The sequence below is a fragment of the Saccostrea echinata genome, unplaced genomic scaffold, assembly GCF_033153115.1.
Source record: "Saccostrea echinata isolate AGI-Se365-2 ecotype Australia unplaced genomic scaffold, CSIRO_AGI_Sech_v1 ptg000025l, whole genome shotgun sequence".
NCBI classification, from domain to species: domain Eukaryota; kingdom Metazoa; phylum Mollusca; class Bivalvia; order Ostreida; family Ostreidae; genus Saccostrea; species Saccostrea echinata.
Window position 1 is genome coordinate 20065348 of NW_026889774.1, and position 51091 is coordinate 20116438.

Here is a 51091-nt window from a genome sequence, read left to right on the forward strand (position 1 = left end):
TTCTCTTCTTCTCACTAAAAGCACATATCTCTTAAATTAAATATGTGTTTTATATATATAAATAAATTAATATAAAGATTCATATATAAAAGTGTTCTATAAAAGGTTTTGAACACTTTAGAATTAAATTTGAAGCATTTTGTTCTAAACAGAATGTATTATATGGGGTTTTATATCAGGTTATTGTGGGTGTAATAATTCATTACTAGTGTGTTATTCTCATGTCATGTACATATGTTAGAGAAAAAAGTCCCATGATTCAATACTGGTGTGCAAACAGCAGAGCACTGGAGATATCAAACAAACACAGGTTTAAAGATTTTGAAAAAAATACTGATCCATGTATGACTGTGTTTATATAAGCCTACCAGTGTTTTCTTTTATGTGGTGACATCATTAGGAGTATTGTGTCCCTTATGAGGGGGAACTTCACTTCCTCATCCTTGGGGTTCCTGACATATTTCATAACTCCTGGTGAAACCTCTTGTTCACTGTCCATATATAGACTTGGGCTTCCATTAATCTCCAGGAGAACTGGTTTTAAATCACTCAGAAGAAGGATGTCAAAACCAAGCACCTATTATATAAAATTACTTAAAATTATTGTATAGTACTATAGTTACTTACGATTATTGTATACTGAAATTATTTACAATATTTGTATATATATATAGTTGAACTTTGTTATTTCAATATTCAGTTACAAGTGTAAAATACAATGGACTTCTTGAAGAGAATCAACAATCCAAAACTAAAGATACAGTCAAACCTCGTTATGATCTGGAAATAGATGGGACTGAGAAAAAACTTCTGAGATAACTGAGGATTCGAGATACTGAGGGTAAATACTTAAAGAATGTGTAGTTGGGACTTCCAAATCACTTCAATTTATGGATACCTAATGCAGTCATCCAGATAATCTTATGAAATTATGTGTAAATCAGCATTATTGAAATCCTATTCTGAAGTATGAAAAATTCAACATACTTCTCATCAGTCAAAACAAATTTTTACCTGTCAAATCTGTCAGACTTAAAGTTTTCAAAATTTCTATGTAAATATAGTTCTCACTATAGTATTCACAGTAGATTAGCTGATGTTAAATTTTTTTATAAGCATATGAAACAAACCTGAAAACATGATGGACAAGGTTTCCCTGAAGAAAATGTTTTGTTCCATGCCACTTTCAACTCTGGTACAATAGCAATGATTGTCTTACACACAACAAGCTCTATGTCTCGCCACACCTTAACACTGTCCTGTCCATTCATGTCGATTCTCTTCAATACACTGCTTAATGATCTCTTGCTACCCTCATCATCTTCCTCAGAATGACTGAAATCCTTGCTTCTCTTATTCAGAGAATAATTAGTCAAATGCATGAAGGTCTCATGCATATTTTTCTTTGTAGGGCTTTGATATGGTACGGTGGAAAACCTCGCCAAGCCCTCGCTACAGATGTGGAATTCTAAAGGTTCCACACTTTTCAGAACAACATAAATCCTGAAATCAAACTTAAAATCATCAATGAGGTAAACATTTGCCATGTATTCTTGAGCTACATGACACATGCCTCTCTTGGATGGATATGAGGAAATATAATCTTTGGGTTCTTTCAGAAGAAATATGCCCTCTCCGCTGGATCCCCCATATGGTTTTATGATGAAGGTTGATTTCAATTTCTTTCTTTTTGCTTTCATATTTTGGACTTCACTAGAAAATTCTTCAAACTGAGCAGGAAGGTACCATGTTCTGGGGTAAAAGTCAAAGTCTGATGGGTAGAGGTCTCTCATTATGTCCAGACATTTAAATAGGGTCATCTTGCTGCAGATATTCTCCATTTCTGAATAAAACATAAACATGTGAACCTAAGAATTTAGATTACTTGTGAAAATAATATATAACCCCAAGATTTATCTAACTGAAAGAGATCTGGTTTATTTGAATTGTATCATCCATTTACTATAAATCATTAATATAATCTATCTGATAAGATTTATACCAGAAGATTAAATAACAATTCTTTTTTAAAGTTACAATTAGCCTAAATCAATCTCTGATGATTGTCTTCATTTAGGCTACACAGAAAAAAATCTATTTACAGTTATACATGTATAATAAAAATATTCTTTTTTTGATAAAATATTTTAATTATTTTCAAACCTGGAAATTTATTGACTTTTCCTCCTGTTGCAGCAGGGTTGTCATCAAAGTGGTGCTCATTCCAGTAAATATCACAGGGGGCATCTTTTCTTCCATTAGGGTACTAAAAATAGAAGGCTTAAATGTGTTTTTCCCTTTTGGTATCATTGTGATTTTTGTCAAGTCAATAACAGGGAATCTTACAGAGAGCAAACCATATAAAAAATAATGCATTTGCTTGGAGTGACTGAATCTTTTGATTGGGCCAAATAAAAAAACATGCCAAAAAAAAATTTAGATAGGTAGGCGATAACTGAGACATGGATTTTATTGACTGCTCTATGAAAAACCTGTACTAGTGAACAAATGTACCATTCAAAATCCAGATTTGGAAGAAAAAGTAGTGGGGTTGGTAGGTGAAATTAGGGTTGCATGGTCAGGTTACCAGAAACACACATATTTTAAATTTTTTGTTGGCCTTGCTATGATGTAAAATTGTACATGTAGGATACCAGTAATGTACATATATAAATAAGGCAACAAATAACACATTAACTTATCATATCATGCTGTTCATCATTTTACAAATTACAGACTTTTAACTGAATTTTCAAACTCTATCAGACAATAATAAAAAAATTATAATTATGAATATACATGTAGCTGGTATAGCAATGGGTATACCTCAACTAATCCTAGTTCCTTCACACACATTCTGACAACATCAGCATTCGATTTGGCTTTTGAAGTGTCAATTGTGACAGCATGTTTTGAAATACGCTTTCTTATAAACCTGGTGCGCTCTCTCTTTGGACTGGAGACACTCATTTTGACAAAATTTTAGCCAGACGATTTTTCAGTGAATAAAACAATCTATCGCTCGTAATGAGTTCTTTTTCAATATATTCATCACAGAAACGGCATTGATATGATCGAATATGTCACAAAAAAGTTCCAAAGTATCTTGACACCTTAGATAAACCCTTTGGTTTGTTGTTTTTATGTATCGTGACTCACACGCTTCGTCCGCCATTGGACGCGATTAGCATAACAACAGTGAATTTCCGTTAAGGGAGATAACTTTCATAGAAATATGTGTGTTCTTTGTGTAAATCCAGTGAAGATTTTAAAAAAGAAAAAAGAAAAAAAGGAGCAGATATAATTATAACTAATAAGATCTGAAGACATTGAAATATTTCAGTACTTACATGTATCTGATTACCTATTAACTACTTAATGTCACACACAAATAAAATAATCTAGTAAAAGTTGGTACAGGGACCTATATACTAATAGTATATAAGTCCATGGTTGGTAAAAACGTCTCTGAAAGGGTAGATTTTCCCCGGAAAAGGGTTTCTTTGGGGGTCATACAGATAAAAATGGGGCTTGTTTTTTTTTTTTTTTTGGGGGGGGGGTTCATTCTTCACAAATGTAGAAATTGAATGAAGCGAATTGGATAACATGAGTATATACCGACGCAAGTTCAATTTTCCTTTCTATAAAAAGCAAGTGAACCGAATCGATAATACATATCAGATATTAAGAGCGAATGGAATAACATGAGTATATATATAGTGAGGCAAGACTCTTAAATTGACTTTTCACGGAAAGCGGATTGAATAACATGAGTATATATATACAGAGGCAACATTCTGAACGTCTCTGAAAGGGGAAATTTTCCCCGGAAAAGGGTTTCTTTGGGGGTCATACAGATAAAAAAATGGGCCTTGGATTTTTGGGGGTATTTTCATTCTTAAAATAATGATGTAATTGAATGAAGCGAATTGAATAACATGAGTATATACCGACGCAAGTTCAATTTTCCTTTCTTTAAAAAGCAAGTGAACCGAATCGATAATACATATCAGATATTAAGAGCGAATGGAATAACATGAGTATATATACCGAGTAAATAACGTTAATATCGCGTGTAAAGGACTTAGCGTGAGCTTATCTCACTAAACAAGTACTGCTAAGCAGTATTGAAAAGCGTCTTTGATTGTTCTACAAAATCATAGGCGCTTTGTTTGAGTCTCAAAATATTCACTCATGCAGTCAAACAGGAAAGTTTATATTTTTTCACTGTTTTGCCTAATAATAAAAATTGACCAAGTATGTTTTAATTAGACAGTACATCAGGCATTACAATGCAATGTATTGTAGGACACTTATATTTTTATTTAAAAGCAAAATTAATTAGCTTGCAATTAAAGAACTTCACTCGACAGTCCAATTTTCCTGGGGATGTTTCGCATACATCCATATCAGTCTTTTTGACTTTCAATAAAAAAAAAATAATCAGCAAATGTAACTGTTCTTTGATGAGAACTTAGCTCTACGTACTGTTATCTGCATCACTCTCAAAATTTACACTCATCAGTCAAACACGAGATTTCTCTCTTTTTCAATCTTTCTTATACCAAAACTAAGCATTGCATTAAATTATAAACAGCAATGAAAAAAATTGTCGAAAAATCCTTCGACATTATTACTGCATTGTTAATTTAGATTCACATGAAAGAGAACAATCATATAAGAAAATGTAAATAAAAATATTCCATCCAGTCTGTTTTTCAAAACTTTTTTAAAAATAAAAATTTATTAGAAAATATGTTAATTTACACCTTATTTTCAATACCATAATGTAAAACAAAAATGGACTTCATTTTATTGATTGACATTGCATTGTAGTGCAGTGCAATAAAATGCATGCAGTTAAATTCTTATTATGGTAAACAGTATGAATTCTCTTGCAAACAAAAAAATCCACTCATCAGTCAAAAAAGAGTGTTCATTTCTTTTGGATCTTTTGCACATACCCAAACTAGTCATTCGATAAAAAAAACAGCAACACGTAACTTTGCAAAAGTCCTTCGACTTAATTACTGATAGTTAATTTTGATTCCTATCAAAGAAAACAAATATTTAAAAATATGAGAGTAAAAGAAATGCTCTCTAGTCTGTTTTTGAAGCCTTTTTTTCAGAGCATAAAATGAAAAAAAGTGTGTGTATTCAACCAGTTTTTAAATTCACTTAAGGAAAAAAAAATTGACTAAGTTAATTTTGATTGGACAATTAATTTGGCAGGCATCACAATATATCGCATTGTATTGCAGCAGAGTGCAGTATGGTGCAATTCTGCTTGTATTTAAACAAGCAGAATTACTTTACTTGCCAATGTATTAGAAATATTCCCCACCATCCACCCTCCAAAGACAGCCTTTATATACAATTTGTCCTTGTGATTGAATGTTTATTTGGAAATTTGCATAATGTAAGTTTTGTTTCAAAGTTCGATAATCAAATTATGTCCCTTTGAACAACGTAGACAAAACGATCATTGATTTCTGCTTTATATTATGTAAATGTTTAAGCAATGCTAACGAGTAACAGGCTTGTATACTATATATAAGACGTTAGAGAGACATTCACAAATGACCATGTGTTAGAGTAAATAACGGTAATATCGCGTGTAAAGGACTTAGCGTGAGCTTATCTCACTAAACAAGCACTGCTAAGCAGTATTGAAAAGCGTCTTTGATTGTTCTACAAAGTCATCGGCGCTTTGTTTGAGTCTCAAAATATTCACTCATCAGTCAAACAGGAAAGTTTATATTTTTTCACTGTTTTGCCTAATAATAAAAATTGACCAAGTATGTTTTAATTAGACAGTACATCAGGCATTACAATGCAATGTATTGTAGGACACTTATATTTTTATTTAAAAGCAAAATTAATTAGCTTGCAATTAAAGAACTTCACTTGACACTCCAATTTTGCTCGGGGTGTTTTGCATACATCCATATCGGTCTTTTTGACTTTCAATAAAAAAAAATCAGCAATGTAACTGTTCTTTGATGAGAACTTAGCTCTATAAGTACTGTTATCTGCTTATCTGCATCACTCTCAAAATTTACACTCATCACAGGGCAGTCAAACATGAGATTTCTCTCTTTTTCAATCTTTCATATACCCAAACTAGGCGTTGCATAAAATAATAAACAGCAATGAAAAAAATTGTCGAAAAATCCTTCGACGTTATTACTCCATTGTTAATTTAGATTCACATGAAAGAGAACAATCATATAAGAAAATGTGAATGAAAATATTCCATCCAGTCTGTTTTTCAAAACTTTTTTAAAAATAAAAATTTATTAAAAAATATGTTAATTTACACCTTATTTTCAATACCATAATGTAAAACAAAAATGGACTTCATTTTATTGATTGACATTGCATTGTAGTGCAGTGCAATAAAATGCATGCAGTTAAATTCTTATTATGGTAAACAGTATGAATTCTCTTGCAAACAAAAAAATCCACTCATCAGTCAAAAAAGAGTGTTAATTTCTTTTGGATCTTTTGCGCATACCCAAACTAGTCATTCGATAAAAAAAACAAAACAAAAAACAGCAACACGTAACTTTGCAAAAGTCCTTCGACTTAATTACCGATTGTTAATTATGATTCATATCAAAGAAAACAAATATTTAAGAATATGAGAATAAAAGATTTATTAGAAAATATGTTAATTTACACCTTATTTTCAATACCATAATGTAAAACAAAAATGGACTTCATTTTATTGATTGACATTGCATTGTAGTGCAGTGCAATAAAATGCATGCAGTTAAATTCTTATTATGGTAATCAGTATGAATTCTCTTGCAAACAAAAAAATCCACTCATCAGTCAAAAAGGAGTGTTCATTTCTTTTGGAACTTTTGTGCATACCCAAACTAGTCATTCGATAAAAAAAAAAAAAAAACAGCAACACGTAACTTTGCGAAAGTCCTTCGACTTAATTACCGATTGTTAATTTTGATTTGTATTGAAGAAAACATATATTTAAGAATATGAGAATAAAAGATTTATTAGAAAATATGTTAATTTACATCTTATTTTCAATACCATAATGTAAAACAAAAATGGACTTCATTTTATTGATTGACATTGCATTGTAGCGCAGTGCAATAAAATGCATGCAGTTAAATTCTTATTATGGTAAACAGTATGAATTCTCTTGCAAACAAAAAAATCCACTCATCAGTCAAAAAAGAGTGTTCATTTCTTTTGGATCTTTTGCACATACCCAAACTAGTCATTCGATAAAAAAAACAGCAACACGTAACTTTGCAAAAGTCCTTCGACTTAATTGCTGATAGTTAATTTTGATTCCTATCAAAGAAAACAAATATTTAAAAATATGAGAGTAAAAGAAATGCTCTCTAGTCTGTTTTTGAAGCCTTTTTTTCAAAGCATAAAATGAAAAAAAGTGTGTGTATTCAACCAGTTTTTAAATTCACTTAAGGAAAAAAAATTGACTAAGTTAATTTTGATTGGACAATTAATTTGGCAGGCATCACAATATATCGCATTGTATTGCAGCAGAGTGCAGTATGGTGCAATTCTGCTTGTATTTAAACAAGCAGAATTACTTTACTTGCCAATGTATTAGAAATATTCCCCACCATCCACCCTCCAAAGACAGCCTTTATATACAATTTGTCCTTGTGATTGAATGTTTATTTGGAAATTTGCATAATGTAAGTTTTGTTTCAAAGTTCGATAATCAAATTATGTCCCTTTGAACAACGTAGACAAAACGATCATTGATTTCTGCTTTATATTATGTAAATGTTTAAGCAATGCTAACGAGTAACAGGCTTGTATACTATATATAAGACGTTAGAGAGACATTCACAAATGACCATGTGTTAGAGTAAATAACGGTAATATCGCGTGTAAAGGACTTAGCGTGAGCTTATCTCACTAAACAAGCACTGCTAAGCAGTATTGAAAAGCGTCTTTGATTGTTCTACAAAGTCATCGGCGCTTTGTTTGAGTCTCAAAATATTCACTCATCACCCAGCCCTCTTAATACTGCGTTTATTCCGTAAATGGCATACAAATTAATATGTTAATTCTTTATATTTCATCTAATACGAAATAAATAGAAAATGGATAAAGTATCTGTACTGCAAGATTAAAAACATAAGTAAAATTCCGTTTATTCCGTAAATGGCATAACCCGTTATTTAAAAATACGTACTTTACATATAAAATATTAGAAATACATGTAATACAATTTACGGATTAAAAAGCATATTTTGGTATTTTTCCTTTTAATTCCTTCTCCATTAGTTCCCATTTATTCTGTTTGCAGTATTATATATTTACATATACGTGAAAACAGCAAAAATTAGTACATTTACGGAATAAATAGCATATTTTTAATTTAAATTCCTTTCATATTTCTTTTGTTTCTGGTATTATATACTTAGATATATGTGAAAACAGGAAAAATTAGTACATTTACGGAATAAACAGCATATTTTTAATATAAATTCCTTTCATATTTCTTTTGTTTCTGGTATTATATACTAGTACTTAAATATACGTGAAAACAACATCCTTCAAAAGGAAAAGAAACGTAAACGTTAACGTGTACAGCGTCAAACTTAATCCATTCGCGGAATTGAATAACATGATTATGCCTAAGTTAACATGATTATGCCGTTTTGGATATAGAAAGTTTTTGCATACAGATGTATTTAAATATTTTTATATGTCCCAAGGCCCCCACCCATTTCTCAATTTCAAAATATTCCACTGACACTCTGCATTTAATCTTTGAAAATTTTCCTAATGTCAAAGAGTACAATTTCAGGATGCAAAACCGAGAATATTGAAATGTGAACTTAGGCATTTTCACTATAAAGTTTTCTTAAGCAAATGGGTTGATTCATCGTCTCAAGCCACGGTCCGGAGTTCCTATCTAGCTCTCTCCCAGAATGGGAGAGGATCGTACATTTTGGCCGTGATTTGCGACGATGGGGTTGATGACGATAGATTAAATCTTCTAAACGTCCCCTGCGCAAATAACACGGTCAACATCTGACAGACATTTTAAAAAAGTTGAATATCTAAAATTGATAAAGTTAGTTACATATTGTAATTACTTAGTACAGTAACCCATATTGCAATAAAAATATACTTTAAATTTGCTTCTAATGTGTAAAGAGGCCTCGGAAACCAAGAGTTCATTAAGTATGCCAATGGATAATCTTTGTTCTAATTAACTACTTATGTCACAAAGTATTAATGATCTAGAAAGGGCTTAGGTGGTCGAAATCTTTGTTACTGACGTCACAATTTATTCGGAGACAAGATAAAACGTAACAAATTATATGACGTAACAATAATCACTTCATAAACAGTGTTAGATGTATGATCCTGACAATCACAGGTCTAGTTACTCTTTTTCTAGTATAACCAACATGGACATTGATGCAGTGTTTGATTTCGGGGAGGATGCAGTCAGAGAAGTAAGTTCAATAGAAAGTTTTCCCAACGTTTTGCAAGGTGACGTATTTGATTTGAATATTTTTATTTTTGCATTCGGTCCTAAAATATCCCAATACCCTATACTTCATATTCAAAATATTCCACCAATGGAACACTGTAGTTATTAATCTTTGAATTCTACCATACATGTACTTTCAACTGATTAATTTCAAGATGCAATACGGAGGATATTGGATTTTTTACACTCTCAGTCTTCTGCATTTTGTTCAAAAATGTGTGAAACATTTTACTTTAAGTAGAATGTCCCTTAAATAAAGCTCTGAAAGATAAGCGGGGGGGGGGGGGGGGGGGGGGGGTCTCCCAGATCTGTTCTTGAGTTTCAAAATATTGCATCTGCAGGGCTTAATACAGGCTTTTACATTAGTTCCTACTAAATAACCTCTAAACATATGAAAATTCAGAAATACAAGCATAAAATGTACACACCAAATATAAGGAGACATTTTATTTGATTACTAGTAAATATAAATTCATCTCGTTAAGGCACAGGGTAGTGATTTTTTATCCATGTTAAAAAAGGATAAAATACATTAAAGGTTGGCACTATTTTACCTTTGAACATACATCATGATCAATCCATAAGGCAAATGTGTTATTTATAATAACAATGAAACAAAATTTTGATAGATATAAGGAAATGCATGTACAACTGTGTATCAGCCCCCCCTCCCCATTTATAAATGTACATGTATATGTAAACATTAAATACAAAAGATAAATAACATCAAAAACTTCTACTTCTACATCTTCAAAAAGTAATTGATATGGCAAAATCTAATATTTGTAGAAATGACAATAAGTAACATTACCATATTAAACGCACACACACACACACACAGACTGTAAAAAATGCAGCTTCCTGCAGTTTTCTTGCTGCAAAATTAACTACAGATCCATCCCACCTCTCCTAAAGCCTAATCACATGATATACATGTAATCCTTGTATATAGTTACATTTTAGAGTATATTAAAGCATTGTAACAAAATAGTTGCAGCAAATAAATGTATATACATGTAATGCATTTTCATAAAACAACTAGTGTTCAACCTAACATACATGTACATGTGTATGTACATTATGTGAAAGAAACTTAATTGTAATGGAATTAAAATATAAAAGTGAGTTTGAATTTTTTCAGGAAAAAAAAAAATCATTTCATATACCAATGCCAATGTTAAGAGCTTCAAACTTTCACCTCTATATTAAGACATCACACTAAGACCTATATTAAGACATCACACTAAGACACATTAAAAATTCAGTGCATTATACAGTAGATGTCTTAATAAAAGCTAGGTAGCTTTGCGAGGAGCACCATTTGAAAACTAAAATTGTTCAATTTTTTTTTTATATTAATATTGCTGAAATACTTGTAAAAACTCTTAATCAGCAGCCCACTTGCAAATTCACGATTTCAAGATTTGATGTTTAAGAGCAATCTGGTCATATATATTCATTTCTTGCATAAAATAAGGATTGAAAATAATTCTTTAATATCATTCCTATAATGCTACAAAATTTTCAAAAAGTACTTGATGAACTCTTCAATGAATTCATATTTTAACAGTAAACTTAAAGCCATTCAGTTCCTCCTTGGAGGTGGAGGCCTTGCTGGTGCTGAGGGTCGACTTGGTTTTGAACCTTCAGAGTTGCCTTTCCCTAGCCTTTTATTTAAAGCACTCGCTAGTTCATTGTTAAAATTATTATTGCCTATCGGTCTTTGAGTATTCATTGTATTAACATAAATATGTTCTAAATCAGCAGACATTCTGGCCCTTTGTGGGACTGATGGCCTAGCACGATTAAATGGTTCTGATTCATATTCAGCTAATTCATCCTGCATGCTCAAGTCCTCCATTGATCTGCTGATACTCCGAGCTATGGAGGGTAATGCAGGGGGTGGCCTACGAGAATAAAAAGTTCGCACCGAGTCTTCTGAGCTCTGACTAGATGATGATATGTTGGATGTTTCGGACATGCGTTTATGCTGTGCGAGGGGTGACTTAGGAGGTGGCCTGTTTGGCCGTGGTTTTGGGAGTGAGTCTGTTGAACTACGTGGGCTGCCTTGATCAGGTCTTTCAAAGTTCTCATCTTCTCCATCATCTGCTTTGCCAAATGGTCTCTGTTTCCTTCGTACAGTTTGACCCAAAGCTGAAACCACCTGATTTAGAAGAATGAAAATATTTTACTTGATTTTAAATACTGTTCACAGGGTTAATTTCACCCTTTCACACTTCAAAGAATTCCCCCTATTTAAAATTCACCCATGCAGAGAGAGTTGTATTAAAGAGATGATTTTGTTTCCTTTGAATTCACCCCGTTTTAAATTCACCCACTTACAATGAAAGCAAGAGGAGTAAAAATAAAACGGGGTCAAAAAATTACCTGCATACAGTAGCTGCAAAAATATATGCATTACAAATTGTAGAGGTAATTATGAATGAGATGAATTTTTAAATACTGTCATTATACAGAACTACCAGTATTATTTATATTTTAAATCTTACCCTTGCTTTGCCAAGGTAATTTCTTTTATCTATATTTTTGAGCAGTTCCTTTGGTGGATGAAATATACAAGAATCTGGTAACTCATACAACTCAGGAGCTTCCTACATAGGTAAAAGAATGAAAGTTTTTAAATCTTTCACTGCCAGTTAGAATTTATTATAATATATTGACCAGGGTAAAACACAAGTATTTTAAAATATGGTGACTTGCAAAAATATGTAAATTTAAACTCTATTGCACAAAACAATAACCAATCCACTGACCTCCTCCACCCCACTTGACTGGACAACCGGATTTTTTAGCAGGGCCCTTGATTTTTTGGTTACTGGTTTACCACTGCTGTGTTGGTATTCTATCAATTCTTGAATGGAAGGAAAAGAGAAACTCTCAAACTTCCAGTAACCCTGTAAAATTTAAGAAATGTTAATATAATATACCACATTTTTTTTTAAAATTCACATTTATCTGCAATATTTTTATCAAGGTCTCTTCTCACTCAGCTAAAAAAGATTACTCTTATAGACTTAATTCAACTAATTCAGAAAACTATGAACTTCTTCTATCAAATGGACATTAAAAAAAATTTAACAAAAAATGGAAATGTGGAAAGTGTTGCTGGGATAATTTTTTTTGCACAAAAAGTAGTGGTACGTTATGAAAAGAAAGCAAATGGAACTTGTTATACATGTTTAAATATCAAAACCCTTATAATTTTATATGAGGTATTTTTTATAAGCCTAGGAGGTGCATTTGCAGTCCCACTGCAAAACTTTCTAAGATCACCCTCATGTGAACATTTCCATATTTACAAATTAATTAGATTTTCTTTATATAACATGTACCTCATCATCCTGTATAAGCAGAATGTGTCTGTAGTTCTGCCACAGGACAGACAGGACGTATTGTGACGTGTTTTTCTTTTTGTTAAGACTCTCTCTGACTAGGAAATCACCTTCATTGCGTAGCATTTTCTCTGCCTCCTGTCTCAGTAGACGACCATGATACCAACTTTGACTGCGTAGAGAGTGCCGTCTCTTTAATGCCGATACCTCTTTTTTCATATCCTGTAATTGATAAGCAAATGTATTGATATCATGGAAATAAAATGGCCATCCAGAATTTACACTAAATGATAAATTTTAATTCCTGTTTCCATCTTAATCCTTATTACAGTGATCGATTTTATCATTTACAAAGTGTAACACATATCCAGGTATCAGAAATCCTGAAACAAGCATGATTATCGCTATGAAAGCAATGGAAATTTGTAAAATGTATGTGTTGCAGTATTAAATAAAATAATATATGCATTATAAGTGTATATGCAAATGCATTTTTAAAAAGATAATTACTAAGTACGAACTGAAACCTTTACCACCTAAATTATGCACATGGGGGAAAGGGGGGGGGGGGTAATTCCCTGTTAATAGAACATGAAACATTGCAATATTGGTACCAAATTCATCAATTTCAATATCTTGAACACTTGGATATCTCGAAGTTTCCCCTCAGTCCTGACAAGTTCGAGATATTGAAGTTTACCTTATATACTTTTATATATAATTTGTTATACCAAAATAACAAATTATGCATACAGGGAAGTCAATTCACATATCCCAAGATTTACTGTATTCTATACACTGTAACAAGCAGGTACTAATAGCTTAATAAAAAAAAAAATAAATTCAGAATTCAAAAATCTCTTTCCTGTACAAGGTACAGGGCCTGTAAAAATAAAATTGTAGAGAGAAGTTTTAATACCAATGAAAGTTTCTGTGCACTTTTACAGCACACTCATACTGTTTGATTACAAATACTTCCTTACTGACCTGTAATTTTTGTAGTGCCTGGATACAGTTCCTTCTGGTCGTATCGTCATCTTCCTGTTTAGTGACAGCGACCAAAAACTCCTCCGCTTCTTGTCCTCTACCCATCATTTTCATAGTGGTAGCCTTGGCAATCCAAATCTGTTGGGAAAATGTGGAATTTTATTTACTTCATGAATTTCATGTAAAATTACTTTGAGGAGAAAGTAGGCAAACCAGAGCTTTACAGCTGCAAAAGTATTTACTTTTTAATTGAGTGTAAACACAGTTTCATAAAGATGAACACTTTGAAAAGTAGGATATGGAAATGAAATGGGTGTTTAGGGGGTTAGAAATACTTTCAATTAGAATTTAAGACAGAAAGTAAATGTTCCTTTTGCAGAGGGTTAATAACTGTGCTAAAATCTTGTATCAATATTCAGTACAAAGATACTATGTTTACCAATAAATATATATACTGAGATTCAAATGTGATATTTTCAGCTTCTTAAGTTTATTTCATAATTCATTTAATTCATATTTCATATTTCAAGATGTGTTAACTGTTTGTGAAACACTGATGCCCCCATATGGCAGGTCTGCTCATGGTGAAGGTTAAAGTTTCTCAAATTCAAGTCGAACACCAAAGTCAAGAGATCAAAAAATGTTGATACCCAAAGAAAGGTCTAGCTGTCACTGGGAATGCACCTATGAAATACGAAAGCCCTTGCATCAAACACACAGAAATTAAGGTCAAGGTTAATTTTTTCAAAAATAGGTCAAACTCCAAGATTAACATCAAGAGGTAAAAAATCTTGGTACCTAAGAAAAGGACTTGTCACAAGGAATATGCCTTTGAAATATGACAACCATAGAACCAACTGTTCAAAAGTTATAGCTAAGATTAAAGATTAAAGAGGTTAAAGGTTTTCAAAACTGAAAAGTAGATTAAACTTTTCACAGGGAATACACACGTGAAATATGAAAACCTTAGTTCCAACCATTCAAACCTTATGGCCAAGGTTTTAGTTTTCAAAAGTAGGTCAAACTCCAAGGTTAAGATAAAAAATATTCATACCCAAGGGAAGGTCTTGTCATAAGGAATACACAGAACAAGTGTAAGCCCTAGCATTAAACATTCAAAAGTTAAGGCCAAGGTTGAAGATTTAAAAGTATAAACTCCAAGGTCAGCATCAAAAGGTCAAAGGTCAGCATCAAAAGGTCAAAGTTGTTGGTACCCATGGAAAGGTCTTGTCACAAGGAACACACGTGACATACGAAAGCCCTAGCACCAACTGTTCCAAAGTTTTGACCTAGGTTAAAGTTTTCCAAAAGTAGGTCAAATTCCACAGTCAAGGTCAAAAGGTCAAATTGTTGGTATCCAAGGGAAGGTCTTGTCACAAGGAATGCAAATGTCACCAACTGTTCAAAAGTAATGAGCAAGGTAAAATTTTGCAAAAGCAAGTCAAACTCCAAGGTTAAGGTCAAAAGGTCATGTACAGTACACTGTATGTTGGTACCCAAAGAAAGGTCTTGTCATAAGGAATACACATGTGAAATATGAAAGCTAGCTCTAACCAATCAAAAGTTATGGCCAAGGTTAAAATTTTTGCAGACAGACAGCTAGACGGACAAAGCAAAAAATATATGCCCTTGAATCTTCGATTACGGGGCCATAAAAAATTGAAGGATACATGCCTGCAGTAGTTTTAGGGCAATTAATGTGAAAAAATAGTCTATAAACAAGTGCTACTGTAGATGATGACCAGCATATATGTGTAATGAAAATCTTGAGTCATGTCATTATTTTTTCCCTATTTTCATTTAAATTACAATATCTATTATAGGTGCATATGCACCATGTGTAAATAAGCCTCGCACACCAGTTGTTGTTTATTTATTCCCTAGTTTTCACTGTACCTCAGATAGTGTCAGCTTGTATGCCATTCCTAGCTGGTTGTAATCTATAAAGCTTGCTGATCTTAGTTTCTCCACAGCATTGTCAAAATCTGCAATGGCTTCTCTGTATCTAGATGAAAATATTTTAAAATGTTGAGGTACGATATTTAGTACTTTGAGCATTTTTGGTTTCACAGGTAAAAATATTTTTATTAAAAGTTCTATATAAAATTAATCTTTATGTATCAATTCAATAAAGAAAATTCCCTTTTGTAAATTTCAAAAATTGCACTAAAAAATGATTAAAAAATATTTCATGACTTGTTGTGTTTACATATTACATATCATATATTACATGATTAATCTCTATAATCACAAACAATGAAGGAAGTAGAGGTCACTATTCTAAGCAACTACATTTATGTTTATGAGTACAAATGCACTTGGGCCAAGTATGTTTACATGATAAACAGCACGGTATATTGTACAGCCTATCTTATCACACCAATTCAGGTGTAACTGGGCAAATATAAATATTATACATATAGTCATTATGAATACAAATTTATAACACATGAAATCCAAGTGCTGCAATGTTCAGATTTCAACAATCTTAGATTTTATAAAACTTTGACAACCCTCATTGTGACCCTGCTCTTATCCTGGGAATGCATGGTGATTTCAAAAAAACCTTGTTTTTACACAACATAGGAATTCATGCTTGCATATTATTAATGCAGCTAACCGTGGCTCTGTTGTTGTAGAAGAAATTTTTTTAAAATTCTTTATCTTAACATGTGTTATTTTTACCCCTATTGTGACTCCACCCTTGCTCTGGTGACTATGACTTCAACAAACTTGAATCTACAGTACATGAATGTTTGCACCTTAATATTATTAACAGGAACCCTATGGCCAGGGGGCCATGATTTGAAGTTTTGAACAAATCTGAACAAATTCAGAATCTAAACTAGATTGTTTACCATTGCTAGCAGTAGCCCATGTTGTCTTGAATGATCAAATGACAGGAAATTTTCTACCAAGAAAAAATCTCAAATTCTTAGTTCATCATTTCTGAAAAGTTTCATTAAGATTGTCGAAGTAATGTCAAAGAAAATGCTGAGACAAAATTATAGGTTTAGCAATAACAATATATGTCATTCTGACTTACGTTCAGGTTGATATATAACTACAGTTGAACCTTGGTATCTCAAACTTTGATATCTTGAATACCATGGATATGTCAAAGTGATTTGGAAGTTCCCTAGCTATCACTTATTCTTTAAGTATTTTACCCTCGATACCTCAAATCTTTGGATAGCTTGACGTTTTTACTTTGTCCTATTGAGTTCGAGATAACAAATTAGGTTTGACTGTATATATATACTTTTATATTATTGCGTCTTCATCTTGCGAGGGGTTTTGAGAAAAAGATTCCTTACTGAAACCACCCTATTTTCATCTCTTTTATCTTATTTTGTAAAATGGTATGGTCCTTCATTTAAAGAAATTTGTGTCCCCTTTAAGAATGCCAGTTTGGTTGAAATAGGCTCAGCAATAATGAAGAGTGAGATGAAAATGTGCATAGTTTACTCTGGACATACACACAAATGTGCATTCATATGCAATAAGAGCCATTACACCAATTGAAATTATTTGGGTTAGGCCAATACATGAAGCTTTTCATTCCAATATTAGAATGATACTTGCAAAAGGCATTAAGTAATGTGCTCCCAGCTAGCACAGAGAGGACTGTTACTTAATTAGTACTTGCATCCCTACGTGACATTCTCCTTATCTCTTTTATAATCAGCTTGTGAGAAACTTATGTTTAAATCAGGAAATTAAAAAAATGGTGCATCTCAATGTTGCTAATCAAAGAGGATTTTGTTCACGAATCCCTGAATCCTTCTTTTTTTTCTTTTTTTTAAAATTGATTTTCAAACTCAACTTGGGAGATTGCTGGCCCAAAAACAGAATTTTCCAAGTAATTCCTATCTTACATATAGATCTACATGTAAAACTGTATTTCCACTTTCTATAATTACCCAGTAAAATCTTAGTTAAAGTTAAAACATTAAAACATGTACTCTGTACCTGTGGAGCTTTGCTTCTACAAGTCCTTTACAGAAATGGGCAATGGCCAAGTGTTGGTCTTTTTGAACTGTTTCTTTGAAATTCTGCAAAGAAGTTATATTCAAATACTGTAATGTATTATCATACAATAACACCACAGTGACTTCTGATTATCAGACCATCATATGCATGATATCAGCATAATTCACTTTTATTTTGGTATCTATGATAAAAATGATAAATTTTTACCTTCTTTGCAGGTAATATCTTTATCTATTATTCAGGTTTTCAGACACCTTCCACAAAGTTATTGTAATACCGAACATGATTTTACACAAAGATCTGTTTCAACCTTGACCTCTTACTGTCTTACAACAAGTTAGTTCAAGGTCATTGCAGGCCCTTTTAACACAGAATGGCACTCTTAAGGGGAAGTTAATGAACTAGGTTGGGCCAAGGGGAGAGAAAATAAGCTACAAGTACCGACAAGATTCTATACAGATACCTACCAGTATTTTGACCTTGACCTTTAACCTAAATGGTACTCCTAATTGGTTAGATTAGATTAGATTATGGTTAGATTTGTCACTGCACACCCTTCATTTAGGAGACTTGTATGGATGAAATACTAGTATAAGCTGATTTGGCTAAGGGGAGAGAATATATTGAGAACATGCAATTAATTAATAACTGATGGAAAGACAGACAGCTAAACATACTATTCACTATAGAATGCTCATAGAGATTGAGGCACAAATTATCTAGAGAAGGAAATTCCATCTTGATACGTGCAGGATGTTTAGTAACTATGGACATAGATTAGATATACGTCACATCTCAATCCATATCATCTACTTGAATGTTTTTGTCCTTAAAGAAATTGATAGGGTTTGATAATTTATCTTATTAAACTCCAAATTTATACTTTCAGCACTGGAGAATATAGCTTCTCAGATCTAATACTGATAAACAGTACCATATTACGGAAGTACCAGATGATTAACTAACCTAAGTGGGAGGCTTATTTGTCAATCAGGATGCAATGTATGTAATTTATAAACAGCAATAGTTTATGATGGTTTGTTGATCAACATCTCTATTACACAAGATCACTCTTCCTGTATATGTGTAGACTAGCAGTTCATTTTCATCATATCCTATTTTTTCCACTGTTCAGTTAAGTCTCTTTGCATTCTGAATAACTCTAAAGGGGTAAATGAGGGGGGATGTTTACCATACAATAGCATTAGGCCATTCCAATTTTTTTTCTCTTTTTACCATCCTTGGAGATTAGTTTTGGGGTTTGAAAAAAAAAAAACACAAACAAAATCCAGACTTACAAAAATTTGCATTGATTTTAAATCTAACTGAATAGACCTATCAATTTTTTTTTTTACATTCTTTAAAAGTTTTGGGTCAAAGATCATACTATACATTTATTGACTGGGTTCGAGGGCAACATGCGTCTTGTCGGACCCAAGAATAACGGCCTCAGGCAAACAGTTTGGTTTGAGGGGTCGACAAAACGCATTTGCACGAGAACCCAGTCAATAAATATTTTGTTATACCTTTTATTTATTTATTTATTTTTGTAATCTATACTTATAAATTAATAAATTTTGCAAATAAACTCCAAAACAGGTGCACCAGAGTTCTTACTTACTCCTCTAACAATACACTAGATACAAGATGATGTCTGTAAACTATATTTAGATTTCACTCACATAGTAAGTATCGTACATTAAATTAAATGTCTACTTTTATTTTCTATAAACAGCCATGAAATAGCAAAACGCGAGTACGGTGGCGTTTCCGGTTGGCGGATCTAAGTTACTGGCAATTTTTAATGAAACTGACAACAAGCAATCGTTTATTTATTTCATAAAATGTCATCACTGAATAATTCGATCAAAACTTGATTTAAATGATATAAAAGAAATAAGTTGTGATAACCGAGTAAAAGGGGAAATGTGCAAATTATTTTCGTCATTCACCGATCTTAATATTGATGGAAGCTTCTAGAACACCATATAGCATCGAGCCCGACATTAAAAAAACGAGGCGCTTTTAGCTGCATAACATAAAAAAAAGCTTTTGTGTGATTGGTCATTGAAATAATGGTAAATCATTGACAACACTATAAACTGTGAATATATTTATATATCGAAAGACTATTACATATATATACATGTATGTATAGTACGTTTTCCTAATAAAATTATCGGTAAAATGTATATATTCCTTACTGAGAGCATCGTGGCAACGAACTCGAAGTACAATTTGTACGTCGTAATAAATTTGCTTACATGTAAAGAGAAAATTAATGACTAAGGTATTGTTCGAAAACAATTAAAGATGTAAAATTTTGTGCTTTAATCAATACATTTCATTTTTTTCTGAAAAAAGTCTTTTGTATCAAATACTTGGCCTATTCATAGGGCGTTAAAAGCTTATTTTACACAGGTACTTGAGTCTTGGTTTATAAATATGTATGTACCTTATTGATATGTTAAAAAGTAAAGTACTTTATTTACATATCAGTAAGGTACAAACATATTTATAAACCAAGACCCAAGTACCTGTGCATTTTGACCCCCCCTCCCCCCAAATCAATTTATCAGTAAAATGTGCATATTCACTGCTTTTATCCTTGACGGAAATGAAATAAGAGCATCTGAAGTACAATATCCATAACATAGTATAACAAGTTTCACAATAAACGTCAATTAATGAAATTGTTAATTTTCAAGTTTTTACAAAGGGGGTGGGGGTGGGGTGGATACGTACATCTACTTCATGCGGGATTTTGAACAAAGTATTCCTTCCTGTTATAAGCCTGTAGGCTGTCAGTAGAAACTACAAAATATTTTCTGTCAGTGGAAGAAAAAATTCAATTCCCCGTGCTTGCGCGGGATTTCATCTAGTAAATTATACATTTCTCTTTTGCTGCTAGCTTCCATACTAAAGAATGCAAATAAGATTTAGATAATCCTGCCCACAATGTGACATAAGCAGTCCAATATCTTGTCCACAGGTCCAATATCTCACTCTGCGGTCAAACATGGATTTTTTTATGACCGCTCAGTAAAACATTAGGAATGTTAGACTTTTTTTTTAGTATATATTTATATAGGAGCTAATTTTTAAAGGTATTTAAGAAATGAATGTAATATTTTTTTCTTTGACCGACGTATCAAAGAAAAAATTTGGACGGAAAACGTCATCAATGCATTCATTTCTTATCATTTAATTATGATTTTAAAATAATAAAATGAAACTTTCCCTCAGTTTACTATAAAATTTACGCATCAAAAACAGTGCGTAGGAATATATCACAACAATGTTGCTGAATTTCAAAATGGCTATAGGCCTAACGAAGAAACAACGTTCTCAAATATTGTCGTGTCACTACCAGCCTTTTCTAACAATAATTAACAGTTCTTTAACACAAAAAACTTACCTGTTGTGTTATTAATTTTTTGCTATATCCCAATGGGTATATTTTCCCCGGTTCGTAAATTTCAAGGGATGCTACTCAGATATCCTAACAACTCTTTCTATAGGTCACAGAAATTTTGAATTTCATTTGCGCATCTCTTCATCTGAATTTCAAACCGAACATATAAATATGTATCACAGCCTGTCCATGCTGTAAAATCTGAAAGAGTCTGTTGCCTACTGTTTAACATTGAAAGAATTCCGTCCTCATTCATGCAGCGCCCTTCATGCCGTGTCGTTTTTCTCGAACATTCGATTCCTAAGAATTAACAGATTAACGGCATTTCCCCGCTTTGGTAGCATAAAAACATTTCTTCACAGTTCTATTGTTCATACCAGTTATCTCAAAGTCAAACATTTAACATAGGTATGCTGATTTCTTTCTTTCTTTCCCATTACTGTATTGTTGTCATGCAGACGATCTGATTTGTTTAGCAAAGGGGGATAATTCAAAAAGAAACGAAAGTAGACAATAAGTCAGGAACGTAACGGACAAGTTTCGAAATTCAGGAATATATCTATTAGAGAAAAGGTATTCAATTGTTCCTTCATGAACTTCTGGAAGCGGGAAATACACATGTAAAGACAGGCAAAGTAGTTCCGGCTGCTGAGTGCAAGCGAACTCCAAATTCTATTGATGCAGTTATCAAAAGAATTTTTTATCCAATCAGAATCAATTATTTTAAAGAAATTAAATGATAACAATATCATTTATTTTTCTTACATTATAAAAAGAATTCTCAAATGATAGTTATAAATTTAATAAATATTGCTGCATTTTGTTTGGTTTTCTTCCTGATAGAAAGATAGGTTTTTGAGTTTTGGGTGGACACTCAACATAGAAAAAATTGGAATGGCCTTATAGGTGAGTAAAATTGGAATGGCCTTATAGGTGAGTAAAATTGGAATGGCCTTATAGGTGAGTAAAAACTGTCTAATCTGACACTTGTGTTATCTGTTTCACTTTGAATTCAATTTTTGTCCTAATGCATATATCAAATTAGACAGGTTTCATTATTATACTTCTATTGAAATGTGTCCAATATTGATACAGTTTAGAAAATAAAATAACTTAATTTTTTTAATATATAGCCTGAAAATTTTCACATATATAGCAAAGCTATATCCTGGGGTAGAGTTTGTGTTACCCATCTCTCAGAAATTTTTCATTCACATTTTGGCGCTAAATTTTCATTTCATGCAATATGATTGGTTGGCTACCTTTCCAACACTGAAGATTTCCACAAAGCTATACCCTAGGGTATAGTTTTTGTTATTATACCATGAATTCTTTTGAATTAAGAATATGACGAATAAACCTGCTATTTTTTCTAAACAGCCCCTACCATGGAAAAGTTTTTGAGCTATTCGCCCATGGTGAAACAGTCATCAAACTATTCACCAGCAGCATTCCATTTCCCTCGAATTTTATCTTGGAGCTCTTTTGGTTTTATTGGATCATGAGGTGACAGAAATATTGTCTGCTTTGGTATAATAAAACACCTATTTACTGACTATTCAGACAATAGCAAGTTTATTGTCCCCCAAGACAGCAACTATTTCATGAGGCACAGCGGATTGAAATAGTTGCTTCTTGAGGGATGATAAACTTGCTGTTGTCCTAGTAGCCAGTGAATACATGTAGGTGTTTACTATCTACCCCTCAGAAATGATAATATACAAATAAAGTATAATGAAATATTTATTTACTGGCTGTGAGAGGAATAGCTCTCTCATCAAACCCTTGACAGGAACTAATCCCCTCGGGCAAGCCCTCTGGGAATAGTTCTTGACACAGATTTGATAAAAGAGCTATCCCACTCACAGCCAGTGGATAAGTGAATACAATTTTTAATTGTAGTTTTGCTATTGCAAGGTTTAAAAATTCACTTTCAAATTTGCTCTATTGGTTGTTTTCAAATCTAACTCTTCCAAAGTTGTGGTTTCAGTTAAAATCAACTAGATCATCACTTATAATGTTTAATTCATGAACTTTAATCAGGTTACGGGCACTTTATATTCACTATTCAGTTTCAAGTTTTGATGAGGAAAATGAAGCAATTTGAGTATTCTTTCATTTCTGAAAGTATTGCTACAGGCAAAATACATAATGTTTTGAACATCAAAAGAAACTTTTTGTATAATGCACCCAAACTACTAAAAGCACTGAAATTATGCATAAAAGCAAGGCCATAATCTCTCTTTTGCTGGATTAATTTACTAGTTAGAAATACTAAATTAACAAAAACTGATTTTTCAAGTAAGCAATTTCAAATCTTCCTCTGTTGAACATTGGCTTTTTATGTAAAAAAAAACAAAACAAAAAAAACAAACAGCAAGTGGACTCTTTACTTAGAAAAAAATGAATGGCCTAGAGGTTAAGTACTTCATACTACTTGAATTGATTTTAAAAAAAATTCTGTAGTAACTCACAACTAAAATTTATTTTTCAAGTAATACTGGATCAATTTATGCCATTTCAGCCCCCCCCCCACAAAAAACTGCTGGTTCTCAAGATATATGGCGTGTGTGTATTTATATGGGCGTGGAAATAGCTGATGGATGGGGTTGGGGGTAGGGGATGAGCACAGGTACTAATGGGTATTTGTTTATAAATATGTAAACCTATATGATTTTTCTCTATCGTCTTATCAGACTTGTGGACTCAAAACCGCGGTTTGCGACGATGAGAGAGAGAGAGAGAGAGAGAGATTGGTTATAATTTTAAGCATACCTTCACTGCATCCTCTAATCTGTTTAATTGGAGATGTGTAAAGGCGATGTTGTAAAGGATGCGAGCATTCGGATTTTCGATTTGTTGAAACTTAGAAATAGCCTCTTCAAATTCCTCCTCTAGATATGAATTTATGCCATCGTTCCATAATATAATCGTGTCCTTTAGCGCCATGTTCAGTAAATGAACCGGCTTCAGACAGACGATTGTTTTGTGGCTTAACTGTTTTGTGAAGTCATTCGCTCATTGCAAGTGTTTGTAAATAACGCCCACGTGACAATTTTCAGTTCCTGCTTTTTACCGGAAGTTCTCCGGCAATTTTTCGCGGGAAGAGGTCAAAAACTTTCTAAGCGGACACTGCTGACATAAAAAATGTCTCTGTGATTGTATTTTTTTCAGTATGATTACGTGGTTTTATTGATTTATTGAATTTAGCATTTTTTGTAGGTACATCGTATACCATGGTATACATACGTGTAAATTATATTAAACTGCAATGAACAGCAAGAGTCAGTGCTGAAGGATAGTATAATATTATTATTTTATTTAATCCACTTCTGCTTTATGCAGAGTATACAACAACACACGCATATTAACAACATAACATACTGTAATATAAGTAGTGAATTAAAGTGCATGTAAATGAAAGTCAATATCTACATGTGACTTTGAATTTGTCTAACTACATACATGTTTGACATAAATTCACACAAATTGCACAGCACATCAACATCTTCGCAGTTCATTAACCATAAAAATTGGTTATTTTTAGACAGTCATACTATTAAAAAGATGAGATCTCAGAGATATTGTGGAGAGTAAATTAATTCTTGATAGACTATGGCATGGACAACCCAAAAGAAAATTTATTTCATCTTCTACCTCTTTTAATTTACAATTGGGGCATATTCTCTCTTCTCTTGGTATACCATAACGTCGACTTTTCAATCATCAGATTGTAAGAGATTCGAAATTTTGTCAAAATCTTCCTTTTCTCAAATTTTCTTATGATTAAAAAATAAAGTTCTAGCCCAAAGTTTTGTTTAATTGTGCAGTAAGTGTCTGTTTATATTAGGGATCCGATGTCAATTTTGTCAATAATTCATATTCGAATATTCAATGAAAGTATTCGAATATTCGATAAAATAAATAAAATCTTGTTTATTTTAAATATGCATCATCCTACTCTCATGAAAGGTTTAGCGTAGGTATACTTACATTGGAAGTAAAACTGTATGAAGACTTTTGTAGCTGTACAATAAGAAATTCCAATTGATATTTGTCAATGTTTGAAACAAATAATTGATTTAAATGTAGAAAAGTATCAATTTAACAAATGAAACGTGTATTTATAGTAGCTCCAACTGGGGAACCAGTCGTTTTACCATAGGCAAGATAGTCGTATATACTGTTTAGATTTCAATACGTGTAATTAATTACAATTATCAGCCTAATAAGAGATATGATTATAATCTTCGATACAATGTTTTTAAAATATAAACAAATACATCTATTTCCATAGATATTTTTCCTAGGTAATTAACTAATTTCTCGATAATGAATATAAAATTATGTAATTTAAATTATTAGACTTGCCCAAGTCTCTATGTTTTTTTAATTAAATAATTCTTTGTTCATTTTTGTCTTGTTGTCCTCTGCTCTCCCTCATAGTTAAATGTTATCAAACTGTGTTTGACATTATCAAAAAGTATGAAAGAGAGAACTAATACATAGAGACTTGAGCAAGTCTATTCAAATTATGTACAACCCGAGATAATCAAGTAATTTACACATATATTCTGAAATTGGGTCCTTTACAATATTAATTACAAACTAATTCTATTGGACATTCATTCAATGATCATTTATATAAATTTATTTTGATAGTATACTCTTTACGTCTTATAGACATTCTAAGAAGGTTTTCGTTTTGTTGTCCTAAATTCTAGATCCGATCGTATTTATTTAATAAAAACTATGAAAGGAAGTTTTGTATTATTATTATACCTGAAGCATTATTGTATAATTCTTTAACACCTTACCCAAACAAAATAATTTAATAGATACATAACATAAGAAAGTAGTGAAAGAAATCAGGCGATCGAAATTGATCGCTAGTAAATTAAACAGGGATAATTCCAGCACTGTTCTAATCAAAACTTATTTAGTAATCACAGTACTTATTTTTAAGAAATCTGAAAAAAAACACCGAATATTCAAATCTTAAGTTCATATTCGAATATCAACTCATCAAATGAATATTCGAATATTCGTTGACATCCCTAATTTATATTTGAAATCATCCATGTACACTCCATACATGTATGTGGGAGACATGTTTCTCTTTTGAAGCAAGGGCATCGAATAATATACAATAATAAGATTAAACCGCAAGAATAAAAGAAACACTACAATATGATTTTTCAGGAGATCATTCTTTTATAATTAGGTTGATTGAATAAAATAAACATATATCAATAATTATGTTATTTGTGTAACACTTGAAATCAATATAACGATAACAAATGCAAGCAGGCATTAGAGAAAAATAAAAGTACAGGTAATTAAAAAGAAAACTCTGCAAACATTCCTTAATTATTTCACTCTTTTAAATTCAAAGGAACTATAGACTGTTCGTTCTTTGATGCTCAAATCAAGTTATTTCCCTAATGAAATACGGTAGAACATGATATCAGAACATAGTACAGTCATGTATATTTAAGAAATGAATTTAATTTTTGAAGATTCATGAGGACATGAACTACAACGCATCACGCCGGCATATTTCATTAAGCGCGTTAGCGCTTCATGATAAAAGCCTTCGGGCTTCACAGGATTTGATCACGTGACCAACCAAGTTCATTTCCCAGAGAACTTTTTAACATTGTTGTTTATTTCTTAATTGAACCTTTTTGTTCCTTTCAATTTCTTCACAAATCAATTATGACATCACAGTTGATTTAAACTTAATTTTTCCCGTACTTTACGACTACAATAGAATGATGTAGAAAATAAACTTAAGTACTTTCATGGAATTTGATTTGAAATCATGTCAAATGTAAGCCCGATATATCAATTCAATTTAATATCATTTTAAAGAAGAGGTCTAAAAGATTAAAAAAAAAACATTTCTTGATAGACTGTAGGCAATATTGATACATTTCCTTTGTATGAGATGAAAAAAAAACTCCCTTATTTATACCAAGTTTCTTCATTTTTCATTAAAAAATGGCAATTTAAAAAATGTTTTCCGATGAGTTTAGCTAAAAATTAAGTCCTGATACACCGTATTTTACTAAGCTGTATTTGTATAGGATCATTAAAAGAATTCGTTTTTCAAATTTGAGAAATTTGTAGGCACCTCTCATTTACTAGATCTTGACCTTAAAATTACCCAGGAAATGTTGTTCGTGGTTATCAATTATACATATGGCTCATGTAAAATTACAACATGTTCATTACATTTCCACCTCGCCAAAAGAAGATTATAGCGCGGTTACTATTTATCATTTTTCAATCCCTTTTAAATTGGGAATGAAAAAATTTAAAAATGAAAAGATCTGCTAAAAGTTCAGTGTAGCAGTTCATTTTGTATCGGAATTTTCTCAATAATTTTTAAAAAATATATTAAATCAAATGCTGATTCTCTGTGCTGGCGTTCAAAACAGAGAAAAGGAAAAGGGTTACGAAAAAGCACTTTTCTGTTATATTCAGCATGGTTGAGAAAGAAAATTAAAAAAAAAGTTCACTTAGGACCTTTTTTGGTCCTCTGAAAGTCTAAAAAAAAAAAATCAAAACTGCTCAGTTTTAGTTGAAAATACATTGAATATTTCACTTTTGACTACATACTATTAAAAATAACGTATTTTTCTTGCTAGTCCCTTTATTATGACGTCATGAATTGCGTTATTATCCTCAAATCCAAAAGTTAAAAAAAGGCCAATATTTTAAGCTGTCTTTTCAATATTTTGCATAGACCTCAACCTCTGATCCAAAATGTTCAATGTTATATAATGAAAGAACTGTTTCAGAAGATAATCCGTGTTTTATTTTTTGGATCGAGGGGTGGACTCATATTTTCATTCTTTGCTGAAGGTACTCTTGACAATACACCCATTTTCTTCAAAATTCAAAAACATTGCAATTTCGCAAAGCCTGTTTTTCAATACCTGGACTTTCAGGGGAAACTTTTTTTTTTATAGGAAATGAAAGCACTAAATCTCTACTTTATATTGATGTTTGAAATGGGACATTGGGATTTGGTCAGTTAATTGGTACATGTATATGGGCAGGGTCATATTATGGATAAAGTGAATCTAGCACAATACCAGATTATAGTAATTTTACAGTAGACTTACTGCTCAAGTCTTCTCATTAATTACATATAATTTTCTTGGTGGGTGTGGAGCTGAGGAGGGGGGTCGTCATTATTTATTAGTATGCATGCAGAAGACAGGGAGTCTTGATCTAAAAATAAGATCAAGCTAGACAATTTACCCAAAGAACAATAACTCAGTTTTACCTATATAATTACCTATATATATATAGTACAAACAAATATATCTAGACCCCTTTCACGATTTTCAATAAGAACTCAATAAATATACCAAAGATCTATATGACAAAGCTACCAATGCTATGTATAGTGTTGTTGGTAGATGTAGAAAACATAATTCAGGAATATATTGTAGATTAGATATGTGGGTGAATTAAAAATAGATTACAAAACCCATATTTTTCAACCTGCACTAAAAGTTCAGGCAGTGAGAAAAAATTTCTATGTCTCAGCATATGTCTTTAGAGAGTGTCTAAATACCTGCCAAATATCACTGATATCTCAATTCACTAAAAAGTTGATAAAAAAATGATGCTTAAAATGTCAGGAGTGCAACACCTTTTTGTGACATTTTGAAAATTCAATATATTTTTTAAGATCTGCGAAATAAATAAAAAATGGTTTATGGTAGAAATAGACTTTTCTGATAATATTCAAAGTATTGAGCTTCAAATGTAGACTGTAGCAACTTTTGTGTGGTCATGGCTGATGTTGAAAAAATGTTATACCATGTCAGGAGTGCAACAGAAAAAAAAGTAGTGTTGCCAAAAAAAAAACAACAAACAAACAAACATTGATTTTAAAAATCTGAAAGACAATTAAGTCAAAAAAGAGTTTTGAAAGTGTAAAACAATAACTGATATACAATTTAAAACTTAAAAATGTTATATTAATCCCAAGCAGCATTTATGAGATTCAAGTATCTGTGCATACCCAATAATGTTAGGAGTGCAATATTTGATGTTTTTTTCCCCAGCATGAAAAAACTTTTATCAGTATATGATTCTCTTGTTTTTATTTTGGAAAATAAAGACACAGAAAACATTAAACATTTTTACCAAATAGATTTATTAATTACAGGGTCTGTCTGTGTTTCAGATCTGTATTTATATGGTCAGGAGTGCAGCACATTTTTTTTAAAGATTCAAGTTATATGATGAAAATACTTCTACTTATGCTAAGAAATATTCTTTAATTAATAATGATCTATTTGAATAATTTAGTACTAAATTATTGACAGCTTTATTATAAAAATCCTTCTTTTTTCAATTTTATTATTTCGAATGTCTTTTTAACTTTTCTTTGATTTTTTTTGATTTTTAAGAATGTGAAAAATAAACACACTGAAAAATTGTTATATTGTTATAAAGTTCAAAAAATTCCATCTTAACTTCACTGAAACAATAGAATAAGTTCTGATGTAATTTTGGCTTCATAATTCTACTTTAAAGGCCTCATGCTCTTGGTCAGGAGTGCAACAAATATGTTAGAATTATTACTGATCAAATATGAATAAATATAAAGAAAAAATTGATGAGTAGAATGTTTCTGGTTGACCTCAGTTGCTTATAGTGTTTGTCCTGTGAAGGACATTATACTATAAAATATATTTTATCTTCTAAATATATATTTTAGCTAGTTTTTTGAATAGATAGGGAATATTTCAAGATATAAAGCCAAGTTAAAATACTTTCATGTGTTTTCATTATGAAGTATTGGACTATAAATATTGCACAATTTCGTTATCACTTGATGTTGCCAACACTTTATGAATTTTTGTGTTCTGTGGTTTTAATTTTACTGCAGTCAGGAGTGCAACAAAACTGTTCTATAATTATCAATGATCCCCATCTATCTTTACTAAAAAAATAAATTGAAAAAAAAGTTTGATACTATTTCATGTTCAAAACATTATGTCTATCAACTAATTACAGATATTTACAATCAATTCAGAGAATAGTTTTCATCACGTAACAAATATTTTTAAATACAGTGTATGTATATTACACATTGCAAATAACCATGTTTGATGTCTTGAAAATATGCAAAACTTGCTGTAAATGATAAAAAAATATCAAAAAGATGAACTGATTTACAAACTAAGAATGAGTTATTGTGTGTGATAATTTTTAAAACAATGTTAAATAAAATTAGATATCAGATGTCAGGAGTGCAACACAATAATGTAACATAGGGTCACTTCAAAATCTAGTGTTTTTTGTTAGAAAACTTGTATGTCAAAATTCTCTCTAAGCTTAAAGAACAGACTTAAATGTACAAAAAAAAAATGATTTGGGGGGAATTTTATTGTTTCATATTTCTTTCATATTAAAACTTTTCAAACCAGAATTGAAAAAAATAGTGTAAAATAACAATCAAAAAGCCAAATTTTTTCCACATATACAGGAGAAGAAACTCAATCAAGGTTTAGATCTAACTATTTATATCCCTGATACCATTTTGAAGCATAAAAAACTATAATTTCTTTTGATTATGTATTTTAGAAAATCTTTTAGGATATAGTGATATTTTCTTTTTTCAAATGAAGTTTTATTAATAAAAATTCTCAGACTTTTTTATCCAATTGTCTATTCTATTGCAACTTGGGTAGTTGAATTTTTTTTAAAAAAAATTCAATTTGCTGGTCATTGTTTTTGAATTCACCCATGTTTGACAAAATTGCCAATACTCCTATATGGATGTGAAGTGTGGGGTTAACACAATACTAATCTTATCGAGAAGTTACATCTTAAATGTTGTTAACATATATTCAGCTTGAAAACACCAACACCGAACTTTATGGTGTATAGGAAAATTTGCAAGTATCCTTTAATAATTGATATCAAAGTTAGAATGATTTCATTTTGGGGTAAGCTACTTAATGCTCAGAGTTCTAAATTGTTTGCAAAACTTTTACGTGCATTAAAAATGTATAGGAAACCATGTTGTGATTTTTGTTAAGAAAATTTTTCAATAAATGTGGATTGACCCACGTGTTATAGGAAAATTCAATTAAGGTATATGTATGTCACTCGTGACTTGAGTTATATCAAGGATTTTTTGAGAAATATATTTTAGAAAACTACTCATATATACATGTAGCGCATTAAAAATCTAAATAGGGAGTAAAATATTTTCTTTTATCCCATGCTTACCCCTTTATCTCGTGGACATATCACTCATTAGATATTTTTTTCATATCAAGCTTTTTATGATTAAAGTGCTGGTCGGTTGAAAGTATCGCGTAGTCTAAAATAATGAGAGAAAAATGTGGGACCAGTTATGTAAATTCTGAGATATTGGTCAAAATATGCGTTTTTCAGGCGAAGTCTGTTGATCATGAGTGAATGTGTAAAACTTTTTTTAAAATATTAAGAGCCATTCTCTGTAACGACTTGAACTTTTATATAGGAGCTGTGGCACGCATAGTCTCAGAATTTCTCCAAACTCTCTATGATAAAAGTCTTTGATACTGTAAACTCAAATCAGGCAGAAAATGGTTGCTACGTGTCATGGTTACCATGGCAACATGTCCTACAGTTTGAAAAATGGCATTTTTCAACATGTTCAGCGTCCCACAGTTAACGTTTGCAGCAAAGCAAACAAGTGGCAATGATTGTTTCTGAAAGTTGAAGGCCTGATGTCTTAAATGCACGATAAACATGTTTGGTAAATCAATTATTACATTCGTTACTATGGAAACAAAGTTTTCAAATGTAATAATTTTGCCCGTTTAATTTTATAAAATCATACACTAAAGAATAAAAAAAAATTATAGGTTGAAATGCAAGCAAATAATAGAAAAAAGATCCTTGTAACATATACCAAGGAAGAAATATGATATTTCTGATAGGATGGCAATGGTTGCCATGGTTTTAATACCAAGAAGGGATTTTAAATTTACTCTCTTAGTGTTTAAATCTTATCCTGTCTTTTTAAAAAGCATATTTTTATATAACTAATGATCAATTTTTAAAGACGTTCATGTGGCCCTAATTTTCACATTTCAAAAAATTCTAATTCAATTCTTTAAATAGTCCGTTGCTATGGAAATAAGCCGAAAAAATATGCATAAAAATCTGAAAAATATTCTGTTTCCTTGGATACGTACCCTTGTATGTAGATTCCCAAAACTTTTATGATTGATAATTATGAACAACTAAGCTGACTTTCAATTTTGACTGCCACCCAATCTCTAACTGGATGCAAAAATTTGGCACATAGGGTTTAATATTGATATAAAATTAACAAAATCGAACATTTTCCCTTCTTGGTTACCATAGCAACAGTGTTGTATTTTTCAACAAACGTTATCAATATATGATATTCAACTTTAGTTCTTCCAGATAAGTACTATTCAAGGTGAGTCAAATAATATGTTTCTTGAATAAAAAGTAAGTAAATTCCTAAGGCAGCAAAAAAATATCACTTTAAACAACTGGTACATTGTTTCCATGGTTACACTGCAAAGTAACAATTAATCCCAATTTTTCTTATGTTGTCGGTGTTGCAAGGTCCTAAGGATGTATATGTGCCAATCATGAATTTTATTGTTTTTCCTGAAGATAGTAGCATTAACCCAATCTTAGCAACATATTTTGCATGGTTACACTGTGTTACCATGGCAACCATGAAAGTTATTTTTAGAATAATATTGCCAATACCTAATTACTTAAGGTCAAATATTTTATTGTTTTTTCTTAGGTTGTTGATTGAGTTTGATCATTTAACACCTATCATTAGTGAATATTGAGCGTTTTTCTGCATTTTTCAGCATCTAAAATGTATTCCAAATGTACCCATGGTTACCACTTACTTAGAGATAAATTCTAAATAGTTTCTTTATAGCATAAGTGGCAACAAGATGTCAGGTTCTTGTGAGAATGGTTTGTTTATTTTTCTTAGTCTTTATTAAGGCTTAATAAAGATTCAAAGTAGCTGAAAATCTCATTTTTTTCAACTTTTCTGGCTGTTACCATGGCAACCAAGACGCATAGCAACGAAATTTTATTTGATATATGTTTCTGGTGTCAAGTTGTAATAATGGGCAAAGTTTCATCAAAATCGGTGACCATGCGTGGCAAAGAAGTTTAAGTGGTTACAGAGAATCGCTATTAATTGAAACCTATATGTTTTTAATGTTTCTAGCATATAATAACGAAAAGATATTCTTCGAGTAAAAATATGTAGGACTAAAGTTCCAAGATAATAAATCAAACAAATGTGTAGATTTGAAGAATTTTCTTCTAAATATCCTTCCACGACAAGAAATAATTCCCCATAATTCTTCTTTCTTAACAATTTTGTTGGCAGGTTTTAAAATGATTATTACATGGTATGTATTGTTTAATTCAAATTTGTCATAAAAATTGGATTATAATAAATAATTTTTGAAGTTAGAAGTTTTGACCCCCCTCCCCCAAAAATAAGGTATTTACCATGTGCACAAAGTAATCATGGTTTAGTGAAGTTCAAACTTTCCCTAAAGGTAAATGTTTGAATTATAGAATTAAAAAAATCATTAATCTTTGAAGAATCTTTGTTGACATTGCCTCTTAAAATCCAAAAAATATTGTGTACATGTATTTAGAGAACTGGGGATACAAAATTACCTATTGAGACTGGAAGATGATTTAACATCCCCAAATAGAATAGAATTTGAAAATTATGTTACTGGAATGAAATTGGGGATGAATTTCATTACTTATTTAAATGTACTGATGTATCTATGAAGAATTCTCGAGTTATGTATTTACCAAAGAATTTTCAATCGAATCCAAATGTTTTAAAATTTGAAATGCTTTTAATGTAACAGGTATTAATAACTTAGCAAAATGTGTAAATAATTGAGAAAGTTGGCTCTCTTGGTTAATTACAGTCTTTCATACCTTCTTTAGGTATGTAATATTTCTGTTTATTATATTATTTGTGCACTTTGTACATGCTGTATCTTGCCCTACACTGTTTTTCAGTTATGAGAATAAAGTTCATTGTCATTGTACAGATGGGAAAAATCATATACAGGGTTAAAACGCAAAATTTTAGTGTTATTCAGATACTACAGCTGTAGAATGACAAGGAAAATAATCTTGTATGAAAATACATGATTTTCCTCCTCCATGCCCTGTTATTCGTCTGCTACTACTAGTATTTCTTTCTTTGGTGATAAAATTTCTCACCATTCTATTTTCATTGTATTTTTTCCTCTTTTCACATGATTTTTTGGGCAGACTTATCGTTTTCAGGGTCGATTGCTTCCATGCAACTATTGGAAAGAAATATATTACTTAATATAGAGTGCTCTCAAAGGAAACATGTATAGTTATTCCCGGTATATGAGGTGGTGAGCAACCTTGAAAACAATTAATGAAAATTGAGTACCTAATTTTTAACGTTTTAAAATGATGCGTTCTTAAACTAAGCATAATTCATCTCCTCGAAAACTGTACCTACCATTTATTTTTAGTAACAGCGCTGCCATGTACTATTTATTCATTTTTTGTTTGTTTGTTGTTTAACGTTCCTCTCGAGAATTTTTCACTTATATGGAGACGCCACCACTTGCCGGTGGAGGGCTACAAATTTTAACCGATACTCGGCACTCAGGGCCATTGAGCAGTGAAGGATCTTTTTCCTGCCAGCACCTACTGTGACACGGGGCGTCGGTTTATACGGTCTCATCCGAAGGACCGGTCTCCACGTCCCGCAGTGGGATTCGAACCCGCGACGTAAGGATCAACTCCTTACTCCGCGACTCTAGAACAGACGCTCTAACCACTGCGCCACGCGGGCGACTACTATTTATTCAGTTCTAATAAAATAGAAAGAATTACTGACTATATCTTAAAATGAATTTTTGAAGTAGATTTTAGATTAGAAATAAATTTTAAAACTCATTTAAACTCAGTAGAGTCTATAGCATTTTATATATAAAACATGATGAAGCATGTGAAATTTATATGAGAAATCATGTAGATTGTGAGCTGATAGGAAGTTAACAATTTGCACAATTATCAATTAGGGAACTCCTTCTCTTAAAGAAATGCTTAAGATATTCATTAATTTTACTAATTTTATTAATTAATTAAATTATATATTTTATTGCGATTTATTGCAATACGCAAGAGCATGTTCTACGTACGAATAATTTCTAAAACGAGACATGCTATTGACAATTAAGTTGATGAAACAATGATATCAACAATCTCGTTTAAAGTCAACATTTCGCAAAATCTATGGTCGATACAATGACCTTGTTTGCAAATAAAATCTGTCATAAGGTTGAATGTTGACTCATTTTATTGTTATATATAAATTGTTAGGCCATTATTTGCACACTGAATTTTCCAAGATTTCCGTTTACCCGATCATGACAAAGAGCACATGGGGGTATATTGGGGTGGGTTGGGTGAACAGTCTATTGGGGATGCCTATACTTCTCCATGGCACCTCAGTAATCCTACATCTGATGTTTTCAGAGGTCCGTGCTGGATCTGCTCATAATTTTTATGCTTGAATAGACTTTTGAGAATTATCACTGTTTGTCATTTTCACATTTCATTCCAAAACATTTGACCCCTCTCCCGACCAAAATCCATGGATCCTCCTCTGATATTGCCACTGAATTCTATAGTTATGTGTGCTTAACCGACCTGGATCGCTTTCCTCAAGTACCACCTTAAGATCAAGTACATACATGTACATATTCATACACGAGTATCCTACAAAGTCAAATTTTTTTTAATCGCAGGACACATATTAAATATCTTTCTGAAAGCGGAAGTAAACACGAGATAACTCGTTTAGGGATTTAGAGTTTATTGATGGGATTTCCCTTGTTCTGGTTTTATGTGAGGAACTGAATATTTAAAAAAAAACAGTTTTGTGAAAATGAAAGTGCTCATTAAGATATCGTAAGGACAACATAGATCTCTCAAACTACGACAGGCGGTAAGTGTTTCTAGTGTCAAATGCGTTGTTGTGTATAAACATGTACAGTGAGATGTCAAATGGTGGATCTGATGATTATTTTGAATTTTTTTCATCGTTTTTGTTGTTACTGCTAAAGTAAATTTTACAGACTTCCTCGGTGAATATTATCAAATTATGAGTGATCAAACAATAATTATTATTTGTACATCGAATAGACATGCATCCACAGTTCATATTATGATACAAAATCAAAATTGATATACTGAATAGAATCAGCATAATTAACATATTAATGATAGAAATATTGATAATAACTAATCTCCAAATTCAAAAATATGATACAATAATAGTATAATTTTCTTTCATTTCCGGCAATTAAAAAGCATGAATATCCTACTCTACCAGGAAATATTAAATAGTCATTGCCTTTTTCAGAAACTAATGAGACATGAAATGTGAATTTATATATATTAATTTCTTCCGTAAAATAAATAATTTTAAAATTACCACTTGTTAACTAGTTCATTTAAATGAAAACATTAATTGAAAATTTTACATTCATGCAAAGATTGATTTCTTCCAATATTTTTTTTAAACAGAGTGGGAAAACCAATGATAAATTCCATCAAAATGACCATAAATTATGAGCAAAATTGAACTTAGTGAAAGTGATGACCCTGTGCGGGTCAAGGTCGTTGTTATTGGTGATATGTGCGTGGGAAAAACGGCCATCTCTCATCGATTTACCAAGAATGCCTTCGAAGAGAAAATAGCTCACACGGTTGGAGGTAGGTATAATGTACCAAACGTTAATTCATTTGATAATTTCACAAACCTTAATTAAGACACAATATTTACATTTTCAAATGTCTTTGTCCAAGATAAAGCTAAAAATAAGATAGTAGCTTTATAGGGTATCCTCATAAAGCGATTTGCTCAGCACGTGACAGAACTACATGCTTTCTTGCTGTTTGTTGCTTTACACTGGGGCGGGGCTTGCAGATTTATCATTATTGGATTTTTTTTTATAATTGAATCCAAGATCAAGTAAAATTGTAAATAAGGAAAAATTGTCTGGGTTTTTTGGTTTTACTGCGATGATCAATCAATTTGCTCGCGTGATAATTTTATGCATAAAACATCGAAGGCATTTATGCAAATCATCACGCAAGCAAACTTATTGAGCACACCCCCCCCCCCCAAAAAAAAATTAGACAGTTATTCCTTAAATAATCAATCAATTTGAATTTATTCAGCTAGCTATTACATCAGATCTATGGAAATAGAAGACAGGACAGTACTTTTCCAAATCTGGGACACAGCGGGTCAAGAACGATTCAGGAGCCTCGTTCCCATGTATCTCCGTGACGCCGATATAGCTCTGTTGGTGTTCGATATTACGTCACAGGTAAGGAATGTTTATTGGAAAAAAAGTAAACTATACCAATTATAACTGAATATTTGTTTTTGAAAATTTCAGACTTATTTGAGTCAACTGGACATACTTGTACAGCGTAATCCTTTTCATTTTAAAGGAGTCCTTTCACAGTTTGGAACTATGGAGAACTGAACTCATGACCAGCGCACCTTCGCATGTGATCGTAGCTGTAGTGGGCAACAAATCTGATCTGGGCAGCAAAAGAAAAATAGAGGCGACGGTAATTTGCCTTCTCTCTGATAACAATTCTTTTCCTCATTTGCAGCATTTTTTTTTAAAGAGGTCCTATGTTCAAATCACAGGCACTTGGGGTCTGGACCCCCCCCCCCTTTCCATTTTTTTTTTCTTTTGAAATATGGAGTCGAGTCACTTTTTTCCTATTTTTGTATTCTAATATGCACTATATGTTATCAATAATGTAACTCTTTTGTCTCTATATGCTGTTTTTAAATATACCGTTTTCGACTGATACATAAAAAGAGAGAAGGCTTGCAACTCTTTTCTCATCGTCTGCCTCACCTCGCTTAAACTTCGCCTGATTATTTATCGAAAGAATAAGAAAACATGGAATATGCATACATCAATAAATTCGTTATACATTCTTCTTCCTTTTCATATTTCCATTTAATTTTTATGTGCCCCCGATTTGTAAATATTTCGATTAAATCAACCGCATCTAGGGTAAATTTTGTTGTTGTGCACCAGCTGGGACGGAAGTGTCCGGTATTTTCGGGCGTCATCATTAAGTGTAATGTCATTCGGAACATTAAATGAAAGAGGGAAAAATTCCCGAATTTTCTCTTCATAATATATGTAACGGTAAGTTCTGTTTATAACAAGATAACTCCAACTAGCAGATTCTAATGGATGAAGATTAACATTTAACATACGACTTAGACAACCAAATTTCTCAATATTTTTATTACAAAGCTTGGAATTTTTATTTAATACAGAACATTTCTAAAGTTAGAGTTACCTTTCTTGCACTTCCGTCCCAGCTGGTGCACATCAACAAAATTTACCCTATATGCGGTTGATTTAATCGAAATATTTACAAATCGGGGGCACATAAAAATTAAATGGAAATATGAAAAGGAAGAAGAATGTATAACGAATTTATTGATGTATGCATATTCCATGTTTTCTTATTCTTTCGATAAATAATCAGGCGAAGTTTAAGCGAGGTGAGGCAGACGATGAGAAAAGAGTTGCAAGCCTTCTCTCTTTTTATGTATCAGTCGAAAACGGTATATTTAAAAACAGCATATAGAGACAAAAGAGTTACATTATTGATAACATATAGTGCATATTAGAATACAAAAATAGGAAAAAAGTGACTCGACTCCATATTTCAAAAGAAAAAAAAATGGAAAGGGGGGGGGGGTCCAGACCCCAAGTGCCTGTGGTCACAATGACGATTTCTTTTTTATCCAATGCTATTTCTATGCCTCCGTAATCAAAGATTCAGAAGCATATATTTTTTGCCCTGTCCATCTGTCTGTTTTTCTGTCTGTTTGTCCACAAAAACATTAACCTTACCCATAACTTTTGATTAGTTGGAGCTATGGCTTTCATATTTCACCTGTGTATTTTTTGTGACCTTTCTTTGGGTACCAACATTTTTACCTCTTAACCTTGACCTAGCAGTTTGACGCAGTTTTGCCAAATGTTACCAAACTTTAACCTTTGCCAAACTTTTGAACGGTTGGTGCTAGGGCTTTCATACTTCCAACGTATATTCCTTGTGATTAGACCTTTCCTTTGGTACAAATATTCTTGACCTTGACTTTGATCTACTTAAAAAAAAACTTTAATCTTGGCCATATTTTTTGAATAGTTAATGATAGGGCTTTCATATTTCACAGGTATATTTCTTGTGACAGAGCCATTAATTGGGTACCAAAAATTTAACCCTTTGACCTTGGAGTTTGGCCTACTTTCGTAAAACTTTAATCTTGACCAGGACTTTTGAATGGTTAGTGCCAGGGATTTTTTATTTCACAGGTGTATTCCTTTTGACAAGACATTCTCTTACGTATCAACAATTTTGACCCTTTCACCTTGACCGTATAGTTTGACATACTTTTGAAAAACTTAACGTTGGTCATAACTTTTGAACAGTTGATGCTAGGGCTTTCATATTTCACGTGTGTATTCCTTAATTTAGACAAGACCTTCACTTGGGCATGATTAATTTTGACCCTTTAACCTTGGTCTTGGTGGTTGACCTACTTTTGAAAGACTTTAACCTTGGCCATAACTTTTGAACGGTTGGTGCTATCGCTTTCATATTTCGCATGTATATTCCTTGCGAGAATACCCTTCTGTGGGTACCACTATTTTTTATCTATTGACCTTGACGTTTGACTTGCGTTTGAGAAACTTTAACCTTCGCCATGAGCTGCCATACGGGGGCATCAGTGTTTCACAATCACATCTTGTTACGAGAAGTATCTTTTGATATTTTTAAGTAATATTTTCTAAGTAAATGCATTATAATGCTCAACTTGGCGATACATGTATCTGCAAACGTTCGTGATTTTTAATATCTACATGTATATAACCTTAAATTACAAACATGTTTACGTCTTTTAATGTTAAACGTTCTTGTCATGAAAGTTACAAATTGGAAAATTTAATATTTAGTTGATGAAGAGATTTTTCTTACTCCAGGCCGGCCGTGCATATGCAGTGAAACACAGAATGCGCTACACGGAAACATCAGCTAAACTTGGAACCAACGTTGAGGAACTTTTCTATGACTTAGGTATTTTTTCTATGACTTAGGCATTAAATAAAATGCACGAAATATTTAGACTTATAAATTTCATAACTGCATAGCTAACAAAATACACAATATAGTGATTAATTTTAGAATTTTTGTTTCACTTTATTAAATTCCTATTTTAATAAAAATTTGTGGGAAGACACAACGCTCACTTTTTCAACCCCAAAATAAACCCACAAACCAATATTTGTTCCTCAAAGCACAAAAACTTGAACCCAAGAAAATGGGTGATTTTATAGTTTCAAATTGATCTCATCTAACATTCTTTGTATTCCAAGTTCTTTACTCTAGAAGTAAACGACACAGCTTTGTCTCGTACTATAATTCTTTTTGCGAATTTTAAGTAACAAATCCCAGAGTTGCTACAGACACGGCAATTCTAGTTGGCAGTATGATATAAGATTATAACCTCTATTTTTAAAGAAATTGTATTTGTCAAAATATTTTTTTTTAATTTCAGGATTGCGGTTTGCAAATCCAGAACTAAGCGGAAACATAGAAAACAGCATAAAAGTTCCTGAAAAATACAAAAACATTATCAGCGTTCAAATTCCTCCAAAAGAGGAGACAGAACTGTCACAGAAATCGTGTTGCGGTTAATTTAACATTGCATTATCATGTTATTTCAATAATTTTTTATCTGTACACATGTATCTGTCTCTCATTGGTGCTGAGACTGCATGTGTTGGAAATTTTATCCAGTGGTAAACAATGCTATTTTTAAAAACATGGACAGTCATATATGTGACAGGCAATTTATCATTGTTGTATATTATTGTTCTTTTATTGAATGAGATTAAAATATAAATTTCTAAAATATTTATTTTACTCTTTTTGAAGTCAGTGACTTTATCATAATGAATATACACAGTTTTATCTTAATCTCTAATCCTAAACAATGATCTAATAATTTCCCCCCCCCCCCCCCCCCCCAAAAAAAAATATTGAAACAGAACAAAATTGGACAATTTTTTTTGAAAACCACAAGAATTTTTTAAGTAACTAACTTTAAAACCTTTACCATCATAATGATTGCAATTAAGTTAACAGATGCTACAAATTATATCTGTCAAATACTTAATACAAATTTAGTATATAGCCCACCACAATTGTAAAATTCATTTATGTATGTTTAACTGGTCAAATTTACACTATCATTATATTTTGAGCAAAGATACTTCAATTTCCTGAAAAGGTTCACAATAGACATTTATATTTGTTTGTAATCTTTAACAAAATATAATGTCAACAACCTGAACAACAAGCACTAATTTTAAAATGGCAAAGAGGAGAAGAAAATACTGGTGGCGAAGTTAACCAAAAATAACTCCTTGAACCACTTAGGAGGCTTAATGCATCAGACTTGAGTTGTGGTACATATATTAGTCTAAGAGAAGTTTGTTACTGAAAAATAAACCAGCATCTAAAATAATTATGCTTACTTCAAGTCATGAAAACCAATATTGAAATATAAGCACCTTTATAATTTGAAGATTTTTCTATTGCTATTATTCATTGCTAGCATTAAAATTTAAACAATTAACTTCATCACAAAATGCCTTTTAAAGCAATACTTAATTCTGTCATATTACTATGAAGCGTGCATAATCCAATTATCGATCGGTTATATCTATTGTACCAACAAAATAATCTTTTAAGTCTGACAATAACTTCCTTGTCTTTGCGCGTACCAAACATATTTTGTTTTCTTTGTGATCTTGCATGCGGTAGCATGATACACCAGTACCGCTATTTGATTTCCTTCCAGTTCAAATCGTTTTATCGTGTAAATTCTTCCTTAAAGCGGGTATCAGTTCCATTTCTTGAACTCCCACGAGAATTTAAATACATTGTTCTCATGCGCTTGCTCAGTTGTTGGAGGAAGTAAGTTGTATTTTTAAAAAATATTCCCCTCCGATTTTCTACACGTCTATACTTAATCATGAATAGAATACACGTGTATCTTGTTCCACCGTGAGATTAAGTCTAAAAATATGTAACCTGATAAGACATCCATTTGGTTCAGGTAAGTGTTTGGGCTTTATAAACTGTCAAAAAGTTCAATGTTTGGGTTCAATGGTGCAAATACAGATCGATAGATAAAAAATGCATATTTCTCCTATAAGAATATAATGCTTTCACTCTTAGTTTAATCATTCGCTTCAACGACATGACAAATCCATAATGGCGATATTAAATTGCACTTTCGTTTTCAGATTTCCAAATAAAAAAGATCTCATTGACAAGGAAACTGGTACATTTGAAGTGCATTTACAGAAAAATAATGATATAAGAGCCACATTTCATAACTTTGATACAAGACTGGACACAGAGTAAGTAGATGCTTATACATATATACTGATAGACCTCTAAATACTACGCAATAAATTAATCTCACGAGATCAGAATACCTATGTACTAATAAATGTAATGTTTTTGTATCGCTATTCCTTTGTACCTCATATAAATATGATTAAAATATTCAAAATAATAATGTTTTACTTTACTGCAGAGAACACAGAAGCTTACTCATCACAAAAAATATCATTATAATCATGATAATTCTTAGGAAGAATAGGAGTTATTCACTAAAGTGAAGATGGCAATGAAGTTTGTTATAGTAGTGCCTTTCAGTAGAACAAACCGTCCACCATGTATATATTCTGGTTCCATATTAAATCTTCGACTTGTACGTTTCTTTCAGATTTTGTTTTTTTACTGGTGAGCAGAAACTGAAGTGGTAAGAGAGATTTTTTCTTATTATATAAAATATTTTATTTATAAATCAGGATAAATGAACAACATCCATTCGTTACTTCTCTGATTCTTTCTTTTCTGAAAAATACGTGCAGGACAGAATGAAAGAGTCAAAATTATTGAATACTTTCTTTCTAGACAGATTTTATCACATATATATGTGTCATCTTCTAATGGCTATCTGGTCTTTATTTAATCTCTTTCAATGTGCTTTGGTCGGGTTTATTTATATCTTTGGTCATTTAACAAATTACAGTCTCTATAAGGTTGTACCAAAATCAATTTAAAGTTCTCAAGTCCCTTGACCATGATCTTAGTTCATGCTTGAGATATTCACTGCCAGGTTGTGTCAGTTAGGGGAGTCTCTAAAGTTTCAACATATTTGAATTGAAGTTTTCACAGATAAGTTTATGACATCTAAAAGTTATACAGAAAGAGTTAATCCCCTTTCTTTGTTGAGAATTTTGGTTAGACTTGATTGGACAAACATGTTATCATGCAATATGTCTGTGCAAAGTCTTTCAGAAATACAGATTTGCCAAAATTCTGTCTTATTTTCCTAAGCATATTAGAACACCGCAGTCATAAAAACAATCCCTTTCTCAAGAAATAAAACGCATAATAATGTATCTTAAAGTTTCTGTATGCAAAGACTTTAAAACCGTAACCGACTTGTACGGGGATTCACATTTCTTAACAGTAACGGGGTCTGTTGGGAACAAATTTACCTTAAGCATGATGCAGAATATCAATAGAATGTCAATTTTTCTTCGTGTTTACTTGCAGAAATCGACGTCTTCCTTGAAATGCGGCAATTGCAATGAGCAGGCTTAGGCAGCGCGATGACAACATCTACGTAAAAGTTGTCATCATTGGCGACAGTGGAGTCGGAAAAACTTCCGTAGCTCAGAGATTCGTTGATGATACGTTTTATGATTATACACCTTCTTCAGTGGGAGGTAAGATTTCTCAGTATCTTAATAGTAAGAAACAATCTTAGGTCAGATCAAGTTCTTTGCATGAATCTTTGCCAAAGCTTATTTCTACAGAAGTGTACATTATGCTCCTTTTTTGTCTTAAGTATGTTATTGAACAGGATCCACTTGTTACTTTTGACATGTTTTCAATCTTCGGAACCCCCCGAAATGTAGTAATCTTGACAATTTATAATGTGTAACTTATCCCGTGGCATCTAAATTTCTTGTGCCCTTGCATGAAAAATTCAAGTGGTTTTCCAGCCTTCGTTGCCTCTTGCATTCTAAAAGTGGCTTTAGTTTACAATCACTTTTTGTTTTCTTTACCTCCATCTTTGAGTGTAGTTGTTGTTGAACAAAAAACATGCATCTGTATATTTTCAGCAAGCTACTTCGTGAAATACCTGGAAATTGAGGACAGGAAGGTCTACTTTCAAATATGGGATACCGCCGGTCAGGAAAATTTCAGGTCTCTCGTTCCCATGTATCTTAGAAACGCAAAAATCGCACTCCTAGTGTACGATATTACATCAACGGTGAGTCTGTTTGACTGATGGATGTATATGCATTTTAAGATAAATGAATACGGAATTCTTTCTCAAAATTCATGTTACATGTATTTGTGCTTAACTAAACGGGGAAAACCGATCAATATATACCTTGATTTAGGAATTGTACAATGGGAGTAATTGAAACCACCGACTTAAGTTTGTTCTAGCCTGAAAAAGTAGGAATAGGTGAAAGGTATTAAAGTGCAGAGGCCAAAGGATCACTTCGTTATAAATGTAGCGCCGACCTATAGGACCAGGACTGGTTTTAGTCTTTGTAAAAAGCTTGACTCTGGTCAATGACTTTAAGCTACATACATGTACTACTAGTAATTTGTTTCTCATACATCATTTTATTTCTAGTCATAAAGATAGGAGGGATCATTTTAAAGACTGTGCAGCATGACATCATTGACACATTTGAGTTTGTTATCTCCAAATGTTATTTGGTATTTTTATGCCCCCGTAATCGAAGATTCGGGGGCATATAGTTTTTGCCCTGTCCGTCCATCTGTAGATAATAAAAACTTGCAATTGATGTACACAAATCATATAAATGAAACCCAAGAGAAGGGAGTGCAATTACTGATATGTAGCCGTACTGTTTCAAAACTTGAGATCTGAATTTAGAACATTGACTATTAAGCACACAAAAGTACATGTACTTGTAAATGTATTATATTAAGCTCAAATAACACAGGCAATATGTATACTTTCCAGCCCAACAACCCAGAAAAATACTTATAGTACATGCAGAAAAAAAGTAATACGCTGATTTAATTAAATTTTAAGGAATATGCATGTACTCAGTATAAATAGAAATCCATCGCAGCTCATTGCAGACGAGAATATCTGTATCGAGTAACACAGAGTGAATAATTCTTGTTATCTAAGAAAGTGTGCTTGATTGTGTGTTACTTACATCTGAATTTACTTGTTTTCTCTTAAGAATCTTTGATATCAAAAATGAACATGCAAAAAAGATTGATAATTGAAGGAAAATACACAAGCTCATATTAAAAATAAAATTATATTGTTTGAAATCTTATCTTCAATTTTCCTTAGATCACAATCTATCAAAATATATCCAATGCATTTTATTTGGGGACAGGCCTTCCCTGAAGAACTTTTGGGCCAAAAAGTCATGCAAAAATCGGCGCTTTAATGTAGAAAAGCCCGTTTTAGCCAACTTTGAAGGTTAATTTTAAAGTTGCAAATAATAAATTCAAGGTTCAAAATGCAAATTTGAAAAAAAAATAACGTATATATATATATTACAGTAAAAGAAACCCTCATGAACATTGATTTTAAATGTGACTTTTTCCGGGAAACCGTTTTCTCGTATAGGTCAATTCTTCTGAAATTGCGAATACATTATTTGAAATAAAACATTCAATACAATAAATTTTTGTAGATTTCGTTCCTGAATTTAGAAGTGTGGCGCTCAGACCTTCTACTAGCAGAACCAGGAGTTACAGTAGCAGTTATTGGTAATAAGTCAGATCTCAGAGACGACAGACAAGTTGAAGTCAGGGTAATGATTTCACACAAATGTTATTTTAAATTGATTTCTTACACTCAATAGAATTTTATATCAGTATTTAAATCCATGTCAGTTTAATTTACTACATACTGTTTGAAAGTCTTGTTCAAATGTACATATATGCTTAGAACGTTAACAAGCTCCAGAAAAAAAATTGTTAACATGATATTTTATACAATTAAAGTTGTAGTAATAGTATGGTAACTTGCATAAATGGTAATTGAAAACGAATACGAACTGTTTCATAAAAGAATCACAAAGGAATATTTTACCTCGATAAAAATTTTAACATTTTTGACACTTTTATTCATTTGACCATACATATGACATTGTAATTCATGGAATGAGGTTCAACTGTTTTTTTTTAATTTTTTAGAAAGGCCAGGATTATGCTAACAAACATGGCATGCTGTTCACTGAGACATCTGCTAAAAGGGGGACAAATGTTGAAGAAATATTTTTTGAATTAGGTATAATCTACGCCTCTTCACAAAGAACAAATACATAGTAAAATTTTAGAATAAAGTCTCCTATTACATTTTTTATCAAGTCAAAATATATGTACATGCACGGTAAAATTTAATTTAGTTTAGTCTTTTGATATTGTACAAAAGGTTTTCTGAAAGTACATCATTAAAGTATATTCTTTACAAAACAAATCAACACTTTTCTGTAATAAAAGTTAAAAATTACAGGGTGGCTATAATTTGATTTACTTAGATTTAAAAAGAAATTTAAATACTATAAAATCCACTTTGTTCAACTCCATATTATAGTTAATACTAAAATATTCCATAAATATTCTTTTCAGGATCTCAGATTTTGCAGCAGAAGATAAAAGAACAAAATGTTGAAACCGTCCAACTTGGATCAAGTGGTGTCAGAGGGAGAAAACTGATGGACTGTTGTACTTAGCAAAAACCCCAAAATGACTTCATTTATTGTATGCAACCTTGGGAGAGGAGGTATATGGAACAGAAATGACTTTAAAAAGAATTGGGGTTTTAATTAGATCACCAAAGTTCAAAAGCAAAATTCACTTAGCAACAGTTCCAGCAGGAGTTGTTAACAGTTCCAGCAGAAGTAAGGAAGCAATATTTGTTAACAGTTCCAGTAAGAGTAAGAAAGCAGTGATTGTTCATTTTTTGGCAGAAAACTAAATGTTCAAACATGATAAACATTTTGTTACCAAGTTTTGTTATCAAGTTTTGTATATCTAAATAGTTATAAAAACTAAATGTTCAAACATGATAAACATTTTGTTACCAAGTTTTGTTATCAAGTTTTGTATATCTAAATAGTTATAAAAACTAAATGTTCAAACATGATAAACATTTTGTTACCAAGTTTTGTTATCAAGTTTTGTATATCTAAATAGTTATTTATTAATAAATACATGCATCTACGTGTATATGTCTGTGCATGCAAAATTATGCATATGAATAATGCCATATATGTACATGTAATTTATAAATAACATTACCACAATAATTTTTCTTTGATTTTTTTTAGTTCAATTTGATCTTTTTAAATGAATAATTTTTAAAATATAAAGTGGTTTTCCACCAAAATTAAAATCGATTTTTATCTTATTAAATTTTCATTCTTCACCTCAGTGGATAGAAAAGAATAAAAATAATACACATACAAATGCGTAAAAAATGTTATAATATGTTACCTGGATGACGGAAGTGTTTCTTTAAACATCAATATGTCCGCGTAATAAAGTTACTAAGCATATGCATGTTGATTTCGGTTTTTAAATTAACATTTGTTTTTATTTCTCACATGCATCATGACATGTAAGTATCCGTTGCAGCAATTAACAACATCTGATACTAGTGCTTCAAAAGTTGTACCGAGAGTATATATTTTCAAACGAACAAAACAAAAAGATATATTAACAAAGACGGAACCATTCAAGGTATGTGAACAAAATATAGCATCATGTCCAAATGTATGTTGAAGTGAATTCACTTTACAGGCTATAATAGTGATAATAAAAAGATTTTTAAGAATACAACTTCTTAAATTACAATATACAGAGGTGTGAATGGTTTGCCATTTGAAATATGGAAAATTTTGCAGACAGCATTTAAGGGCCTTGGGCACAGATTTAAAGTGAAATATTTTCTTAAATTTTCAGTATAATATCATGACTTACATGCTGTCAGAGCATTTCCGACCGATATAGTATAAAAGCATGCTTAGAAACACCTTTTATCTGAAAATAAACTACGAATTTCGGGACGAGTTTGATTGACACACACCCTTGCACCGAAGTAAAATTTATCCTTATACTTAAGAAAAGTGGAAAACGTTGTTTATTAATGAAAAATATTAAAACTGTAATCCAGAGAGGTCAAAGTAAAAATGTGAGAAAGCAAAATCAACACACCAGAGTTGTCAGTTCGTGTTCGGTGATATGTACAGAGCTAACAAGTTGAACACACCCGGCAAAACGTTAACATTAACAATAACAGAGCTCGTGCCTGTGTTTTTGACGTAATGTTATGAAGAATGTCGTTGTTGCTAAATTTTAAGAATTTTTCTGTTAGTTCAATTCATTAAACTGAAGTTTTTTTATTGAGTAAAAATAGAAATTTAAAATTGCTAATAAAACAGCCAGGCCCTTTTAAGAAAAAAAGATACATTTTTTTCATCAGAAATTATTTTTAGCTTGTAAAATGAATATTTATTTAATGATTCGTTTTCCTTTTGTTCAAGTCAAAGCAGGGCTGCAATTCTTCAGACATGTACGGACTGATCATTTTGTTTACCGTCTCTGCGTTGATTCTGGCGATCAGTGCACGTGAAATTATTTGCTATGATCCTCCATGTTATCCGCGACCTGGGATACAGTACAGGCAATACTTACCCCCTCCTGATGACAAGGATGTGCATGACCAAAAACGGGTGTACAGACCACCTCAGGATCCCGACTGGAATGGTGGTAACAAAAAACGGGTGTACAGACCACCACAGGATCCCGACTGGATTGGTGGTAACAAAAAACGGGTGTACAGACCACCACAGGATCCCGACTGGAACGGTGGCCAGAAACGAGTGTATAGACCACCACCAGGACCGTTCTCAGAACAAGTACATATATAGAGGGAATAAAACATTGACATCAGAATTAGACGTTGTTGACTTTAATTTTTTTTTTATCAGTCATGCGTTTATCTGTAGCTCCTAGAGAGAAATTGGTACATGTAAAGATGTTTACAAGATAATGAAATATATGGAGATAACGAACAGTATTCAAGCTCAAAAGTCCATTAAACACTACAAAATAGGTGCAGAGCAAACACGGACCTCCAAAACATCAGAGGTGGGATCAGGTGCCATGGAGGAGTGAGCATCCCCTGCCGACCGGTCACACCCGCCGTGTGCTCCTTGTCATGATCGGGAAATAACGGAAAAATCCGTCGACAATTCAGTGTGTAAATAATGGCCTAACAATTAGTATGAAAAAGTCAGTCAGCATTTGACTCCGTGATAAATTGTATTTGCGATAATATAAAATGAATTAAGAGTGAAATATATAAGGGCCACTGTAATAACCAATGAAAATCTAAAATGCAGCTAATTGTTGTAGTTAGTAAATGTTAACTTCTCATTGTCTGTAGATTTTGATTAAAAAAAAAATAGATGTGCTGACAGGTAAACAATATAATTTTTCTTTTCGTCTTTTTTTTTTTTAAGATCAAAACAGAATCGTTAAGTTTTTGATTACAGATGAAGTTTGCATTTAGTTTCGCTTCAATAATTCTTGACGGAATTACGACCTTTTCAATTTTTCAGGGTTTACCGTAATTTTTTTTCTAAACGCTTGCAGAATTTGAGCTGATTTTTTGTATGTGACTTTACCTTGATGAGTTATAGATCAAGTTTGCATTTCGTTCTGCTTCATTGATTTTTGACAGAATTATGGCATTTTCAATTTTTAGCGGGAACCAGATTACACTCGCTGGTAGAGGACTAGTATTGCTAATGCAATACTCTCAGAATGCTTGTTAATGAATTGGTTTTAGCTAGGGATTAACTGAGGTAGACCGACCAGTATTCCACTCACGTGGAATTATATTAGAAATCACTTATCTGTTTAGCATTGCAAAATAAAGGAGATAAAGACTTTCTAAAGCCTGATCAATTGCAAAGGAAGGCATTACTTGTAGAGCATTGAAAAATCTTTGAATTATCTTTTTTAATCTAGACGAAGAATACTTTACTTCAAAAGAATATTTCAAATTAATTACAATAAACTTGCATTAATGTTTTTTAAAAATGAATATTCCTTGCATGCCTCATGTACATTTTTATCAAAATCAAATTATATTTTTGGATCTCGAGCATATCTTAAGTGCTAACTGCTTTTAAAATAAGAAGTAAAGCTCTACCTGCTGAATTCATAATGTAAGAAAACACAAGCAATTACATGAGACTTTTTTTTTATTTCTCATATAATCAAATAGTTCCACTTGCTTTACCATACTATATCACTAGAAAACAAATACAAATTTTCTGACTATAAAAGCTAGTAATGTACAAAAATCCTATGGAGCTCATTTCTATTGGAAATTGAAAAAAAATATGCAAAAGCAACACATACATTGAATTGTTATTCTAGCTAAAATAATATGAAATACTCCAAGAAGACTGTACGAGATTAACTCGGATCTTTTGGTCAAGTAGAGAATACCAGTTATAATATTGCCCGAGTCACAGTACTACAACT

General features: G+C 31.9%; 3 protein-coding genes across 4 annotated transcripts in view; 1 reads left to right on the forward strand and 2 right to left on the reverse strand.

Annotated features, from left to right (window-relative positions):
• The window catches only part of LOC133192694 (tubulin polyglutamylase TTLL11-like), a 6531-nt gene extending 3416 nt beyond the window's left edge, over positions 1-3115 (reverse strand). The window contains exons 1-5 of one of the 2 annotated variants that reach the window (XM_061328690.1): positions 2827-3115; positions 2164-2266; positions 1131-1843; positions 369-577; positions 1-14 (exon numbers count right to left, since the gene is read on the reverse strand). The exon at positions 1-14 is cut by the window's left edge and continues 210 nt beyond it. In XM_061328690.1, coding sequence (XP_061184674.1) covers positions 1-14; positions 369-577; positions 1131-1843; positions 2164-2266; positions 2827-2970 — 1183 coding nt within the window. In that variant the 5' untranslated portion in view covers positions 2971-3115. Of the gene's footprint in view, positions 15-368; positions 578-1130; positions 1844-2163; positions 2267-2799 lie in introns of both variants that reach the window. The other variant, XM_061328689.1, reaches the window with a different exon arrangement.
• Positions 3116-11023: 7908 nt separating this feature from the next.
• Positions 11024-24304, reverse strand: LOC133192115 (uncharacterized). The gene is made up of 8 exons (XM_061327983.1): positions 24035-24304; positions 17824-17906; positions 15748-15856; positions 13852-13989; positions 12865-13086; positions 12286-12426; positions 12022-12123; positions 11024-11675 (listed from the first exon to the last, which is right to left on the reverse strand). The coding sequence occupies exons 1-8, from the start codon at positions 24206-24208 to the stop codon at positions 11097-11099; spliced, it is 1548 nt and encodes a 515-aa protein (XP_061183967.1). The 5' UTR covers positions 24209-24304; the 3' UTR covers positions 11024-11096.
• An 11894-nt stretch (positions 24305-36198) lies between these two features.
• On the forward strand, positions 36199-47533 carry LOC133192111 (uncharacterized). Its single transcript, XM_061327977.1, is given in 10 exon segments — positions 36199-36320; positions 36902-37090; positions 37559-37710; positions 37838-37960; positions 40360-40507; positions 44149-44244; positions 44644-44795; positions 46222-46341; positions 46727-46820; positions 47162-47533. Coding segments are annotated over 9 exon segments (1134 nt in total). The 5' UTR covers positions 36199-36320; positions 36902-36945; the 3' UTR covers positions 47266-47533.
• The last annotated feature ends 3558 nt before the right edge of the window (positions 47534-51091 follow it).

Coding starts and splice junctions, on each gene's coding strand:
- LOC133192115 (XM_061327983.1), bottom strand. CDS start 24,208: ATGGCGCTAAAGGACACGATTATATTATGGAACGATGGCATAAATTCA. Junction 13,087..13,851: donor AGGCACTACAAAAATTACAG/GTCAGTAAGGAA, acceptor TATCAATTACAG/GATATGAAAAAAGAGGTATC. Junction 12,124..12,285: donor AGTCAAGTGGGGTGGAGGAG/GTCAGTGGATTG, acceptor TTACCTATGTAG/GAAGCTCCTGAGTTGTATGA.